The sequence below is a fragment of the Lactuca sativa genome, chromosome 2 (assembly GCF_002870075.4).
Source record: "Lactuca sativa cultivar Salinas chromosome 2, Lsat_Salinas_v11, whole genome shotgun sequence".
NCBI classification, from domain to species: Eukaryota; Viridiplantae; Streptophyta; class Magnoliopsida; order Asterales; family Asteraceae; genus Lactuca; species Lactuca sativa.
Genome location: NC_056624.2, coordinates 178,679,116 through 178,751,204, shown reverse-complemented (window position 1 = coordinate 178,751,204; position 72,089 = coordinate 178,679,116). Strand labels below are relative to the sequence as shown.

The following is a 72,089-nucleotide window of genomic DNA, read 5'->3' as shown; positions in this document are numbered from 1 at the left end:
TGTGGGGATCTTCATTTTCCAGACCTCTAAAGGTTGGGAGTAAGTGGATGAGCCCGATTTTTAGTTCAAAGTTAGTGGCTGCCGGATATGTGATGCAAAGAGGTTATTGAGTAACCTATTGCCTCGCCCACTGGAGAAGGGTTTGATCGGGTGGTGGATTTGGAGGATCTTGATTCCCTCTAAGGTTATCTCCCATTGTGTGAGTAATGGTTGAAGTTTATGTGGTTGTGGAGTTTGGGATGTTATAAGTAGGTGAAGAGGGTGAAGTGTTACTTTTGGGTGAGGATGGTTGAGGTGAGAGTGATAGAGTTTCTGTGTCGGATGCGGATACACTTGAGATGGGTATATCCTATGAAATGTTAATGACTGGAGGGGTAGATGATGAAGAAGTCCCGGAACCCGATTGCTTCTTGCGAAGCTTGGCTTGCTTTTGTAACCTCTTTGCAGTATTCTCTATTTCTGAGTCAATTGGCAGTGGTGTACCTGTACAAAAAGATCTAGGCATAAACAATTAGCAACACCTTGTCCCCAACAACGACACCAATTTGGTAGGCGTGTCAAACCCAACAAATAAAGGGTTACAAAGTACTTTAAAAGAACAGTGCTATATTGCACCAAAAGATAGTACAGTGCAAGCAGGGTCGATCTACAAAGACACATGGCTAATGTCTATACCTCTTTGCGTAAGGTACTTTGATCAAAAGCAAATGGGAGTTTTGAATGCGACATTAGAACAGATAATAAAGACACAAATAATCGACTAAATGAGTGAATTAAATTCAGAATTTGTAAGGACTCCAACTCTATGTATGACAACTTAGCAATGCGACTCAAAGATGACTAAATATTTGCTCAATTCTTTCTAAGTTGGTACTTGCATCGTTTTTCGTGCAACTTATACCCCGAAGTCCCGGTATCATTCCCGAGCCCCGAATCAAGTCCCGAGGCCCCGAAGATCCCGAGAAGTGCAATTCCCGAGCCGAAGCTCTGCCCGCGAGGAGTCCGGTTTTTGTGAAGATCTTCCAGATCTGCCGAAGAATACTACTTCTACAGGCCGTAGTGTTGTCCGGTCATCTTCTAATCAAGTGAGTGTAGTTACTTTCTTCTAACGCATAATTATGAAGTATTTCATACGAAATATGTGCTATGTGTATAATATAAAGATTTTTATATGTGTGAGTGTGTGGTCACTTTCTTCTAACACATAAATATTAAGTATTTGTTATAAAATACGTGCTATGTATATATATATATATATATATATATATATATATATATATATATATATATATATTGTTGTTTATATGTATGAGTGTGTGGTTACTCTCTTCTAAACACATAAATATAAAGTATTAGCTATGAAATACGTGTTATGTGTTATATATTAATTGTCTATATGAGATGGGCTTGGAATTGATGTTTTTATATGGGTGTTAAATGATTTAAATTGTGCTTGTATTTATATCTACAAATATGTTGGGTAGAACATGGGTAGATGAATTAGATGATGTGTGATGATAATTAGGTGATGAGAAATAGGTGATGATAATTAGGTAATGAGAAATAGGTGATGATAATTAGGTGATGAGATAGGTGATGATAAATAGGTGATGTGATATGAGAGGAGATACCATAACCTTGACCGGCGATGTGGAAATTTGGTGATGTAGTCATCTACCAGAGTATAGATGGCGACCATGGACTATTCTAGATGACCCCGTGGAAACACCAGCAGGCTCATAACCTGTAGGTGATGAATTACGAGTCCAGACGATGTTGTGTCTACGTATTCATGCGATGATACTCTAACCCTTAGGTGATGAATTACGAGTCCAAGCGATGTTGTGGCTGCGTATTCATGTGACGATAGTCTAACCCTTACTATGAATTACTAGTCCAGGTGATGTTGTGACTACGTATTCATGCGATGATCCTTAGGAATAAACATATAAGGAAATGTGATGTAAGAAGATGAGAGGTAAATACGATGTAGGAGATGACCCTTAGGATAATCCCTTAGGGAAGGTACTCAAGAGATAAACGAAGATAATAGGGATGGGTAATTGGGTTGATTGTTTGATGATTGAATATATATATATATATATATATATATATATATAATATTGTGGGTTGAAAACCCTATATGCTCACCAGGCTACCAAGCCTGACCCACTCAATTTAATTGTATCACAGGTATCGATACGAAGCTGCTTTGCACTGAGAGATTAAAGGAGATGTAAATCACTAGAGTAAATGAATGTATGTTTTGTTTATGCTTATGTGTCTGTATCGGAACATGACATCCCGAGGTTTTATTATTTAATGAAAATACATTCTCTTTGAGAAATGTTTTGATAAGTTTTTATCATATCTTGTTTGGGAACAAATTCCGCAACTGTTTTCTTTAAAACAAATACTCTGATTTATAAAACAAAGCATAAACAAATCGGTCTTTTCTGGCCGTGAAATCGGGGATGTCACATAAATTGTGACTTTGACTAAGGAAATTGTTATGAATTTCTCTAACTATTTTAATAACTAAGAAAAGTCTAAGTAATCTCAAGCTTACTGGATTATTATAGCCAAGTTAAGGATTTAAAACAAGTATTGCACCATTGGATTCGAATGATATGTTCATCAAAAAGTCAAAGTGAGGGTTATTAATTTTATTGGCCTCGACAACCACCATTTTAGTGTAAAATATTTAGGGTTATTAATTTTATTGGCCTCGAGAACCACCAAATTTCCTCCCCAACCTTGATGGTTGTTCCATCTTTGATCACCCCATGGTTGCTCATATCCTCTTCGATTTGACCCGGAATACCCCCCCCCCCCCAAGGCATTTGCTTCTTCCTAATCCTCCTCTTGTAGTTGAGGGCACACGTCAGTTAGGTGCCACACTTGAGTGCAAATACTGCAAGGGTGAGGTGTGGGTTGCACACCTTTATCTTTAGCTAGCATCATTACCACTTTTGTAAGTTTGGACGGTTGATCTTCAATTTGAGGAGTTTGGACTTCTTTTACACCACGGGGTGTATCCGTGTACCATTATTCATCATCACTTGAATGCTTAGAGTCTTCATCCATGTTCTTGATTAGGTTGCGGATTTCAGTTGGAGTCTTGTCGGGTAAAGACCCACCACTTGAGGCATTAAGAAACATTCTTTCCATTGGAGTCATGCATTCAATGAAGTATTGGAGGAGCTGGTATTCGGTGATTCCATGCATGGTACAATAGGCACAAAGTTTCCTAAATCTCTCCCAATATGTATGAAAAGGCTTCTCTTTTATGCTACTTGATTCCAATGATTTCCCTCCGAATGGCTGAAGCTTTCATCTCGGGAAAGTATTTGTCCAAAAAGAGGCGTGCAACATCTACCCAAATAGTGACCGTCCTTGGTGGGAGGTCATAGAGCCAGTCTTTTGTTGCATCTTGCACCGCTAAGGGGAATGCCCTAAGCTTGATTTGATCTTCCGTGACATTGTGTGGTTTCATGCCCACACACACGACATGGAATTCAGTTAGAAACTTGTGGGGATCTTCATTTTCCAGACCTCTAAAGGTTGGGAGTAAGTGGATGAGCCCGATTTTTAGTTCAAAGTTAGTGGCTGCCGGATATGTGATGCAAAGAGGTTATTGAGTAACCTATTGCCTCGCCCATTGGAGAAGGGTTTGATCGGGTGGTGGATTTGGAGGATCTTGATTCCCTCTAAGGTTATCTCCCATTGTGTGAGTAATGGTTGAAGTTTATGTGGTTGTGGAGTTTGGGATGTTATAAGTAGGTGAAGAGGGTGAAGTGTTACTTTTGGGTGAGGATGGTTGAGGTGAGAGTGATAGAGTTTCTGTGTCGGATGCGGATACACTTGAGATGGGTATATCCTATGAAATGTTAATGACTGGAGGGGTAGATGATGAAGAAGTCCTGGAACCTGATTGCTTCTTGCGAAGCTTGGCTTGCTTTTGTAACCTCTTTGCAGTATTCTCTATTTCTGAGTCAATTGGCAGTGGTGTACCTGTACAAAAAGATCTAGGCATAAACAATTAGCAACACCTTGTCCCCAACAACGACACCAATTTGGTAGGCGTGTCAAACCCAACAAATAAAGGGTTACAAAGTACTTTAAAAGAACAGTGCTATATTGCACCAAAAGATAGTACAGTGCAAGCAGGGTCGATCTACAAAGACACATGGCTAATGTCTATACCTCTTTGCGTAAGGTACTTTGATCAAAAGCAAATGGGAGTTTTGAATGCGACATTAGAACAGATAATAAAGACACAAATAATCGACTAAATGAGTGAATTAAATTCAGAATTTGTAAGGACTCCAACTCTATGTATGACAACTTAGCAATGCGACTCAAAGATGACTAAATATTTGCTCAATTCTATCTAAGTTGGTACTTGAAAGTGTTAACAAGCTCTAACACTTCCCATTCACTACCTTAATTAACCAAAACAACTTCTTTGATTAACCCTAACCGTACTAACCTAATCTAAACAAGCTTTTATAATTAGATTGAAAGATTGCATTAAACTTTATGTGAATGTTCTCAACAACACTCAATACTCCTCACAAGCTCAGGAGCGTAAGAGTGTGTGATTAAGATTTACACTAAATTTGTTCAATGGAAATCAGTTTAGTGCTTGTTACTTAGTCCAATTCATGAAACAATTACGAATTTTGCAATTAGATAACTTGAATGAACTACCACTAATTCAAATGGCCAACTAGAATCAAACATTCGATTAAAGCAAAATCAAATTCACTAGATAGAAATTGAAAGCAAACATCAAGTCATATGATTGAAATCACAACTAAGAAGTCAAAACACAAGGTTGGAGAAACTAGGGTTCTAGTTACACATGGCTAGAACAATCAACATGTCTAGGAAAGATGAAATAATCCACATACGAGACTTACAAATCCGAATACAAATGTTTCCAAATGATCACAATTGAAACCTTGCAAAAAAAAAATTCGAAATTGCCCTTTTCTCGTGCTCTGAAAATGAAGTCTAAGTCTAAAAATGCTCCAAATCCCGTATTATGAAAGATAGGGAGAACTGTCGAAAGTTAGTTTGTGTTTAGTGAAAATTGGCATGCCATCCTTGTGTTTTCTCCAAAGTACAATGCTCATCTGGGCCAACACGACCCGTGTCAAAATAGGCTAAACTGACACGGGTCGTGTTCAGCAAAGTCAACAACCCCTTCTTGGTCAAACACAACCCGTGTGCATTTTTCAGTACAAATTGAACACGACCCATGTACGCCTCTGTCTCCGAATCCAATCTTGATTTTTTCAACTTTTCCGTTCTGCGTCTGATCATCCCGAAATCTTCACCCATGCTTCCCGGCACCTCCCAAAGCGCGTTCCAACCTCCGGTTTACCTGAAAAGATCATGAAAGCATGCAAATAAAATTGTTATAGAGACTAACATGAATTTTATGAAATGCAAGAAAAATAAAGGACAACTATACTAAATGGATGCATAAAATGGACTAAAATGTGCACAAAAAGGTGCATAAAAAGCACCAAACACTCATGTAATTTGTATGACAAAAAGCACCAAACAATCATGTAATTTGTATGAACTTGTAGGATATCTACTCCAAATCCAAATAGATAGACAAAGTGAATGGTGTTTTTGATTTCCATATATTTGGTGGGACATGGGCCGGATTATGGGCAGAGAAGAAAATACCCGGTTTCTTATTTATGGCTCCACATTTTATGACAGGAGACCGAGGTTTTATTGGAGTCATGAACCAGGTGGGATTTTTGTCTAAGCAATTTGTCCCAGTTTGATTTGTGGAGATTTTAATTTTTAAGTAATTGGAGTTACAACTGGCCCCTGGAAGCTGTTAAAATGTTATTATTTGGCAGGAGCTTAAATTACTTTCTAGAAACTTACAATATGGGCCTATACTTTGTAGAATTATGTTTAGCCCCTGAAGTGATAATTTTATATTGAGAAATTAAATTACCTTCTATCTTTTATCCCTACAATTATTTCTATTTACTAAAATTATGACAAATCATCATTTAATTTAATTTTATTTGATATATTCCTAATATAGCTTTAATGAGTTAGTTAAAAAATATAAAAATATAACATTTGTCATAATTTGATTAGGTAGGAACATTTGTAGGCATAAAAAGTAGGAATCAATTTAATTTCTTTTTTATCTTTTTAACCCACTGTTCCATCATCAATGCGATCGTGGGGATTTAATATATATATATATATATATATATATATATATATATATATATATATATATATATATATATATATATATTAATTTTAGATTGAAGTAGATAAGTGTATTTTCAACACAACACTCAAATAGTAGAACGGTTAACGGTAGATGAATAATCCCATCATTTTTATACAAAAGTTGTGCTCGGATTGGTGGTGGTTATGGTTCCATGAAATATTAACAATACAAAATCAGTTTGGGTTTATATTTGCGTGAATTATAACAGCATCAATATATTAAAGAAAAGTTTAATCGTTATGTTTTATTTAACTAATATCGAAAAAGTAGCAAACTGACAAAAGTCATGAGACGATTATAAATTTCATATTTACACTATTTGGTATCATTTGCTTTATCAAAGGCAAGAGTAAGGAACATGTTATGCCTCGACTATTCCTGCCAATTGCCATGGTCAATATTAAACAAATTAGAAAATTCAAGGCTTCTAGAGACTAGAACCAAACGATTATATCGTTTCCAGGTTTTGAAATTAAATATTTTTAAAGGTCAAATAATTTTATATATCTTCGTCAATTTACTTCACATATGAAGAATCAGATTTAAAAAGGTTCGAACAATGTAAGCAAACATAGTTAGCAACGATTTCGATGGTTTCAACTTTCAACGCATGACAATAAACAAATTATCTGTCAACAAAATGTGATAATTTAGAATCTTATAACTGATTATCCGATTATCAAACAACATTTATAGATTAAAAGCAAGAAAATATTATAATTTAGAATCTTATAACCAATTATCCGATTATCAACCAACATTTATAGATTAAAAGTAAAAGGTCAAATTAAGAAATTTAAATAACAACGGCTGATATGTATTTTAATGAGTCTAGTAATACTCATGGGTAAAAATCCTCTAACACTATACGAAAAATAGTAAATAGGTTTCTACCGAGCTTTTTGACCCGCCAACATGTTTATTATATGAATCGTATTTGGGTTTGCAAATAATTTTGTGGGTTGACCATGTACTAGTTTTTTTTTTTTTTGAAAAATAATATCACACAAAAAAGTTTGCATTTTAAGAGTGGTTCGCGGGAAAATATGGGTTTTCAAAAGATAATGACTATATATATATAGTCAATATCTTTTGCGAGCTCATAATTTCCCGCGAATCACTTTTAAAATGCGAACTTTTTTATGTGATTATTTTTTAAAAAAAAGTGACAAAAGTATCAAATTTATAGAAACATATTCGCAAAAAAAATCTCGAGAAAAATATGCATATACGACAGGTACATATGTACACAAACGTATGGAATTTATACATATGCACCTGTCGTATATTCATATTTTTTTTTTGAGATTTTTTTTTTGTGAATATGTTTTTATAGAACCGATTTGGTACTTTATGTCACTTTTAAAAAAAAAATTATATCACACAAAAAATTTCGCATTTTAAGAGTGATTCACATGAAAATATAGGTTTGCAAAAGATCTGACCACACACACACATACGCACACACACACATATATAGGGTTAGGTTATTTTGTTTTTACTAACTATTGTGTGTCAGAATGCACAGATCTGGACCATCGGATGAAATATAATCAAAGGTAATGATCTGAGGGTCTATGATAGTAGAATATGATAACATGTACCATATAATCATACAAATTTCAACATAAGAGCATTTTAGTCAATTAGCCTATATTAAAAAAGGAATTTTTCGGATTTTTAGGGATGATTAATTTCTTTATTTTTTAAAATTCTGAATATTTTAAACTAATTCAAATTTAAAAATCCGATTTTATTTTGTCAGAATGATAGAATGCCAACCATAAACTAGTAAATATATTTTTCGATTTTATTCTGTCAGAATGACAGAATGTCAACCATAAACTAGTAAATACATTTTGAAAGACTACACAAAATCGATTCTTGAACTAATAATATATCAAAAAATTACATTATATGATTGTGATTCATTGAATAATAACAAACATTCTGAAAGAATAACAAGTATAATTCTTAAAAATAACAACATTCTTAAACAATGAGTGTAATCATTCTTTAATTCATTCTTCAACCCTTTCCCATCAGGTCTTCAAGCCATTCTTGAAGCCATTTCTACCAGAAATTCATTGCCAAGTAATTTGTAGTGATACACTTGTAAAACCTGCACATTAAACATACAAATAATTAACTACAATTCTATCAGAATACAACAATAATATTCTTACAAAATAAACTATTCTGCAAAAATATTCTTTAAGAATTTGTATAATCAAGAATATACCCAACAAACAAAATAAGGAACTAGCATCAACCTCTTCTGACAGAATAAGAAACTAACATTCTTCGGGTTCCTTGTGTTTCTTCTCGATATGCTCAATGTATTTAACGGCAAATTCTGACAGAATAAGAAACTAGCATCAACCTATTGTTATGAAAATGGCATCCAAACCAATCTAATTTGAGTTATATAGTTCTAAAAAGAATAAGGAACAAAGTGAAGTAAAAACATTAAAGATTTTTAACTATTTTTTCATTGAGGCATTTTATCGAACACATGAAGGTCGTGACAGAATGTTGTTTGTAAACAAAAATTGCAAATATGGTAATGGATCATAACTCATAAGACTTACATTGATGGATGAAAATGTGGAATATCGGGCAGATTACAACTTATTCCCAACAAGAATCTTGTTAACATTGTTCGAAGCATGTTGTTCAATGTTGCGAATCCGGTTTCTTATGTCTGGAGATATAAAGAGATTTGTCAACAATGTGTCATTCATTATAAGGTAAAAAAAACTTACTGTTGAAAGATGATTCGTCGGTAACATCATACACCAATAAAATCCCCATAACACCCCTGTAGTAAGCTGGAGTATAGAGGGGTAAAAGTGTCAATTACTAGCATTATAATCTGAAAAACATGAGAAAAATCTATACATGTTGTGATGGTTTGGAATCGTTCTTGACCAGCTGTCTCCTAAATTTGGAGTTTGATCCGTTTGCCATCAAGTTCAACGGTTCTTATCTTGAAATCAATACTCTATCAAGAATTTTATTTAACATATTTAAAAAACAAATTAATTTTTAATACAGTAGTTAAGAAATTAACTCACCCAATTATAGTGATGAAACTAATGATGAAAGAACCATCAGAAAAACACAAAAGAAGGCAACTTTTACCCAAACCTGTAATTAATTACCATTGTTATAACACACATAGGCACATTCATCATAACACAAAACATTGGAACTTGGAAAAAACACAGTCCATGCAGAAATATTACAATCGAACTATAAGTACACCCATAAACAATTGAATTAAATTACCCAGAAAAATCGAGAATAAATTGTATAAACTTACTGAGAGGAAGAACAGGAGCATAGATCAGCGGAACTAAAAACTTAAACGGAGCTCCATTACTTTGCCTGATTTAAAATCAACATACGATGCTGAAGAAGAATTGTGCTTGTGAAACCTATTCATCATCTCCTTCATTCTGATTAGCAGCCAATCTTCAGAATCATTTGAACTTAGAATCTTCATAATCAAATGGTGATTTTAGGGTTTATTGCGGCTGTGGTGGTCGTGGTGTCCGATGACTTTCGTGATTTAGGGTTGGGTTGGGAAGAAGCGGAGAAGAAGATGAAGGCAGGCCGTGCTTCCTCCTTTTATTTTGGTGATTTTAAAATCAAATCCCCCATTTATCTCAATTACCATAAATTTAGAGTCATGATTTACTAATTTACCCTTATTAATTTATTTAATGATTAAATTATTCCTAAATTCCTATTGGTGCATTCATGCACACAATAGTTGCTAAAAATATTTGAACCTAGCTCTCTCTCTCTCTCTCTCTCTCTCTCTCTATATATATATATATATATATATATATATATATATATATATATATATATATATATATATATATATATGACGGTTTACTTGAGATTAAAAAAAGTAAAGATCTTCAAATTCAACCTCAACCATATATTTATCATTTGCCGCTCTATCGCTCCAACGTCCCGGCAACAACGAGGTATGCCTAATCATAAATGATTATACATATACGTCTGTTAACCAATTGAGTAATCATTATATGATTATGACAGTTGGTGGAAGAAAAGCTGGTGGTGGCAAAGGTGGCGCTGGTATAAGTGACGGAGATGACAGTGGTGGGGTCGGCTAGTGTCGAGGTGGTGGTAGTGATGGGGGCGGTGGCGGTTGTGGTAGTGGGAATGGTGGTGGAGGAGAAAGGTGATGGGTTTTGAGCATAACAACATTCATATGTGATCATGCAACCCTAATTGCGTTGGATCTAAGTTTTTCTCTAGTTATACATGCAAATAGAAATTCCAAAGCAACAACCCTAATAATAGCATACATTTTTCTAGATCTATATGAAAAGTAGGGTTTGAACATTACCTTGCTTGTTATCTCGTAATAACAAGTATTCATTGGATGACCTTGACTCTTGAAAGCTCTAGTGCCTCAAGTGTTGCACCTCTAATGGAGTCACAAACACCAATAGCAAATGATGAGAGGAGAATGGTGGTAAAGCACTACAATTTTTGCTAGGGTTCTCCAAGAAAGCATGGAGATGAAAATGCTATGCTAGGGGTCTTTATACAGTTGAGGTTGCTAGGATTTTCAGGTGGAAACCCTAATTTCCTTGCTTAGGCCTTAAACAGTCCATGGACCTCCACAATAAAAGCCTTGGACGAAATTTTATAGGGCCTCCTATAGATTTCGTCCACTTCCTTCTAAATGAGTCCATCAATCCAACTCTATAACTATCATTGATTTACAAAACCAGTCTTTGTACTTTCAATCAGTTCCTTTAATCTCAAAACTAATATCAAATTAATTTATGATTAAATACTAATTGAATAATATGATTTTTAATTAATATATTATTCTTATAATATATTAATAAATCATTTGTTAACCTCTTTCTCCAAAAGTCATTCTGTCAAGTTGCTATGGTGAAGGCAACCTTAAAAGACCATGCTACTATCAAATCAAGTATATACCAATTGTAGTTATGGGCTTAGACACCTAATCCAAAAGTCTATATCTCTCTCTCAATATATATATATATATATATATATATATATATATATATATAAGACTAAGGACTAATAAGTAAATGTGATATTTAAAATAACCTACAAACCTGAATTCGACTCACCAACGGGCCAGCCTGTATAATTAAACAAGTTACGCAGGTTAACCCATTTATGGATAATTTGGGTTAGTGTTGTGCAAGATACAAGGCCGGTCCAATACAATTTGAGTCCCGGAGCAAAACACAAAAATGAGGCCCTTTAGAAACAATGGTTGAAAAATAAAAACACTATTGAAAGTACCTTGCTATAAACTTAAACCATTTTAAATACGAAAAATGTTTTTAAAATATATCGATAAAGTAAGATGCTAATTTGAGAAACAAACAAAAGGACATTGTCATATTTTACATTTTCTCCTCTATTGGGATAAATGGAAAAAATAGCGATTTATTTCGAAGTTTATGTCTACTATAACAACAAACTTCTTTTTAATAACTGTTAATTTTAAGTAATACATTTAAAAAAAGTTATCATAAAAGGTTAATACACGAACTTACAGATGTGGTCCCTGTAATTAAAAAATATAATAAAAGGTCCAAGAGATACAAATATCATATTTGTCAATAACATGGGTAAATTTGTCTTAAAGCCAATAAAATGTCCTTATTATACATATAATAAAGAACATGTTTGGTATTGAAAATTGCTAACATGGATAAATCTGTCTTAAAACCAATATAAGAGATTTAGATTGTAAAATAAAAATATGATTCTAAATTTCACACCATCTTTGAACAACACACCACCCAATATGATCTCAACCTTAGTTGTGTATCAACCAACAGTAAGAGCAAAAACGTCTAGAAATATCTTCAAGTCTTATCAATCTATAACCAATCTTTATATAAGGTACTTTAGTTTTATACATGTAAAAAAAGAAAATGTATAGCTCTATCAGCCCAAAATATATAGCTCTATCAGTCCTAATATTCTTGCTCATTTATACAGTTCATCGTTTTCTTGTACATCAACATAATTTATTTACTTAAAAAACTTATGCATAGATCATCTTTGAGTTTAATTAGATTGTTCAGTAATAAGAGGCTAACAACAAACATATACCAAACATATTAAAGAAAAAATAAAATTGAAACTAAGAGATAACAAAATGCAATGAAGAAACCAATTCCAATTTCCATGTAATTAAAAAAACTAAAGATAAGAAATCATCTCCAAAGAATTGGAGTAGACTGACTTGCAATTCACAATTAATATGCATTGATTCATAATCAGATTCAGAAGGTCTATACTTAGATATTATGATTCTACACAAAATAAAATAACGAAGTTAAAAAAGATAGATTTTACTAAAAAAATGAATTGCACAAAATAATAAGAATTTTCAAGAATGCTAGAAAGTATAACTTACAAATATTCACAATAAGGTCAGATACTCATACATAGAGTCTACTCTCGATTTCGTCTTATTTTCAAGAAAAAGAAACTTGAAATCGAAAATAAGAAGAGCATGAATCGAGATTCACATTCACATTCACTTGTGTTGTTTCAGTAAAATAAATTGGAAATCGAAAGGAAGAAGGGCAAGAATCGATTTCAGTTTTTCTGGAATCGTGAGAAAAAAAAAAGCAATCAGACTCGATTCACTGGTTGTCGTTCCTTGATCGGTGGTTGTTATGGAGAAACTCGGAAAATCATAAATATAAGAAAATCAAATAACTGATTCACTTAATCACTTGAAATTTTGAATAAGAAATTAGAAATATAAGAAATCGATTACCGTTGCTTCTTGAATGAGGAAAAACGTCGTTTGGATTTTCCATTGAAATCTAAAGAGTTATTGCGCATTGGAAGTAGGAAGCAATCGCACGTCTGGTCTCAGTATCACTTTCTCATGCTTTATTTTAATCGGCTATAATAATAGTATTGGGATTTAAGAACATGTCCAAAATACTTAAAACTAAGGTGCTATTACCATATAAACACTATAACAAGTATAAAATGGGGGCCCTATCGCATTGAGGGCCCTTGGCAGTCGCCCAGCTTGTCCATGCCCATGGGCCGACACTGGCAAGATGACACAAATATTTATATGACTTGTGTATAGGTTGAGTTTTTTAAACCGAACATGACACGATTGTCACCATAAGTAATAATTTGGGTATTACTCGATTAAATTCAAACTATTATATCACATCATACTTAGAAGTCTTTGACTTTGTCATGATCATATTTAAGTTTATGGGTGTGTTTGACAAAAGTAGTTGTTAGCTGGAAGCGGGTAACATGTAGCGTGTAGCTGATAGCACGTACCGGATAGCTAGTAGCCGAAAGTTATAACTTTTATTTGTTATATGAGTGTTTGACAAAAATAATTGAGAGCTTTTAAAATATATAAAATTACATAAAAGAACAATTGTTTAAAAATAAGTAAATATATAAATATATTTTTAAGGGCAATTATGGAAATGGATTTCAAGAGCTCAGTAGCGTTTTGTTAAACGCCAAATGAAGTAGTTTTTAAATTTGAAACGTTTTGTTTAAACTAAAAGCTAAACGTGCGTACTGTCAAACGAAATTTTTTATTTAAAATATAGCGTTTTGTTAAAAGCTAAAAATTAGAAGCTCTTAAACGGTTTTTAAAGTTTCGTGTCAAACACGCATGTATGACTCAATCAAACTACGATTTAATCAAATTTAATTCAAGATTATGGCTCAATCATATTTAAGTTTAGGTCGAACTCAATCAAATATTTACTTAATTATATTTAATTCAATCAAGTACGATCAAACAACTTAAAATAAATTTCTCATAATATTTTAGAATGGACTAAATTTGGAAGTTGGAAGTATTTAAAAGATCGTAGGTCCTTTTATTTTACATATATTAATTTTCCTCGTTAAAGAAGCCAACAAGAGTCAAACCAAACTCACGTAAAAGTCAAGATGCAAAAATATGATTTTTTCAAAACTAATTCCAAACTATATAACCGCCCCGCTTCTCTCTCTCCGTCTATAATCAAGATTCTTGCCGAAGAAGAAGGCTCCAAATGCCGCGATTCGATCATCACAATTTTATCCTCGTCATCACCATACTTTGTATATTCCAATTCTCAACGTCTCTAAAGGTCTGTTTTGATTCTTCTCTTCATTTTTTTTTTTAATTTCCCGAATTCATTCATGGCGCTAATTCCTCCACAATTTGGAACCAGATCGGAGAAACATGTTCCATGGACGACGACAAATGCGACGACGGGTTGCGGTGTGGAACCTGCCCTGCGAGTGGAAATACCCGCCCTAGATGCACTCGAATCCAACCAATCAATCCTACTACGAAGGTCTGGAAGTTAGTTTCTCTTTGTTAAACTCGTATTTGGGGAAGAACGAAGATGAACAGAGTCTCAAATCCGATTGTTGTTCTAGGGTTTTTGCGTAACTTTTTAAATTTTCGAACAGGTGAATGGGCTCCCGTTTAATCGGTATTCATGGCTGACGACTCATAATTCATTTGCGCTTTCCGGCTCAACATCACCTACCGGTTCCCCTGTTCTTGGTCCTGCCAATCAGGAAGATGATGTTGCTTCACAGTTACGCGTGAGTAAGATTTTAAAGCGGATTCCTTATAAAACTTATTTGGTTCATCTTCTTCATCCATTTTGATGTGTTATTCGTCTACGTAGAATGGAGTTCGAGGATTAATGTTGGATATGTATGACTTCAACGACGATATCTGGATGTGCCATTCCTTTGGGGGAAAGTGCTATAATATCACAGCATATGTGAGCAAATCTTCTTCTTTCTATATGATTCATGAATCATGCAGCTAGCTTCAGCTTCTTTATCGTTGTTCTTTTACTGTTAGCAACCAGCCATCAATGTGCTAAGAGAAATTCAAAAGTTTTTAGAGGAAAATCCGAGTGAAATCATCACCATTTTCATCGAGGATTATGTGACATCAGAAGATGGATTGACGAAGGTGTTTAATGCATCCGGGCTTAGTAAATACATGTTTCCTTTGAATCGAATGCCCAAAGAAGGTGGCGAATGGCCAATAATCACCGATATGATCTCCCGGAATCAGCGCCTGATTGTCTTCACCTCCAAATCTACAAAAGAAGCATCTGAAGGTTTCGCATATGAATGGACATACGTCGTAGAAAACCAATGTAAGTTTAGATCAATAACATTCTTATTTTTTTATATCTATTTTTTTAATAGAAGATTGATCGAGATTTTGCAAACCCTAATTGGGTCTTAGATGGAAACGAGGGTCAGATTGCTGGTTCATGCCCTAATCGATCTGAATCTTCTGCAATGAACACAACATCACGAGCGTTGGTTCTTCAAAACTACTTTTCCACTAACCCTAATGTAACCGGAGCTTGTATCGATAACTCCGCTTCACTGATCTCGATGATGAACACATGCCAACAAGCAGCAGGCGGACGGTGGCCGAATTATATCGCGGTTGACTTTTACCAGAGGAGTGACGGCGGAGGAGCTGCGGAAGCCGTTGATCAAGCGAATGGTCATATGACGTGTGGATGTCCGAACATTGCGTATTGCAGGGTGAATGCGACGTTTGGGAGTTGTGATATTCCAGTACTTTCACCGCCACCACCAGCACAGCTGCCGCCGGACGAACCAATTGGAGGTTTTGGCGATGGTTTCTTAATTAGTGCAGCGGCTCAGCCACGGTGGTTCTACGGAGTATTTTTGTCTGCATTGTTGTTGTTGGCGTTGTAAATTTATGCACCACCAATGACTTAAATATCTGATGATTCATTCATGGCTTCTTTTTTCTTGAGCAAGTTGTGTCATAGATTCACTTCCGATCTGGGGGCTGGTTATATTCGTCTCATTTATAACATCTCGACAAATTATTTTTAATGATGTAATTTAATCAATATTTTATTTTGCATTTATTATAAATAAAACTAATATACTAAAATAGTGGTATAAAATAAAACAAAATAATAAAAGAGAGGGTATTATAAGATCTAGTCACTATCTAATTATTCTTGGTACTTGGTCGGGTATCCATGGGAAGGTCACTATAAGCTGGTGTTCGAGACTTAAGGATGGGGGGTCACCGTTACACTTATTTCTGTCAATCGGATCCAAAAATGAGTAAATTGGATAGGTTTATGATTTGCCCAAGATTACTCAACCATTTTCCCAAAATATATGTGGTGGCTGTTTCACGTGAACCGTCTGATCACTGCCCAATTATTTTGCAATCGGTGACCGAGGACTTTGGCAAAACCCCGTTCAGATTCTTCAATTCCCGGATGAACAAGGATGGATTCGGTCAGGTGGTAACCAAAGCTTGGGAATCTTTCGTTGGGTACGGGACGCATGACAGATACCTAGCTGCAAAACTCAAATTCTTTAAAAATGAAATCAAAAAATGGAGAGTTGTTGATTATCCAAATGAGGTAAAAGAATTACATACACTAAAACTCAAGTTACAGGAGTTGGATGTAGCATATGAATCCCGTGAATTGTATGAATCGGAGATTGAGGAAAGGAGAGTGATGTTTCAAAAGATAGTTGAACATGAAAAGATCGTTGCACTTGATGCAAAACAAAAGGCAATGATAAGATGGGCAATTAACGGAGATGAGAACACAAGTTTCTTCCACTCTTTTGTTAATATCAAACAACAGAAAAATCATATTCATGGGTTGGTTATAAACGGTGAGTGGAACACAAATGCATATACAATAAAACAGGAGATACATAGATTTTTTCGAATGAAGTTCCAGGAGAATTGGCCTACTAGACCAAGATTGATTAATTAAAAGTTTCATATTCTGGATTCGGATATTAGTCATAACCTTGAATCTCCTTTTTCTATGGAGGAGATCAGGATAGTTGTTTGGGCATGTGGCGGAGACAAAGCTCCTGGGCCTGATGGCTTTAGCTTCAAGTTTATATATATATATATATATATATATATATATATATATATATATATATATATATATATATATATATATATATATATATATATATATTGGGACTTAATGAAGGAAGACATATTCTGATTTGTTAAACATTTCGAACAACATGGGGAACTTAGCCCTGGGTGTAACTCCTCCTTTATTACTTTGGTGCCAAAAGTTAAGGATCCGTTAGTTCTTGGTCGTGACTTCTGGCCGATTAGTCTAACTAGGAGCATGTATAAAGTTATAGCAAAGGCTCTTGCTATCCGGCTCAAAAGGATTATTGCCCATAACATGAATGAGGTACAATCGGCGTTTGTTGAAGGCAAAAATATACATGATGGGCCGCTAATTGTAAATGAAATATGTTCATGAGTGAAAAAAACAAAAAAGAAACTACTCCTCTTCAAAGTGGATTTCGAAAAATCCTTTGACTCGGTTAACTGGGAGTTTTTGGATTCTATAATGGAACAAATGGGGGTACGAATCAAAGTGGAGGATGTGGATCAGGGGGTGCCTCAAATCCGCTAGGGCATCAGTCGTTTTAAATGGTTCGCCCACAGTTGAGTTCGATTTCGGGAAAGGAATACGACAAGGAGACCCACTCTCTCCATTACTCTTCATAATGGTAATGGAAGGGCTGAATGTTGCTATGCAGTCGGCGTGTGAGAAAGGCATATTTAAGGGGGTCCTCTCAACCGCTACCTCTAGGGCACTGCTTGCACCACAATCGCTATTATCGACCGAAAAAGCCAAGGCGGAACTGCAACCACCGAGAAGCTACCATCGTTGCCCGCTCCAGTGAAGACATAATCACCGTCGAACGTTGCGACTGTCGTCCCCAGCGACGTCGGTTGCTCCTTTATGTCGTCAACGAGGGTTGAGCGCATTTCTACCACCTTTTTGTCACTCACGGTTCCACCATCCCTCACGTCCTTTCTTCAGTGATTCGTTCGAGCCTTGACCACCGTGGTAAACCACCGTCTTCTGCCATTTTCCGTCGCCACCAACCACCGTGGAAGGTGGTTGTGTGTGTGTGTTTCTATGTGTTTAGGTGTGTTGATGTATTATGTTGTATGTGGTGTTTGTTTGGCCATAAATTTGCGAGAATAGCCACCACCACCACCGTGAGGTGGTGGTTGCCACCATGTACCACCACAAGGGTGGTTGTATGTGTGTGTGTGTGTTAGAATTTCATTGTAAAAATTATAATCGTGAAGGAATAATGAAAATAAAACCCATAACCACCACCGTGAGGTGGTGGCCGCCGGCGTGAGCCGCCATTGACCACCACTACCCAAGGTGGTAGTGGGTGGTTCCCGAATTATGAAACCCTAGTGGAACTAATAAAATCCTAATTGATCTAAAGACTTAGTTTTGGGCCTATCGGGCTATGATTAGGTTGGAAACCCTGATTAGGGTTTAGAAAACCCTAATTTTGGAATTATGGGCTTGGAGTTATCGGGACCCGCATTTTGGGCCATTGGAATTAGATTATGTATTAAGCCCGACCACACCATATGATTTGTCTAGTAGAGAGATGGACTTAATGGATTAAGTCCTTAATGGGTAAAGTGAGAAACACTTAACCCTAACCATCATTTTATGTGAAAACCCTAATTTCACTTGGGCCTTAAGTTGGGACTTTCTTTTGGGCCTTTGGATTTGGCCTTGGGCTGGAATCAAGCTAAGATAGGGGTAAAACAGTCTTTTACCCCCAAGCATGGACTTGTGGGTCTATGTTGGAACCCAATTGCTGATTGAGTGTTATTTTGATGATTGACAGTTCGAGAACCTGTTATCCAACAGTTAGAGTTTTGTCTACATGACTTTAGCAGTGCGAGGTGAGTTACTTTCCAGTAAAAGTGGGTATAAGGCACTAAGACAGGCCCACTAGTAAGAGTTATAGTGGAGATAATTGTCTTCGTGATAATTATTTGGTATGTTGTTATGATTATGTGCTAGCATAATAGTCCCCGTGTTAGTATGTAGCATGAGGAATAGTTCCCGTGTTACGGTCGACTGAAGGGTAGGTCGGGCACAGATATGTCTGACAGTATGTTTATGCTGTGTTATTATGTGGTAGTAGTAGGGGTGAAATAGTCCCCGTAGCCGGTTGAGATAAACCGGAGGGTAGGTCGGCACCCCTGAATTGCCAAACAGGGTAGGTCGGCACCCCAAAAATGCCATACAGGTTAGGTCGGGCACCCCATAATTTTGCCTGGCAGTATGTTGGGTATGTGGTATGATGGGGGAAGTCACCAAGCTGTGTGCTTACGGTTTTCAATTTTGGTTTCAGGTACTTCGTTTTCAACGGAAAGGAGTCGGTGATCGCAGCGCGTCACACTATGTTTTCCGCACATGAGATCTTTGGGACTACACTATGATATTGTTTTATGATAACATGCTTTGATTATTGACACTTTGGTTTTAACATGAATGTTTTTATAGATGTTTTTGTACTGTTGGTTTTATAATAACCTAATTAAAAATTAAATTTTTGGTCTTGACTTTTGGGATGTTACAGTCCGGATACCACGAGATGATATGACAATATCACATCTTTTTTATGAAGATGACGCCTTGTTTGTGGGCGAATGAAGCAGATCAAACATACACAATCTTGCTCGGATACTGTGATGTTTCAAAATCTCTTTTGGACTCAAAATTAATTTTTATAAGTCCCGATTGTTTGGAATTGCAGCATGCCCTAATGAAGTACAAATTTGGGTTGTGCCACTTGGGTGCGAACCGTCGTCACTTCCGTTTATCTATATAGGCGTTCCAGTGAGAGCGAATATGAACCTTAAGCGTCATTGGGCCCGGTGATCGAACGTTTCCGTTCCAAGTTATCTACAAGAAAGGCAAAAACATTATCCTTCGGTGGAAGGCTGACCCTAGTGAAAGCAGTGTTGGGAAACCTTCCAACATTCTATCTATCATTGTTTGTTGCACCTATCGGGGTACTAAATACACTGGAGGGCATCAGGAGAAAATTCATTTGGGGATGTGTTGAGGATAGAAAAAAAATACACTGGGTTGCATGGGAAAAAATAACAGCCCCAAAGGATATGGGAGGTTTGAGTGTGGGCTCAATCAGGGCTCTTAACCTTTCTCTATTAACCAAGTGGTGGTGGTGTCTGGGAACAAACCCCACGGCGAGCTGGGCCCGTGTTATTAAAGGAATTCATAACCTCAATATCAAGCCCTCCAATGTTATATCTAATAAAACCATTATAGGAGTTTGGAACAATATTGCCGGTATTCGGCATGCCTTGAGCAATATATGAATAAATATGGAGCATCTGTTTACAAAGCACATTGGGATAGGAGACGATACTATATTCTGGTTGGATTATTGGATTGGAGGCGAACCTCTAAAATCTACTTTCCTAGGGTTGTATCATCTGGAAAAGAAAAAAGAGATGCTTGATTGAAGATATAATTCAAGATGATGGTCCCTCGTGGGATTGGATCTCGCGTCCACAAAATGATGTCCACTCGGAAGAATTACATAGTATTGAGACATTGCTTGGGTCCTTCCAGTTGCAGGCCTCAAATGATGGATGAAAGTGTGGTGTTACAACTGATGGTGAGTTTCAGGTGGTTGCTCTTAGGAAAATAATCAATAAACCTCAAACCCAGGTAATGATGGATCGGGTTAAATGGATTCGTGAGGTTCCTATAAAAGTTACAGGTTTTATCTAGAGAGCAATGCCAAAGCGTATCCCATCGTTATGTGCCCTTAGAAATAGAGGTTTGGATGTGGATTCGGTGATATGCAACTGTTGCTTAGCAGATGTAGAAGATTCTGACCATATCTTGTTGTATTGCCCGTTCGCGAGAGAAGTTTGGGTTTGGGTGATGAAGTTGTGTGGCATTCCAGTAGCACAGGCATCGACAATCGGAGATTTAGCTGGGCATCTGGTTGATTTTGGGAAGGATAAGGATCGAAAAAATAACATAGTCGCAATTTGCTACAGGACGATATGGTGGATTTGGAAGGCGAGGTGCGACAGAGTAATTAAAAACATCTGTTTGTCTCCAAAAATGGTGGTATATATCAATAAGTCTCAGGTATCCGTGTGGATCAAACATAGACGAATGAATTGTAACTACAAATGGGTTGATTGATCCATTTCTCCTTTTATCTGTATGTAAACTTTTGTTCTTATTTTCTCTGCCGTCTAGTGACTTGCTAAGCGCGCGGTGGTGGAGACTTTTAATATATTTATCGGTTCCAAAAAAATATGAATAATAAATTAAATATTATTAATAAGTGTAATTTTTTGTATTAATTATTCAGTATATCAACTTTATCGAAAACCATTTTTTATTAATCACGCAAGACTTTTTTAAACCGCATTAACCAATCGTATTTTGTATACATGAAAAAGCTATATTTTTTATTTATTTGTTTTTTTTTCAAAATTAAATATATTAGTTTTCTTAAATCATTTAATCAATTTTTGTTTTAGTTTTATTATTTTTATTATTATTATAACTGGTATAAAGTTTAATAGATATTTTTAAATGGATAATTCATGTAAAAAGTTTATAGGAAATACTTGGGGACAAATTTAACATCATAATGATCATTTGCGGATTTTTGTCTTAAAAATTTGTTTTTTTTTTTTTTTCTTTCTAAAATGACCCTTAATGTTTTTTTATAATTTAAAATATTGTATTATTAAATTAACAACGTTCATATACTTTTTTTAATAGTTAGGCTGGAGGGAGTGGTACCACCGAAACCGCACTCCTTCACTGCCACATGTGTACCACACCATTTTTTACCACACAAGTATGGTTTCTTGCCACACCAAGGAAGTGATGCACTTTTATTATCTTTTATTATTATTATTATTATTTTAACTATTTTAATTTAATAAAACTTCATTTTTAATAAAAACACAATTTTTCATTACATGAAAATTAAAAAAACATTTAATTGAAAATTCAAAAAACATTACATTGCATTACAAAAAAAAAAAAAAAAATTGATGATTTTTTTTTAATAAATTAGAGAGAGAGGAGGGTTTGTTTTGTTTGAAAAAATAAATAAAATATGTGTATTTATGGGAAATAAAGGAAAAATAAAAGTAAAAAAATCAACGGTCGAATATTTGACGTTTTCTCCCAAACCAATTTGATTGCACGACTTTGAAGGGTCGCACCACGACCTAAACCGCATGAGACCGTGGTCAGTGGGTGGTGTCAGTGGCGTAGCCACATAGAGGCAAAGGTGAGCCTTGGCCCACCCCACAAAAGTTCAAGTGTATATATATATATATATATATATATATATATATATATATATATATATATATATATATATATATATATATATATATATATATATGTTAAATAAAAAAAAATAATTCATCTCATTCAAAACTTCAGATCTTATATCTAACTCATATTTTTAAATTATTTGCCCTACCTTAATTTAAAACTTTAGATCCCATATTTCATTCATACATTGTAAATTATTTAGCCCATCCTAAAATAAAATTCTAACTACGCCACTGGACGGTGTGTGCAGCTGAGGTGGCAAAACTGCGGTCCCAAACCACGACCACTCCCACTAGTCTTATATACATAATAGTATTAAATCTCAAACATTACTCTATATAATAAAAAACAAAGGTCGAATAATAGTAAAGTTTTTCATTTTCATTTGTTTTTTGTTGTTAGGAATTTAGCCATAATCTTTTTATATGTTAGTTTGGTTAGAGAAATATGTTAGTTTGGTTACAGAAAATGTTAGTATATATATATATATATATATATATATATATATATATATATATATATATATATATATATATATATATATATATATATATATATATATATATATATATATATATATATATATATATATATATATATTTCTTACAGAAATTGTCTATATGTTTAAAATTGACAAATATGTTCCGTGTATAATTGAGATTTTAAAGGTTACTGAAATGATCCATATGTTTAAAAAATTTATAAAATGAGCCTTATATAATTGAAAATTTAGAACAAACTATTGAAATCGTCCCTATGGTTTGCTAAAATTTCATGTTTAGTCCTTAACGTTTTTTTTGTAGTGTAACCATACTTATAATATCATTTTGTTGCATTTTTCATCCGTAACACATATAAAAAGGACTATCCTGCCCTTATTTATTTATTATTAATTTAATTAAAAAGATATTAAATAGAAAATATGATCCCACCTACATCATCTCCTCCCCTAAGCCTAAAATACCTCACCCTCACCCTCGATTCTCTATATCGTTCCTCTCATCGACGTAAATTTTGTATATGTTTTCGTGTTTCTTTATATATATATATATATATATATATATATATATATATATATATATATATATATATATATATATAAAACGTATAACTTTGGTCATATATAATACATTTTCGTACGAAGTTAGTAATATAAAACATAAAGAATAAAAGTTTTAAAACTAAACCTCTGTCGACAATGGACTAAAATGTTTGCGTTCGTCTGCGAAATCGAAAGTTGGCAACTTCTACTCTTCTAGTTTTTATATGAAAACGAAGGATAGAATTAATATTGAGACCAATTGTTTTAATTTCACGTATTATATTGTAGATCACAATATATTTATACTATTAAATGTTATTAGTAAAATATTATCCCTGATCGCGTAATAGGGATTTCGCCAATTTATTTTTGGCGCCAAAACGTTCTTCCCGCTATTTCATACATCTCTTTCTCCCCCTTTCTAGTATCAACCCTATCGACCAAACCCTCCATAGATCGATCCAACAAAATCAAAGAATAAGCAAGCCAAGTCCGTGCGAGATCGAAATGGAAGACGATCAGCGGAGACAAAGGAGAAAAACTAGAGGAATGCAGTCTGAGGAGCGCGCTGAAGCACTCCGCAAGCTCAAAATCCGCAGACAAGGCGGCGGCGCCGACATTGGCGAAGAACGTTACAAGATAAAGATCGATGAGCCGATCTACGATACCGTCGATGACGATGAGTACGAGAACCTCGTGGCCCAACGACGTGAAGATTTTAAAGGGTTTATCGTGGACGACGACGGCCTTGGTTACGGGGACGAAGGCGAAGAAGTTGATTGGACTAAATCCGGCGTAATTCCGTCATCAGAAGAGGAATCGGAAGGTGAATTGGAGAAAAAGAAACCGAAGAAGAAAACGGAAAAGAAGGAACATAAGAAGCCCTCTTTTGAAGCCGCAGCTGCTTTAATGGGTAAGCAAAGGATATCTAACTTGTTTACTTCTGCCGTTTTCAATAAGAGTAAGCCTTCAGTGGCGTCTTCCGATAGTGTTCTTGATGATGTGCTTGCTGAATTTGCGCCGGATGAGAATGATAAAGAGAAAAGGAGACGAGGAAACAAAAGATCATCCCAGAATGGCACAGTTTTAGCACCAGCTGCTTTGATTACCTCGATTAAGACTGAAAATACACCTGCAAGTGTGGTGGCTGTGAATACTCTATCGTCAAATAGTTTGTATAAACACGACGTAATAGAAGAAGGGAAGGAAGTGCTAGAATTTCCTAAAAATGAAACAGATTTGGGTGTTGTGGAGGAGCCACCGGTGGTGACAAGTGAAGTTGAAGCATCTAAGGATACTAGCGAACTGAAAGTTGAGCCAGTGATGAAGGAGGCCGATGGTTGGACTTTAAATGCTAAAATTAAAGTGGAAAAGGATCCAACTTTCAGTGCAACAGCAGGATTGCAGACCAACATAAGCTCTGATTTGAATGCTGAGATCGGTCCTGGTGTATATTTTGATGAAAAACCACCATTTGTGGTGGAACTTGATGGATCTCTTCCTTTCTACATGCTCGATGCATATGAGGAGTTTTCCGGTTCTAATGCTGGCAATATCTATCTATTTGGGAAGGTATTTTAGCTAATTCAGTTACATGTCAGTTGACCCTGTTCATTTGCATTCTAACGCTTGATTAATTATATAAGACTCACTGTTTTATCATTCTTGCCAAGATAAAGATTGATCTTGATCTTTAATAACTTTCATTTGAATCAAGGTGAAAGCAGGAAGTACTTATCACAGCTGTTGTGTGGTCGTGAAGAATATGCAAAGATGCATGTATGCTATCCCAAATGGTCCTGTTTTTGAAGACTCTGTCATTATGAATCTTGAGAGAGATGTTGAAGAGTCAAAGATATCACCTACAGCTTTTCACACCAAGCTTCATGTAATACACCTCTTGCCTTTGGCCTCTTTTAATTTACAATCACCATATTGGCTGTATTATTAGTACTATTCAGTCATTGTTGACAATCACTGTTTAATTATTTTAATTTATTAGGAGATGGCATCTGGATTGAAGGCCAACATAAAGAAACAATTGCTTGATCGAAATGTTTCAAACTTTAGCATGAAACCTGTCAAGGTCCGGTTCTTAGTCTAATTAGCTTCAAAAATCAATGAATTTATATATATTTTTTGTGCTTAAACTGATTTATTTATTTATTTTCAGAGGAATTATGCATTTGAAAGATCCGACATAGAGCGCAAAGAGAATTATGTACTCAAAATCAGCTATCCATTCAAGGTATTTCACACCTTTAACAAAGAAGATTAATCATGCTACATTTCACAAAGAAGATTCATTAAGTGTTTACTGATGTTGTATATATTGTAATTCCAGGATCCACCACTTCCTTCAGATCTTAAAGGAGAAACCTTCCGTGCTTTGCTTGGAACACATAGCAGGTATAAAAGTTACTGATAAATTTTTATTAATTTCACTGGAATCTGAAAACTAATATTATGTTTCATTTAGTGCTTTGGAGCTTTTTCTTATCAAAAGAAAGATAAAGGGACCTTCATGGCTATCACTTTCAAGATTTACCACCTCTTCCACTGCTCAACGTGTAAGCCTATAAATTTTACATTTACAGTTAAGATCTTAGCAAAATGCTCAAATTACTTTCTTACCCTTTGATCAGGTAAGCTGGTGTAAGTTTGAGGTTACAGTGGATTCTCCTAAGGACATTAAAATTGCAACCTCTTCAAAAAACACAGGAGAGATTCCTCCTGTAGTTGTTACTGCAATCAATCTGAAAACTGTAATAAACCAAAAACAAAACATAAACGAAATTGCATCTGCATCTGTCATCTGCTGTCATAAGGCCAAGGTACTTTCACATTCTTTCTTGAAATCTTGTTTGTAACATTACTGATAACATTAAATTTAAATACTTTTTTTTTTTTTTCAAATTTCAGATTGATACACCAATGTTGGCTTCAGAATGGACAAGACCTGGAATGTTAAGTCATTTTACAGTTGTACGTAAGCTTGAAGATGGATTATTTCCAATGGGATTTAACAAAGAAGCAGCAGATAAAAACATAAAAGCTGGATCAAACATCATTAGCATGGAAAGCAGTGAAAGAGCTTTATTAAATCGGTTAATGATTGAATTACACAAATTAGATAGTGATATTCTTGTTGGCCACAACATATCTGGATTTGACCTTGATGTTCTTCTCAACAGAGTCAAGGTTTTTACAATACTAACAAACACATTGATTTAATGAGAACATTTGTATTTGTATTACCATTTATTAATAATAATGATATGGTATAACATTTTGCAGGCTTGCAAAGTTCCTAATAGCATGTGGTCAAAAATAGGAAGACTTAAGAGGTCTGAGATGCCTAGACTTAATAAAGGAAATACAGTTTTTGGGTCAGGGGCAAGTCCGGGAATTATGTCTTGCATTGCTGGCAGGCTTTTATGTGATACCTTTTTGTGTTCTCGTGATCTTTTAAAGGAGGTAATATTAATATTAATATAGTATAATAACAATTTAGTGTTTATATTTAATTTCTAACATTTTGTTTTTTGGTTTCAGGTTAGTTATTCATTGACAGAACTTGCAAAGACTCAGTTGAGTAAGAATCGAAAAGAGATTGCTCCACATGATATTCCTGGAATGTTTCAAAGTTCTCAATCCTTAATGGAACTTGTATGTTCTACTTCTCAGCTTTTTTTAATTTTTATTTTTGTTGATATTGTTAACACTATGGATTTGCAGATTGAAATTGGGGAGACAGATGCATGGTTGTCAATGGAACTCATGTTTCATTTGAGTGTTCTTCCTCTCACACGACAACTGACTAATATTAGTGGTAATTTATGGGGAAAAACTCTTCAGGTAAACTAATGAAAAGTTAAAAAAATCATTCACTAAATATGTTTTTTTAGTTTTTTTTTTTTTTTTTTAATTTTATGAAATAACTTATTATGTGCATGGTTTCAGGGTGCTAGAGCTCAAAGAGTGGAATATCTATTGTTGCATGCATTTCATGCTAAAAAATTTATGGTACCTGATAAGTTTTATACTCCAAAAGAAAACAAAACAGTAAAACGTAAATCAGATGGCCCAGAAGACAAAGTAAACAATGATTTGGGTGAAAATGACGAAATCGCCCCTCCAGGAAATGAGCCTGTAAAATCCAAAAAAGCAGCTTCATATGCAGGTGGACTAGTGTTGGAACCCAAAAAAGGTTTATATGATAAATACATTTTGCTTCTGGATTTCAACAGTCTCTACCCCTCCATTATCCAGGTTTGTCATATCTCCACCATACTTTTTAACTTTCAACACTTTCTACCCTTCTCTCTTATCTTTTTTCTGTGTTTATTTTCTTTAATCAGGAGTACAATATCTGCTTTACAACAGTAGAGAGATCTGAAGATGGTTTAGTTCCTCGATTACCATCTGCAACAGCAACTGGAGTTTTACCCGAGGTTAGATCTTAACCATAGTTAAATTGATTACACCGGTTTAATGTTTGTATAAGTCTTTCATATGTTGTTACTTACTTTTTTTAGTTACTCAAAAATCTGGTTGAAAGAAGGAAACATGTAAAAAGATTATTAAAGACAGCATCAGGCCTCAAGTATCAACAATTTGATATACAACAACAAGCATTGAAACTAACAGCCAACAGTATGTATGGATGCCTTGGTTTTTCCAGTTCAAGATTCTATGCAAAGCCACTTGCAGAACTTATAACACTACAAGTAAGAAAGATTTTAATAAAAAAATATATATGGAAAAGTATTACAACTTATTTAATTATTTATTTACTTACAGGGGAGAGAGATTTTACAAAGCACTGTTGATCTTGTTCGCAACAATCTAAACTTTGATGTGATTTATGGTGACACTGATTCAATCATGATATACACTGGACTTGATGATATCAATAAAGCCAAATCAATCGCAGGAAATATCATCAAAGAGGTAGTTTTTTACAGTTTTATAAAAATAGTTTTGAGATTATAATAGTGAAAAGTTGTTGAATTGAGTTTTTGGTTTTGATTTAATGGTAGGTGAACAAGAGATACAAGAGATTAGAAATTGATCTTGATGGTGTATACAAGAGAATGCTGTTGCTTAAAAAGAAGAAATATGCAGCTGTGAAAGAGCAAATAAGAGATGGGAAAATTTATAAAGTTATAGAGAGGAAAGGTCTGGATATGGTCAGACGTGACTGGAGTTTGTTGTCAAAGGAGACTGGAGATTTCTGTCTTGAACAAATATTATCTGAGCTGTATGTCTTCTTCTCTTAATAATCATCATCATCATTACTCTCTGAAATTTTAATTTTAATTTATAATGACAGGTCATGTGAAGAAGTTGTTGAAGCAATACACAACAAACTCAGAAAAGTACAAGAGGATATGAGGAAGGGAGAAATAGGTTTGGAGAAATATATCATTACAAAAACGTTGACTAGACCTCCTGAAGCCTACCCAGATGCCAAAAGTCAACCTCATGTTGAAGTAAATATTCTGACTATTTTGTTTTTTTTAATTCTTTTTTATAATTTTTTTATTAATACATAAACATATCTACTTATAGGTAGCACTCAGGCTGAAGAAACTAGGGTACACCAGTGGTTGCTCTGCTGGAGATACAGTTCCTTACATAATTTGCTGTGAGAAGGTTTGTGATTAAGCTTTTATTTTCATTTCTAATTTTACTTTTCCACATTTATTTATCTCTAATTTGCGTTATTTAATTTTTAATAAATTTCACAGGGGAATGGTTTGAGTACATCAGTAGGGATTGCTCAACGTGCAAGACATCCAGATGAACTCACAAAGGATAATGAGAATTTGATGATTGACATCGACTATTATCTAGCACAACAGGTATCATTTTTTATTTTCTACTTTTTAAAAAAAAATTATATTATCTTTTTAATAAATCATTTATTTTTGGGTGCATTCAGATTCATCCAGTAGTATCGCGTCTATGTGCATCAATCGAGGGTACAAGCCCAGCTACTTTAGCTGATTGTTTAGGGCTTGATCCTTCCAAGGTATCTATATTCTAATAGTATTCTATAACCTATCATTTCCAAATAACATTGATGAGATAACTAATAAAATTAATAATGATTTTGTTTTCAGTTTCAAAGCAAATCAAGTGAAGTTGCAAACAATGATCATTCTGGCTCTGTTATTTGCATGACAGATGATGAAGAGAGGTAGTTACTACTTACTAGTTCTCTTCTGAATTTTTCACCTTTTATGCTTTTATAAATTTTATCAACATTTTTTTAAAAACTTTTGTGATGTTTGATTATTGCAGATACAGGGGTTGTGAGGCTTTAAATTTGTCATGTCCTGATTGCTGTGTTAGTTTTAAGTGTCCATCTGTACTGAGTTACATACAAACAGTAGCCCTTGAAAAGCCACAAGACTTGCAAGATCAATCAACCAACACCACCACTACCTTTTGGCAGAAATTCTGTTGCCCTAAATGTCAAGTGGAATTCCCTCCAGCATCATTATCCAATCAGGTTTTCAATTTTAACTAAATTTAATTTGTTTTTGCTTCAAATGGAAAGAAATAAAGCGAGTAAATTGTTGGTGGAATGGAATCAGGTAAAAAGACGAGCTGAATTGTTCATATCCACATACTACAAAGGATTTATGACGGTATGCAAACAATGCTATTATGATTTTCATTTTTGAATTTTTTTACTGAAATTGGATGTAAAATTTCAGTGTGATGATGAAACATGCGACTACACAACACGGAGTTTAAACTTGCGTGTTGTTGGTGAGTCAGAAAGAGGAACAGTATGCCCAAATTACCCTCGCTGTAATGGTCGTCTTGTGAGACAGGTTGGTTTTCATCTCTTCAACTCTCAAAGTCAAAAAACACTATTTTTGTCATTACCCTTCATGCAACAACAGTTACTGAAACTTTATTTTTGATTAGTATTCGGAGGCTGATGTGTACAAACAACTCTCTTACTTCTGTTATCTCCTGGATGCAGATCGCTGCATTGACAAGGTTATTTTCGTCATTAGTTAAAAAGTTTGAGATATTGATATGAATTGTTTTGTAATTAGTTAATGTATTTCAGGTTGATGCTAAGTTGAGGGCTGCAGTTGAGAAAGAGGTTGGTAGGATAAGAGGTTTGGTTGGATTAGCTTTTTCCACGGCACAGAAGGTTAGGGACAGGTGTGATTATGGTTGGGTCAAACTTAGTGATCTTTTCGCCTCAATTTAGTAAAATAATGGATTATAGTTGATTAAATTCAAATCCCGTTTAAAAAGAAATACAAATTGGCTTTCAAATCATGGTGAAGAAGTTAAGCTAACAGAGTTGTGTGGCTTTGTGATGAAAGATGGATGAGGATGTTAACAAGTATTTGTATTGGTAAGTCAATGATGTATGTATGTATGTGTGCTACTTAGTTATTTTATGCAAAAAGAGTTGTTATTTAGAGTAGACATGATCAATTTTGTATTTAGTGGTGTTTACTCTAGCTTGTATTTTACTTTACAAAGGAAGATTTAATGTGCTAGTAAGTTCTATTGTTTTATCATGTGAGTTAATCCTAAATCCATGTTCATTTCAAGTAGTGGTTAACAAGATCTAATACTCTTCATTTACCATAAATGTCTAATTAAAATAAGTTCTTTAATTGGACAGCTTTAGGTCTTAACTAAGTTGGAAATTTGCATGAAAACTTTGTGTAAATGCTCCCAACGCTCAGTTCCTTTCATAGGGAGTAAAAATGTACAATCCATTTAAACAATATAACTCCTTTCACATAACCATTTTTTTTGTTTGTTTCGAGTTGTCTTTCCTTAACAATTATGGATTTCAAGGAATGAACAAAATAAATTAATACTAGAAAGAACTCATCTAGTTCTAGTGGCCAACTAAAACTAAATGAGAATTCAAGTAATTTGGATAAAACAAAACAAGAATTGCTAAACTACAAGTTATCTCAAACATCAGGTGATTAAACTTAGGTTTTGGCCTAACATGAATCACAAGTCTAAAAATAAAATTAAACTTAAATCTGGTTTACACGTGAGATCCAAATCAAAATATCTCTGAAATCGGAATTTTCAAGAGAGGAGCCTAGTTTCCCTTCTTAGGGAAATTGCCCAATAACAAACCTCCAAAATTACATGGTCATGATTTTCAAGAAGGGAACCAATACAGTCCATGTTACAGTTGGATTAGTGTCTAAGGCTGTAACTATATTTGGTAAGTATTTGACCTAGTTGTGCATGGTCTTTTTGGGTTGCCTTCACCATAGCAACTTGACATGGTGATTTGTAAAGAGAGAAGAGATATTATCTACCCTAATAAATGAAAATGATTTTGACACATGTCATTCTCTCATAAAATTAGCCACATGTCATTTTGTGATAATTTGAGATATATTTATTTTCCACTTGTTATTATTTTAATTTTTATTTTCAATATATCATTAATTTAGTTTCCATAAATTAAACCTACCATAATAACTATTAAATTCAAATTTCAAATTTTAAATTTTAAATTTCAAATTCAATTTCAAATAAATTTACAGTTTAAACCTTTATGTTTAACATTTTGTTATAATTAACCTGTTTAGTACACACTAAACACATAATTTTAATTTATTTATTTTTTGCATGTTTTTTTTCTCATAATTTTCATTTATTTCAATTTCAAATTTAAATAAAATTTCTATTTAATCGTTCGTATTTAACATTTGTTTTAATCAACCCGTATAATATACGGGTCTCACAACTAGTTAATATATTATGAGAGTAATATATTAAAGGAATAATAATATTATTTGATTGATATAAGTCATAAATTAATTGAGAATTAATTTGGTGACTTAAAGAGGTTAATTGAATAAAGGGGTATAAACTATCAAATGTATGATAGTTGTGTTTTGGGCTATGTATCCTTATGAATATTAGGGTGGACGGATTTTAGGGTTTGGATATCTTAAAATCGTCAAAGCCTCATATCTAGGAGGATCTTTGGATTGCTTAGGTCAATTAGGGTTAAGGGTGTAACCCTAGTAGCTTATAGTATAAATAGACCCCATGGGTGAGGGAAATCGGCCACTCTTGCAAGGAAGAAACCCTAGAGCCGATTTTCTCACCTCCTCTCTCTCTCTCTCTCTCTCAAGATCATCCTCTTGCTAGTTGGTGTTTGTAAGCCATTAGAGGAGTGACAATTGTGATTCTAAGTTCCAAGAATAAGAAGTTTCAAGCAAGCAACTTAAGGTATTCTTCTAGATCTGATTTCATATGATATGATTCAATTGTTTACACTAGATCTAGAATTGTAAGCCTTGGATACATTGCATGTTCAATTAGAGAAACCAAGATCCAAACATTAAGGCTTGCATGTGCACATAGGAAAGTTCTTATGGCTCAAACCCATCAGTTACTTCAAATTGCTTTGCCTGAATATCCATAAATTGTCCTAAAGTTACTAAAATCCTAAAATTTAAGGCTAAAAGGATTGTAAATACATGAAATAAACATGCTAAATGATGCATAAATGCATCCAACGGAACCCCAAATCATTTCTCTTTCAATCAGGCTTAATGGGTGGGGTGAAATTCTTGGCACTACACAAAACCTTACATGCAAATAAACGAGTTTAGGTCATAGATTTCAACCCGGTTAATACACGACACAAAAACTAAATGAGTAAGGTTAAGGTCCAAACTTTCAACATGAAAAGGACATGAAAAATACCTATTTATTTATCTGCAACTTCTTTTAATCTTTTAAGTAAACTGGACAAGTGCAAAACCAAAACCAAATGTAAAAGAAAACTTTAGGTTGAATTGTTTTGTAATATGTAAGCCATTAATAGCCGCTTAGTCAATACTTATTTTTAGTTTTCCACATTTTCATTAATATCTCATTCTCCCAATTTCTTTCAACTTGACTTCACTTCTCTACTTAATGAAGAAAAGGGGCGGTTCTTCTATATGTCCCACAGTGGCATAGACAAGGTCTGACTTCTATGTATGCAGTACAAAAAAATCTAATTTTTTTTCTATTATTGTGTTACTACTATTTTTTTCGGTGTCATACCTAATATGAAATCTTGAGCGTCCGCCCTTGATGAAGAATGTTTGGTCAAACTAGTCTTGAAAGTTTGGATTAAGATACTTAACAAACGAACCTCAAAACCCCAAAACTCTGGAGTGGAAGCTTAATGATAACAACATTCTAATGCCATTTATGAAGTCTTATTTCGTAAAGCTCATGGAGGCACTCTAATCTCGTTGAAAAAAAAAACTCAGTCTCTCAATCAAGTGCCGAATCAAAATATAGATGTATCATACAAAAAAAAAAAAGAATTGGCAGATACAATCACAGATGCAAACATTTATTAACATATACGATAAAAGCAAGTTGAAATATATAACAAACCCAAAAAAACATACACACAAATAAAAAAAAAATAAAAAAAAAAATTATTATGTTTTTTGAGTAGACATCTTGAATGAGTATTGATGTGATGTGTATTTTTACTATTTGTGTAGTAGCATCATCATGTGCATCTCAATCGATCCTCTTACTGCAACTCCCCAACAGGTGCTTCATTCAGCCATAAGAAATGAATGAACTCATACAGCTTTGTGCTTACACTAACCTACTCCACCAAGGAATTTCATTCAGCCATAACAAATAAATAAAAAAAAGAGTATCAAGGAATTAAAACGTTTATACGTTGAGTTAATCAATAAAACAAATTCAAATTAATGTGGTAAAAGATAATTTTTCTTGAACGACCTCTTTTATAAGATAGATATGGGAGGGATAACAGATAGATACTAATATTTTATTTTTCTTTTAATACATACCTTGTAGGGGGTTGGATTCAATCTTCTCATGTGATCTGTCCTCATTTGCTCCAATTGCTTCATACAATGATCTCTAATCTCCACAAGTGTTGGCAATTCTTCTCTTTCTTTCTCTTCACATATTTATTATACAAATATCATTATTATTATTTTTCATAAAAAAAAATAATAATAACTATTATCTAAATCAAAATCTCACACCTGCACTTCCAGGCCAATAACACTTGATAAGATCCTCAACCCGTTGTGGCACCACATAAGCTCTCTTCGATTCATTAAACGGATGTCTACATAAAATCCTTTGCCCTGCCTGTGTTTATTTATCAAAAAAAAAAAAAAATACTAATAATCCATTCATTCCCTTCATATGGGTATTTTTGTCATTTTCTCTACATACCTTTGGAGGTGGTTCATTTTCCCCTGACATTATATCCACAAGTGCATAACCTTCCTTCCCATACAATCTATAAGACCTCTTTTTACACGGAATCGATACCTAAAACCCCCCAAAAATAAAAATTAAAAAATCACCATTGACCTTTCTTTTTTAACAAAATTTATAAAATATATACTGATTCCAAACCTTTGAGACATCTTCTGATAATTTTATACGCGGCTGGTTATTAATCTCAACAAGCTTAAACACACAGCCTAAAGCAGGCTGAGCAAAACATGTCACCAAATTTGTTCCAATCCCAAATGAATCCACCTCATGCCCCTAATCAACCATTTTTTTTTTTTTAAAATAAATGTTAATAACAACAATTTCACTAGTCAAGAATTTTATAAAAAATTTAAAGTCTCACCTGTTTGTTTAGAGCATCTAATGTTTCCTCATTGAGATCATTGCTAGCAGTGATTCCAGTGTTTCCAAAATCAGGAATCTGAAATTCCTTTTCAATGGTTTGAAAAAACTTTCTTGTTTCACATGAAAGGTAAGCAAGGTCACCAGAGTCTAATCTAATTCCCTTTGCTCTATATCTACAAACATTTTAAATAAAACAAAAAAATTATATAAAGAAAATGTTAAAAAGAAAAAAAAAAAAAAAAAAACATACCCCATATCGTTTAGTGCTAGAGCTACAGCACAAAAATTAGGGACACCACTCCTCATCACCTAAACATATCCAATTTTAAATATTAAATGAGAAAAAGAAGTTATTGAATTTTTATTTTTGACTTACATCATATGTGTCCACAAGAGCAAGAAAGTTGTTGGGAAATGCAAGGGCGTATGAAACGAAAGCTGCTAACTCACTTTGATTTGTTTCGCCAAAAACGCCCTCCGATGAACTTAATCTCTGTTTATATACAATTTTTAAAAAATTTACAAACGATAAATTATGGGAATATAAATGTAATTATTATAATTTATAAGTATACCTTTAATTTGCTTAACCATGTCTGTGTAAGACTCACAAAATCTTTGCATACTTTTGACCCATCTTGACTTTTGAGAGACTTTTCTGTAATCTCATCAGGTCCCTAAATATCAACAAATTGATTATTATATTAAGTCACATGAAAATATTAAAAATAAAAAATCAAAACTTTATATTATATATGAAACCAACCGTGAAGGAGCTGACAAAAGCATGAGAATGGGTCCCACGAAGTGGTATTCCAAATAACTTTCCAGCTGCACAATTGCTATTCACACAAAAAATAATGAGTAAATGACCATTTTAGGTCATTAAGTCATTTTCTCCATATTAAATGCTTAAAGCATTAAGCTCATTAAGTAAAAAAGAAACAGATCACCTTGTTGCATCAAATCCTCCCATGTAGCAATACCTTGATGCCCCTACACCACCATCTGGGCCCTACACATGATAGAAACAAAAGATGTTTTTTATTTTTTTTAATAAATTATAGCCCATGAAATCCGTTAATAATTTTTTTAAAAAAAAGTGTCTAAAACCTGGGCCCGACGAAGCCCAAACTCAAGAAGAAGTTTATTTTTTCCAGCAACAAAACGGTGTCTTGCAGCATTTGTAGTGACTAAAGAAGCAAAATTTATAAGATTCACAAAAGGAGTTTCCAAAAGTTGAACCACCTGAAATAACAACAATACAATTAGAACTTTCAAAGATTCGATCTTTTTGTCTAAATGTTTCCAAAAATGCCCTGCAAGTCTGAAAACGTAACTTACAGCCACAGGGCCTTCAATCCTCATCAAGGGTACTTTAGGGAATACGACAGATCCCTCAGCAATAGCATATACTTCAACATCAGAACAATCGATTCCTCCAAGATACTCAAAGAAGCCATCCTACACCCATCATCAAAAGGTTAGTGAATGACCATTTTACCCTTCACAACTGTATTTGACAGAATCATTACTTGTGAATTTTGTTGAGTTGAAAGTTGGTTACACTTACCTCACATGTAGGAGATAAACATTCTCGAATAAAGGCAATGTCTTCTTTTGATAACTTAAAGTTTGCAATGAATCTTATGCATTCTTCTAGACCTGCAAAAACTGTATATTCACCACCAAATGGGTTCCTTCTGAAATATAAGTCAAACCTGAAACAAAATCATGACAATAAGCAATCTAAATAGATTCTAATATAGTTGTAAATTCTTAAAGGCTTTAATTAAACTTGTATTAATATGAAGAATTACTAAAACCAATAGACAACAAAGATGCTTCCAATTCATGATTTAAAGATTTTATTTTACAGAAACACATAATAGTTATCTTAAACAGTTAAACCACAAAAAGTATATCGAATTTGGAATGGATGCACAGAATACATCAAGCAAAGGCTGATTTATTACTCTTTTTACATTATTCTTCTAATGTTCAATGTAATCCTTTCCTGTTGAAGACCCTATTTCCTTAATGATTGCATGCACTCTGTCTCCTTAATCTTAAGGATTTAAACGCTATCACTCTTGATAAATCTTATACCTGATTCCAGAATAGCATTTGTGCATAATTTACCTCTTATAGCTTCATATAAATACAGGAATCAGAACTTATTCAGCCTTAAAAACGCCAGTATCTAGGAAACTTCATAATTCCATATCCAAACGGCTAAAATTTCCTAATTTGTTCCAATGACAGCTGAAAACAATCCGCAGTTTTGGTATATGACAATCGGGAATCACGAATTACAACTTAAATCAATTCTATTTACCTATAATTTTTATGTTTCTCGTGACTAATACGCTTCGGAGACGAATTGTATTATCTGAGTAAACAAAAAGGAATCTGAAGACAAAGCATTTTACACCACATACACCGAATTATACAAAAAACAGAGAAATTAAGCAAGATTATAAAAATGAAAAACAGGAATTGAGAAACTAACACAGCGCGGTCTTTATGCTTGCCGGCTTTCCAATAAGCATAAGCCATGGTGAACTGATAAAGATCTGTAAGGAGTGGCGTAACCATTGGATTGGTAGGACCATGGATTGCCGGCATACGGCGGTTCTGTTTTCCATCTTTTACGCCGCCGTTAACCTTTGGTTTCGCTTCCATTATATCTAACACAATTACAAGAAAAACAAAAGAATTTCTCTAGGGTTTCCTAATCCTATTCCGAGTATGACGGATATACGAATGGGAGAATGATGCTACTGTATATGCATTAACAACGAGAATGGAGTTTTTACACGAGGAAGAAGAAGAATGGGCATCGCAAGATATATACTCCCTTCCACACTTTCTATTTTACCAATTTACACTTGCACGAAAATATATTATTACTTTTTAATTTTAATTAATTTATCCAAAACAGATGTATAGTTATTTATTTCTATTAATCGCATTCAAATAAGAAATAATATTATTTTAAATAAAAAGACTCAATTTTCAAACTATAAATTCTATGTCGTATGACTTGGGGGTTTTAAGGTTTTCTATTTTATCATATTAAAAGACTTGTAAATATTATATTAATCATCTTGAAAGCTAAATAACACTTGACATGGTTTTTAACGTTGTGTGCAATAAAAACAATGTTTCAAGAAAAACAAAAAAATAATTTCTTAATATATATATGGGTTACATCCACAAGGAAAAAGTTTATATAACTTATATGAATACGATCCATACAACTACTAAAAAATCATATATATTTGGTTACTAATATAAAAGCTTTCATTGAACTACTAGTTTACTAGATGCTATAATTTTAAGGGTCAATATTTTATTTTGTAACGAACTTGCTTGTTTTTATTTTTATTTTTTTTTATAAAGAAGAAGGATGGAAGAGAAGACCACCTTGAAGGAGTCACGCTTTCTAGATCCAGGATCACACCACCCTTTGACATCATTTTGAGGTATCAAGTTGTGAATTTGATGTAGTTTCTTGTAGATCTTGTTTTGGGTTAGTTTTAGGTTCTTTTTGTCCCATATGTGGTGTTTCATGAACAAAGCATGTTCTTGACCCATTAAGTTGTCCTTTTAGACATTTGGGAGTGTCTTGAGTCATGAAAATGGGTTTCAAATGGTTGGTTTTGCTCCATGCATCTTGTAGAATGTCTTAATGGATTAAGAAGTTGAGATAAGCACTTAATGGACATGTAAAGTCATAAAGTTGTAAATTTTATGACTCTAGAGTGTATTTTAGCCTTGGATTTGAAATATGGACGCAAGTGCTTAATCCATTAAGCACTTAATGAGTTTTGAAGTTTGCGAGAGTACGCCTTGCGTACGAGGTCAACCACCTCGTTGGTGGTCAACATGCGAAGACTCGTGTACGCCCAGCGTACCTTTGGAGTACGCCTCACATACTTACAGTGGGTTAATCCGGTTGAGTTGACTCAGTTGGGTTGACTCGGCGAGTTGACTTAGTTGGTTTGACCGATTGACTTTGACTTTGACCAAGTTTGAGCTTAAGGGTATTTTGTGAATTCTAATTGAGATTGGTCATTTGGTTGGAATAAGAGGCGGTTGTGATGAGTTTTGGTCATAAGACATCCTATGTGCTCATACAAACCCTAATGCTTGGATCTAGGTTTCTTTATTGTACATGCTTTCAATCCAAGACTATAAACCCTAATTCTAGCATACAAGTAATCATATTAGATATTAGAATAGGTTTATAATGTTACCTTGATTGTTATGTAGCAATAACAATCCCAATTCCTCCTTGAATTGACTTTGGAAGGCTTAGAGTCACAGGTGTCACTCCTCTAATGACTCACAAACACCATAAGCAAGAGGATGAAGAGGAGAGAGGATGGAGGCTGCCAAAACCATGTTCTAACCCTAGAAAAGTTGTTCCCCACGTTTTTGAGCCTTAAGGGTTCTATATATAGTGAGACTATTAGGGTTATCTAACATGGAAACCCTGATTTGGTTGCTTAAGCCCTAAGCAACCCATAGACTCCTTTAATCAAGCCCTTGGACGATTTCATTATGGGCTTCCCATAAGAATTCGTCCACCTCTTGATTTAAGACAATCCATGGCTCAAATTGCAATTATCTTATAATTACAATTCCAGTCCCTTAAGTTTAATTAATCTCTTTTAGTCACAAAACTAATTACCAATTAATTATTGACTAATATTAATTAAACAATATGATTTCTCCTTTAATATATTATTCCCATAATATATTAATAAATCATATTTAATCCTTTCTCTCCATAATTCATCCTATCAAGTTGCTTTGGTGAAGGCAACCTAAAAGGACCATGCACCATCGGGTCAAGTACATACCAAAATAGTTATGGACTTAGACACTAATCCAACAGTCTCCCACTTGGATAAGTCTAACAACTATTCTGCGTATGACTTCAGATCCTGATCTGCAATCGTAGCTTTCCAAAGCCGCTGTCAACTCTGATCCTATCAGATACGCGTGTCCTTAGATAAGGGATCATATATTCCTCCATTCTGGATATCATATGAGATATGATTTCAAATCATTCTCTTTGTACTATATCTCGATTCCGATTTATGACGATTGACTAATTGAACAAATCAAATTAGCCCTAGCCCAGCCGAGCATTTACGTTTGTCATCACTAAATCATCGAGGGGCCTAAAGATATCGCTTTTATCCTACTTTGGATAAAAGGAACAGATAAACCTTGATACAATGCTTGCTTGCACTCACTCACCGAATCACACACAACAATATGTTTTATAACACCAAGTTACTAGTGCGTTTACATATTATCAATGTGCAACCGATTCTCAAGATACAACTCACACATCTCGGTTTCAAGAATATAAGATGTTATCGTCTCACCAATCACTCGTGATACAATTTCATGGAGTGATCCAAGTGAGCGTGGGTTTAATCCAATGCTCAATCATATTCATAAGCATTCATGAACGTTGCAGCAAACATTTGCTTATGTATAATACTCTTTTAGACAATCCACACACCAATTCACGACAGTCTTCATTCATATCTACTTCCAACATATGAACGACTGTGGCCCGTTTGAATAATTCAATTATTCTTAATAAACTCAATTATTCTGGAAGTCAAAACATGCAAATGTGAAACACAAGAATAATACTAATCCCATATGGCCTCAACCCTTTGAGCATAAATAAAACACCTTTTATTTATCACCATACTGATTACTCATTATTTGTCGTTTCGGATAATCAGCTTCTTACTTGAATTACAACACTTGTCCCATGCTCCTAGCATGCACACAATGTTTAACTATGGTTCCTACTTTGTGAAATAGATCACATTGAACACATTTCCAATCATTCTCATTTCACAACTCCAAATCCTTTTCATAAGTGAAAGAATATCAAATTCTTGCTACTTATAGAATATACTAGATTCTAACATTTTATGCAATGATCCTTTCGTAATGTCACTACACCAAAGTCACAAAGACTATTGTCAATGATATTACAAAGTCCTCTATCGGAGATTGTTACAAGACAATTCCATAGACGTGATGTTTCTCACTCAAAGTACATTCTTTGAACATCCTTTTGCATAAAAGTTTCTAATCTAGTCATAGATTTTCAATATTCAATTTCCAATATGGACACGCTTCCATATTTTCCATATGACAACTCATTCTTAATAGAATATTTTCTATTCATGATAATGTCGATATTGTCCATCCAATATGGAGACATTTCCATATTTTCCAATACTATACTTCCAACTACTCACAAGCGACCAGTCCTCGTCGAACTTTGGATTGTCCTTTGATAGTTGTTTAATTATTTTAGTCAAAACCAATTATAGTCCCTTTTCCCTCTAAATGCGCTCGTCATTTGGAAAATTTCAGAATGGTCAAATATCAAAGCATTTGCAATCGATCCTATACCCGAAGCGTATGGGACACGACGCATAATGTTTTATTTGCTATGTTCTCAAAATTCGAATTGTGAAGAGGAATGCCGTAATCATAATCGAAATTTTAAGAACACACTATGTACCCTTGACTAAATTTATTAACATTTCTCAACCTAAGCCTTTAGATTTGAAATGAAGCATAATATTCTCTCCCTTAATTATAGCAAAACAACTTCTCAAATCTTACAACTTTGCAAAGTATGACTCTTGTTTTCTATAATTAATATTGCTGACCTTGCAATACTTGCCTTAATAATCATACAATCATAACTTTTATGCTCCCACTATCATGATGATTATTATAAACATAACACTTATGCTCCCACTAGCTTCGACATGTATTCAGAAACAGTTTAACTTTCAGAAAAACAATGCTTATTGAATTTCTTAAGTTCATGTTTCTAATACTTAATGCTTTGATAATCTTTTATCAAGGCTTCTTGAACTTATACACCTTTGCCTTAGATAGTTCATATGTGTGTCTAAACAATTAAGACTAATTGCCAAACCTCACAATTCAAATTATGGAAAGGGATACCGTAACCATAGTCGAATTCGAGAATGCAATTTTACAATCACTATCTTCTTAAAAATCTTTCTTAGTGAAAGCATTTCCTCACAATCATTTTCATGAAGGAGGAAATCTTATAACACTTAGATTTAAACGGTGTATGTGTTTCTATCCATGTGAATTTGTTAAAACCAAAGTTTACGACAAATTCAAACTCATATGGATCGAACTTTCTTAATCTCGATTTCTTGCCTTATGGTAGCACAGCTGCCCACCATGTCTTCCAAGCAGTTAAGCAACTCACCTTTTCTTATCAATGTACTTTTCTGTAACGCCTGTGTTTCCGGGCTTGCCATATTTAGCAATATAATAGTCTAGTTTAACCTTTGTAACCCGTTTTGAAATAATAAGAATGTATTATTTGAGTATTATGTGTTTGTGCTTAATTGCTTAATTATGTGGTCTGATTAATTAAGAATAAAAAATAAGCGTCAAATTTTAAGTGTAAAATAAACTTAATATCTTTGGTTAATGTTGTAGTAGTCGAAACGAGGTTTCCGAATATATATAGAACGCCCAAATCTGACTTCGTATGAGGAAGTTATGATTTATCGAAGTTCCGGCTTAGCGGTATACAGCCTGTTATACTCGATTTGAGATCGAGCGGTTTTTAGCCGAAGCAATCTAAATGAGAATCGAAGATCTCATTGTTGGTATCGAAACAAGAAAAAGTTAGGCGAGAACGGACGTCAAACGAAGAAGTTATGAATTTATAACGAAAGTTTCTGTCCCGGCCTATTAAAAATAATTAATAAAAATAAAGTCAAAATTAGCCGACGGAGTCTAAACGAAAGTTGTAGAGCGTAGTCTCACCTTCGCGTGGATATAAAGAACGTCGAAAACGGAGTTCGTATGAAGAAGATATGAATTTCCGAAGTTTATTAATCATTTTGTATTTATATTTAAATCAAAATTCGGAAGCATTATCCGAAGCGAGTCATCGATATGATCCGAGGTACGCGCCGCGTACTCGAGTACGCCCCGCGTACTCTGAGGGTGTCGACATCGCAGCAAGTGGCTTCGGATGACGCATGCGCTTACGAACATTGGAGCAGTACGCGCTGCGTACTGCTGTACGCCCCGCGTACTTGAGGCTTCCAGCCTCTATATAAAGGATCCGAAGACAGCCTTCTTTGTTGTTCATTTTCTTCTCTTCTCTCTAGTCTTTTGCATCGTTTTTCGTGCCGAAGCTATCCCGAAGTCCCGGTATCATACTCTAGCCCCGAGGCAAGTCCCGAGATCCCGAAGATCCCGAGAAGTGCGGTTCCCGAGTCGAAGCTCTGCCCGCGAGAAGTTCGATTTTCGAGGAGATCTTCCAGATCTGCTGAGGAGTACTACTTCTATAAGCCGTAGTGCTGTCGGATCATCTTCTGATCAAGTGAGTGTGTAGTTATTTTCTTCTAATACAATAATACGAAGTATTTTATATAAAAATACGTGCTATGTGTATATATTTGGTTGTGTTATGTGTGAATGAGTATTCACTCTCTTCTATCTTACAGATCTGCTTATTTCTTTATAAGATATGTGTTATGTGTGTGTGTGCCTCATCTGTTATGTGATATATGTGTTGATTAAAGCATGCTATACAGGTTTTCTTTAAACTATGTATACAAATGTATATTTTTTATCTACTAATATGTTGGGTAGAACATGGGTAGACAGATGGTGTGTAATAAACAGATGAGAGGCCTCGTTGTTGTTTGATTGAGTCATCTAGCGGAGTTTAGATGACGACCACTGGCTATTCTAGACAGTCTTGTGGAAACATTAGCAGGTTCGCCACCTGTAGGTGTTAATGAACTTGGGTGTTCATTCGCTGTACTCCATCCCCCTCATGGTTGCCTTATTTGACTTATATTGCTGAGGTACCCCCGAAGCATGTGTTGTCGCCCCGATGAAATATTCTTAGACTAGGTCCCTTATGTTAGTTGTTTTAGGGATATTAAAGTGAGAATAACGGGAATGGGTAATTGGGTTATTGTTGGTTGGTGAAAATTAAATATGATATTTATTGTGGGTTGAAAACCCTATATGCTCACCAGGCTCCCAAGCCTGACCCACTCAGTTTTAAATTGTATTACAGGTAGTGGCGGAAGGGCATGAGATGGATGAACCATCAAGTTGTTTTGTTTACAAGTTTGCATATGTTTATATTTGTTATATGACTTGTAATGTATTCGTTTATGCTTATTGGTCTGTATCGGAACATGACACCCCGAGTTTTGATTATAATGAAAATACATTTCTTTTATGAAATGCTTCGGTAAACAATGTTTTATCATGTTTTGTTTTTGGGAACAAATTCCGCAACTCTTTCAAATCAAAAGGATTTACTCTGAAAATATTTAAAAGCATAAATGAAAATCGGTCTTTTCTGGCCGAGATTTTGGGGATGTCATATTTTCATTGATCAAGGTCCTTGCCTTTTATGCATTCAAATGAGAACTCATAGGACTCATATGCATAATTAATTCGATTGGATTGGCACATAAACAAAATAATGTCAACACGATAGGTTGTAACCCTCAACTCGTGTGCTAGTGATGATCGATAAGGTTTATTTGATTTGTTCTTGAAGCCTTTCAATACCATTAAGACTCCCACTGACTCCTTGACATATAAGATTCTCTTGTCAAAACATTTCTTGAGAAACAAATATTCAAGAGTTAGTGTAGCTTTTATCAAAACACTTCATAAATTGGTCCTAGTTGGTCTTTGTCTTATCCAAGACATCACAACTTTCCATATTTGATGAATGTTATAAACCTTCTTAATACTTTTTCACTCAATGTCACAATCTCAACTCTAAGACTTGTTTTGGAACGAAGTATGATTGACTTCTTGATTTAACCATTTCTTCAATACTTGATTCCTCTTCTTATACATACAATTGTACTAAGACTCACTTAGAGGATCAATTGAGATATGGTTCTTAATCATTAAGTCCTATCATAAAGTATAAAAGCTACTCCCCCTTCTTTTTAGAATGGAGAAACTTTTATCTTTCTGCCTATTTGATTCTTCTTATTCGTTCTGCTATTGATCTAAACCCTTTAATCAATTCAGAATTACACTTAATCTTGTAAGTATAATCATATTTACTAAACCTTTAGTAAATCATGACAAATATCTCTGTTACTCTTGTGGTGGACTTGATCAACACGCAACTTTGTGTGCTCGATCTCCGAGTCCTTCACTTGACACTTTGTCAACGAATTAGTCTAATTTCCAAATATGAAATTTCTCATTCATCGTGCAACCAAGTTGCATGATTCCAAATTTCTTTCCAATTGAAACTTGGGCGATGAGAACCTCTCCCTATTTGGTAAATTCTTGACATTTCCATAAACAATATAATTAAGAATCAAATCCATTATTGCTAATATTAGAAACATTTAAACATCAATTTTTCATATACGCCATTGTAAGGATAAATAAATAATATAAAAATCAAAATTTATTTTATTGCGGAAAAATTTTGTCCTTACAATGCAATTCATTGAAAAACTATGCTAATACATCTTTCTTAGCAATCTAATTCTAACTCTAAGTAGTAGCTCAAGAATCTAATCTTCGAGAAATGCGATCGAAATCCATTCCTTCACGGTTAGATTTTGCTCACTTCTTCCCTTAAGCTTCCTTTCTTTTCTTCGATCCTACAAAACATCAATTGTAATCTTATCACATTATGTATTAAGAATCTAGAATAGAAGCTTAAAAGAGTTAGTCAATGGATTTTACCTAAATCAAAGCCATACGTTTTGACTCTCCCATCTCTTAGATCTCTTAGGTAAATAGGGCAACTTTGTCTCCAATGCCCCTTTTTCTTGGCAATAAAAGCAAATTGACTCCTTTTGGAACGGGACATGGAACTACTTTAGACATTGCCTTTCTCTTATGATCAAACTTTTCGATCATGGCATGTCTTTCGTTGCCATTGTCTATATCCATAGAGGTCTTAAAGGCAGATTCACCAATCAACTTTGCTTTTCCATTGCGCCAAACCATTGTTGATTCAGCAACAATAAGCATATAGGTGAGATCTATAAGGGTCACGTCGCGGTTCATCATATAGTACTCTCTTACGAACTCACTATATGAGTTAGGAAGTGACTGAAGAACCCAATCAACAGCCATTTCCTTACAGACGACGGATCCCAACATTCTTAACCTATCAATGTGTGACTTCATCCCTAGGACGTGTGCACACATTGACTTTCCTTCTTTATGTTTACTTGCCAAAAGGGCTTGAGTGATCTTGAACTTTTCAAGCTTTTGAACTTGTGGGTTAGGGAAAATAATTGGAGGAGGAGGAGGAAGTGAAGTATGATCTCTTGTTCCTTGATCGAATCATGGAATATCATCTTCACGTGGAACGCTTGTTCCACGGGATTTGAGAAGACCATAGTTCTCAAACTTTTACATCTACAAAACGAGAGAAAACAAATTCAAGTTAGTTGATTGATAGAGTCCTTAGTAAATCACCCAAATGAGATACTAAGGCTAGGACCCAACACAATATTCTACAACTCGGGAGAGGGATGCCGTAACCCAAATTGCAGAACATTTGAAGGTAAGTGAATGACGATTCACTAATTTCCACCACGAAAAACGAAAAAGAATTTTAAGTGTTAAATCGATGAAAACTCCTAGATCCTTTGAGATTCATTGAACTTTTAATGGCATGTTTAAATCTCGATATGCCCCTCTTGTTTGTGACTGGGATGCCGAGGATCACAAAGCGGGTGTGAATAACCATGCAAACTTACATGGTGCCCTCACATGTTACAGTCATCTATTCGATGTGCCGGTAAACCACACACGCTCCACCGAACTATGACAAACATTGAGTCACCCTTTGCTACCTTTGCTTAGAACCATTTAGTGTGCCGGTAAACCACACACGCTCCACTAACGTCTTCACAAGGGCACAAAGTGTAATTTCATGGAATTGCATCAATTCACATTTGCCTAAGTAACTAAGATTGGAAATTTTATGAAAACATTTAGTTACTTTAATAATTCATTATACTTATAATGGAAAGTTTCGTCCTATCCTACCCGTTCGGCTAACGACCCTCCACTAGTCAAGAGTGCGGTGGGTAAGAGTGGATACCCATTCAATCGCCATTTTATAAGCAATTTCCTTAAACACCCCTTATAGACCAACTTCGTGAATGAGGCCTACTAACGGTAAGACTGACTTTTACTCATACATATATATAATGTTAGACTTTTAATGTCATATATAGTATAGGGTGTATTTTATACTTTTAAAATATTAGGTGGTCAAATTTAACAATTATACCTTTAATTCAATTAAATTGTAAACCAAAACTTTTATGGATTTATTAAACCTCTTTTAATTATACACCTTAATTAATTAATAAAACCATAAGGGTGTGATTTGAACTTTTTCAAAACAATACTAGAGTTTTAGAATTTAACATTCCTAATTAAACTTTTAATCAACTTTTAAATTCCAAAACTTGAGGGCAAGTTTTGAAACATTTCAAAACATTAGGGTTTAGAATTCAAATATACATCAAAATTAAACAATTAATCAAAATTTAAATTCCAAAACTTGAGGGCAAGTTTTGAAACATTTTTCAAAACATTAGGATTTTAACTATTTAAATTTCAAAACAACAAAACTTTTGGGTTCAAATTTAAACTATAAAACCTAAAGGGCAAAATATGAAACTTTTCATAACAACAAGGATCAGATAACAAATAATTCAAATTAACATTTAATCACATAATTATCCATATTTGATTCATTTAATGATTTCTTGCAAAACAATTTATCAATTTACTCAAAATAATTAATCAATTATCACATAAGGAAACAATTATCTTATTAATTGATAAATATCTTCAATTAGATCAAAATTATAATCAAATATATCATATAATCGGATTAATATTGATCTAACATGATAAGGTAACAATCCATAAGCAAAAACAGCAAGAAAACCCGAGAAACCCTCCATCTGACGAGTTGACTCGTCGAGTCAAGCCTGGACTCGGCGAGTTCAGCTATGGACTCGGCGAGTCCAGCCTCCAGAAACCCAAAAAACGAATTTTCCAGTTATACAATGCATCAATACAATTGAAACCAAGCTAGGCTCTGATACCACTGATGGGTTTTGGTCATAAGACATCCTATGTGCTCATACAAACCCTAATGCTTGGATCTAGGTTTCTCTATTGTACATGCTTTCAATCCAAGACTATAAACCCTAATTCTAGCATACAAGTAATCATATTAGATATTAGAATAGGTTTATAATGTTACCTTGATTGTTATGTAGCAATAACAATCCTAATTCCTCCTTGAATTGACTTTGGAAGGCTTAGAGTCACAAGTGTCACTCCTCTAATGGCTCACAAACACCATAAGCAAGAGGATGAAGAGGAGAGAGGATGGAGGCTGCCAAAACCGTGTTCTAACCTGTGACATCCCCATTTTCACGGTCCGAAAAGTCCGATTTGTTTATGCTTTGTTTTATAAATCAGAGTGATCGTTTAAAGAAAACGGTTGCGGAATTTGTTCCCAAAATAAAATATGATAACCATTTATCAAAACGTTTCTCAAAGAGAATGTATTTTCATTAAATAATAAAACCTCGGGATGTCATGTTCCGATACAGACCAAAAAGCATAAACAATAATAAATAGACCTTACAACAGTTATTCATAACTACTGGCCTATAATCCAAAATCTCTCGTCAAGTACACCAACTTATACTCTTGTGCCATTACCTGTAATGCAAAGAAAACTGAGTGGGTCAGGCTTGGAAGCCTGGTGAGCATATAGGGTTTTCAACCCACAATAATATAATTATTATATTCAACCATCAAACAATCAACTCAATTACCCATCCCTATTATCTTTCTTAGGATTTTACCCTAACATCTGCTATTGTTATGACAATCTCTATTTGGCGCATCTGCCAAGATCACGGCATTCACTACTTGGTGCATCTACCGATATTATTCTCAAGCGCATCTGCTAGCATTATGGCATGCTCTTTTAGGTTCATCTACCAATACTATACTTAAGTGCATCTACTAGTATTATGTCACTCTCTCTTCGGTGCATCTACCAATACTATGCTTGAGCGCATCTGCTAGCATTATAACATTCTCTAATTGGTGCATCTGCCAATATCATTCTTAATCATCTTCATACCTCATCATTTTATCACATACCAACTATCTCATCTACCCATGTTCTACCCAACATATTTGTAGATATAAAATACATATACAGTTTAACTCATTTAAAAACTATATAAAACATTCATTCCATACTCATCTCAAATAAACAACAATATATAAACACATAGCACGTATTTTATAACAAATACTTCATATTTATGTGTTAGAAGAAAGTAACCACCCACTCTCTCGTATAAACAACAATATACTAATACACTCAAACCATACTTGTATTATTATCGTGTTTGTGAAAGGTAGTATACACTCACTTGATCAGAAGATGATCGGACAACACTACGACTTGCAGAAGTAGTATTCTTCGGTAGATCTCCACAAAAATCGGACTTCTCGCGGGCAGAGCTTCGGCTCGGGAATCGCACTTCACGGGATCTCGGGAGCGTAAAACTTCCTTCTTAACTTGGATATGAGATCCGGGGTGTCGGGATGGCTTCGGGGGTTTACACGCAGAGCTTCGGCACAAAAACGAGGAGAAATGAGCAAATAAGCCCGGAACCCTCGCATCCTATTTATAGGAGGCTGGAGCCTCGGAGTATGCGGGGCGTACTGCGTTACGCGGGGCGTAAGGCTCCGAAATCGTCACTGCATGCGTCATCCGAAGAACTCGAGTGCGAAGGTCGTCATGCTTCGCTGTACGCGGGGCGTACAGCAGTACGCTGGGCGTACTTCGGATATGCCCGGTGACTCCCCTTCGGATAATACCGGGTTTTATAATTAAATTTAAATATTAGTTATTTAATAAACTTCGGAAATTCATATCTTCTTCATACGAACTTCGTTTTCGACGTTCTTTATATCCACGCGTAGGTGAGACTACGCTCTACAACTTTCGTTTAGACTTCGTCGGCTAATTTTGACTTTATTTTTATTATTTATTTTTAGTAGGCCCGGACAGGAAAACTTCGTTATAAATTCATAACTTCTTCGTTTGACGTCCGTTCTCGCCTAACTTTTCATCGCTAACGAGATCTTCGATTCTCGTTTAGATTGTTTCGGCTAAAAACCGCTCGATCTCAAATCGAGTATTTCGGGCTGCATACCGCTAAGTCGAAACTTAGAAAAATCATAACTTCCTCATACGAAGTCAGATTTGGGCGTTCTTTTTATGCACGCTCATGGTTTAACGTATTATACGACTTTCATTTAGATTGCTAAGGCTAAATATCAATCTAACGTAAATTCACTTTTACGTCGCGCAGTGTCGTGCCGATTCTGTCGCGAAACTTCGACAGGTCATAACTTCTTCGTTATAACTCGGATTTCGGCGTTCTTTATATGTACGGAATCTTTGTAACATATACTAAAACTTAGTTAAGATTATTCATTCTAAATAATCTTTCATCAAAAATTCATTTTTGACACCTATCGTCTCTAAATTGACTAGCCCTGATCTACGGGCGTTACATAACCCTAGAAAAGTTGTTCCCCACGTTTTTGAGCCTTAAGAGTTCTATATATAGTGAGGCTATTAGGGTTATCTAACATGGAAACCCTAATTTGGTTGCTTAAGCCCTAAGCAACCCATAGACTCCTTTAATCAAGCCCTTGGACGATTTCCTTATGGGCTTCCCATAAGAATTCATCCACCTCTTGATTTAAGACAATCCATGACCCAAATTGCAATTATCTTATAATTACAATTCCAATCCGTTAAGTTTAATTAATCTCTTTTAGTCACAAAACTAATTACCAATTAATTATTGACTAATATTAATTAAACAATATGATTTCTCCTTTAATATATTATTCCCATAATATATTAATAAATCATATTTAATCCTTTCTCTCCATAATTCATCCTATCAAGTTGCTTTGGTAAAGGCAACCTAAAAGGACCATGCACCATCGGGTCAAGTACATACCAAAATAGTTATGGACTTAGACACTAATCCAACAGGTTGGAGCTGAGACCTCATTAGCTTTTGTCTAGTTTGCGAGGTGAGTTTTCCTTATTGTACTTACGGGTTGAAGGCACCAAGGCTAACCCATTGGTTTGATATTCACTGATATGATGAGTATGGGATAGATATGCATGTTTATGCTAGTTTGGTATATCTGTAGGACTACCCGTGATTCTGTTGCATGATTATCTGTATATGTTTATTATCTGGTATATGTCGACATATTGTGTTGGGTTGAGGCTGTATTGTTCCGTACGGTAGCCAACAAACCCTAGAGCATTCCAAACATGAGTTGATGGCCGGGCAGGGCATGCCAGACTCATACTGAGGGCTCATGATCATTCCAGATACGAGATGAGGACTGGGTGGTATGCCAGACTCGTACTGAGGACTTGATGGTATCCAGTCCGAGGACTGATCTGGTCGGGGAGCAAGCTATATATAAGTTGTTGGCTCCGAGGGCAAGCCAAACTTATGTTGTGGGTTCATGGGTAATCCAGTCTTTTAGTTGTGGACCCATTGCATGTTTTTATTGTATAAGTTATTGTTTATGTGTTAGTACTTTGGGGGAACTCACTAAGCGTTGACTTACAGTTTTAGGTTATGTTTAAGGTATTTCGGCTGACCGCGGGAAGGCGAAGGCGTGATCGTACACATCCTCTTGTTATGATCTAAGATTTTGGGAAAACTATGTTGTTGGAAATGTTTTGAAAATTGTTTTGTAAACACTTTATAGAGTTGGGTTATATTTAAAAAATTTAAATTTATCATGATTTTTTATGAGTGTTACAGTGAAGATGACCTTGGAATTAGGGCTATAAAACCCATTATTTACAGATTTTTTGCCTCCATGGCGTGGCAATAGCCTTGCCACGGCTTGGCAATGGGTTTCTTTGCCGCACACGAACTCGTAGACCGACATGGGGATTTTTGGATCCGTCATGCTGTGGTAATGCCTTTTCCACATTGTGGGAACTGGGAATAAGAATTTTGCTCAAACACGAATGTCGTTCGAAATTTTGTTTAGTTTCCAAAACATCTTCAATCTCATCAATCGAAGTTACGAGTCATTAGAGATGACAAAAACACTGAAGATAAGTCAATCTGTCAACCGACATCTTTTCTACGCCTTTTTAGCTCTGTTGTCTTTCTTTTGCATCTTAGCTTCATTTTAACTGTAATTTAACATTGTCAAAGCATATTAAGTATCATATATATATATATATATATATATATATATATAAATATACTATTTTAGTCAAATATATTAAGAGTTTGGCAAAAAATATATGTATAAATATGACAATATCAATTTTTGATATAAAGTATTCTTAATATTTCGTACTAATTTATCGTTGAGCTAATCAAAAGATCCAAGAGATTAACTTAAATTTCCGCGCCATAATCTCAAGCTTAAGTTCTTCTCTCGTTCCAATGTAACTTTGTATGGTTATCTGTTTCATAACTTTCTTATCCAATTGAGGAGTTGTACGAGGAAAGAACCTGTTTTGAAACATACAAATTTTTTACATATACCATATTTTCTCTCTTTCTTGATTAATTTTCTTTGCCTAAAATCTTGATTGTTCATTTGAGGATTATCCAATGTCAAATTCCTCATAACCCAAGCACATGAGAGAAATATCGATTCAGAAAGTGAATCGACACGATACTTAGAGAATCCAATGATTATCTATTTATGTTTCTACCCTATTTTCTAGCATAGTTAAAGTTACTATTAGTTATCCAATGTATTTGATTATATCCATCCAAATTTACATCTAATTACAACCAAGATTAATATATACCCTAATAAAGAAGAATGATTTTGCCACATGACCTTTTCTCCTTCATTTTGACACTTGTCATTTTTTAGATTTTTTTGAATTATTTAATATCCACTTGTCATTTTTATAGTTTTTTTCTTTTTTATTCAAATCTCATCTATTAAATGTCAACTCATATAAAGTAATTCTATAAATATATTAATTAATGTACATAATAACTTTCTATTAATATATTAATTAATATATATATATATATATATATATATATATATATATATATATATATATATATATATATATTAATGTAGATAATACATTCCATTTCTGAATTCATATTAATTAATTTTATTAGTATAGATTAGTTTAGACCAAGTTACATAAATAGTCCATACGGTTTACCAAAAGGTCACAAACTCAATCGTTACTTATTTTTTTATGAACATGGTCTTTGTGGTTAGCAAAACTTTCTTTTAATAAACTTGTGTAATACACGAATTTCACATCTAGTTTTATATATTATTTATGAACGAGGTGCTCCTCACATGACATTGTTCATTTGGTTCTATATTTTTTACTCCTAAACTTTATTTGGTTGTATATTTTTTATCCTTAAACTAATTTTAACCTAACAGTTTTCGTCCTTCAGAAAATTTAAAAATAAATTATTGGTATTTTGTAAGTTGTAATTTTGATCATTTACTATATTTTAAAATTACGTTTTTAGTTCCTTACATAATTTATTTTTATAGTTTTTGTTCTTATTAATATTACTTTTTATTATTATATTTTTTAATTAATTGTCATTTGTGTAATGTACCAATCAAGATACACTTTCAAACATTATTTTTGCCTTCCTTCTCCATACATAATTATCTGGATCAAAACTTTATTTTTATACTTTTGTGGTCCATTTTGCAAAATAGTTTTCCACCGCAACACGCAACATGACTAAATATTAGGTATAGATAATTTTAAAAAAATATGCTTCAAATTTGATAAATCCAATTGGAAAACAACGAGATTGTATGTTAGTGGGACTAGATTTAGTCTCACATAAATTAATTGGATTTGATTGATTTTATTGGATACAAATTCTTATCCAAAAACCGATTGAATCCATTTTAGTATTAAATTACTGAAACCTATACTATAAAATTGCAATATTTTGATTTTATTGAATTAATCAGTGTAATTTGAATCTATGCTTTTTCACATATCTATTAAGACTAGGAGGCGTGGTCATGACATATGCTCGACATTTGTTTGACACTTTCCGGCATACACCATCCCCAAAAGCAGCATGCCGATTAAACCATGGTCAAACGACATTATTGTGTCAACTGTCAAGGTGAGAGAAAGAAAATAGTGTGTGAAGGTTATGCTATTTTTTTTATACCTTTTTGATTCGCTCTAAAATGTCATACATGTCTTGTGGTAAAAATGACATATGAATGAGATGGCTACGAAAAGACTAATACAGACCTACATGTCATACACATTCTTTCCGGTCTAACAATCACAAAATAAAAGGAAAGAAGTTGCATGATTTCAAAGTCATGGTCGTGGAGGAAGACAAATTGAAGTCCAATATGAGTCTCCATTCATATCAACCAATCACTTTTGCATATATCTTCTCCTTCTAATCGGAGAAAATTTGACCATTTTTTTATGATATAGTCATAAAACAGATCTATATTTTTTGGTTTGTTAAAATAAATAATTGTTATTTACAAATAAATGATCATTATATTTACAAAAAAATTTATGTTAGGGATAATTTGTAAGATCAGATAATATATGTATACATTATGTTATTATTAAATTTGAAATTATTAAAGAAATTAACCTAATAAATGTATATATTATGTTATTATTAAATTTGAAATTATAAATAAAAACTATTTGAAATTATTGATGGATTGGTTTTAAAAACTAGATCTAATTAGTGTTTATATTGTTACTCAGGGATTTAGAGAGTTTTTGACCTGCTCATCAATCTTAAAATTTCAATGGAAGCAAGTATGTGATCTTTCTATCTTGTTTAGTTTCTTTTAACTAGATTTGAGATCAAGATAAGTTTAAGCTTCTACTTTTTAGATCTAGTTATCAAAATAACTAACAATTGATATCCCAGTCTCATCCAATATATTACTAAAAACTTTTTTGAGTTGATTTAGAATTATTAAAACGTGCCTAGTTTGCAATATCTTTAAATACGTTAAAACATTATCCCACTATGCAGATAAAGAAAATGTTATTGGTTTGTTTGTTTTTTGTTGAACGATGCTTCTTTTTTGATTTTTTCTTTTGAACATGTTATACACGGGATGAAAAAGTTTTTCTTTCTTCTTGCCATTGACGACAGAGAAGGTGAGATAAGACTGTAGACTTAATTTGTGCATGAACCACTCTTGAACACAATGACTATAAAATTGTCATTTTCTTGACAAAAGAAAAGTTGTACGTTGGAACTTGACCACACAATAAAACATTTTCCGTTGTAGCTTCTCATTATATATATATATATATATATATATATATATATATATATATATATATATATATATATATATATATTAGTCGTTACCTGTGCAAAGCGGCGGTGGTGAATAGTTTTTTTCGGCGATATGTCTTTTAGAAAAATATTATGTTCCAAAAGAAAATTACATATCCAACACAATAGAATCCAATTTTGACATTATTTTTGATTAGTTTCAGTTTAACAATTAATTTGCTTTAGAAGTTATGTTATATTAAAAATATGACGTAATATATTAACAAATGTTAGTAAGCATTAGTTTCAAAATTTGATGATTCATTTTTTTTCGACACGCAATCTATTACTTAATGTGTTCATTGCATCTATGTGTGTTGGATAGATGTTTTCATATGTTTGATTTATTATTTCGAAAATAGATAACTTTCTAATTCATGATAATATATTTGAAAAAGTTTTTTTCTTCTATAAATTTATCTAAGTTATATTATTATTTTGTTTAAAAATAAATGTATGTCGTTATTTCGTTTTTAATATAATTTAAAAATATATTTGTCTATATTTATATTTATATGTACAACTTTTTCTATGTACAACTTTTTGTAGTCATACTTAATTTAGTTATTAGTACACCACGCTATTTAAAAATTCAAACCACACTTTTTTTCTTATGTCATGATACATATAAATGAAATTAACCTTTTTAAAAGAATAAAAATTAACATATAATACATAAAGTTAATTTTAATAGGATGTTGGGATTAAGGATTAACGAATCATATTAGATAACAAGAGCGGCATCAATTTAGAGAAAAATTGCACAAGTATCGTTACATCCTATGATGAATTAATAACATTCCTAGCGAGTTTATTTTTCTTTTGTTGGAATCAATTAACAACACGGCAGCACCTCAATATTATTGTATATGAGCAAGATTAATCCAAACAAAAGTTGCAAATTTGACTTAAAACGATGTCTTTTTAAAAAAGTCACGACCTCAAAAATTGAAAACCAAACAATTTCGTCATTTAGAAGTGAATAATCATTTGAACAACTCATACATGTAACAGAGGATTAAAATTTATTGATATTTCACTTTTACAGATAATCTAAAAATGAAACAAAAAAAGATTATTAATATTTCAGTTTTAAGGTTGTAAGACAATAAAATCTTGGACTTATATGGCTTAAATGAAAATAGAATATTGTTTAGCTAACAAAACAAAAAAGGATAAGTAAATTTTTTATAAGCAACAACAAAACTTGTCTTTATATACTCAAAAGTCACATAATCACAACCAATTATTCAATTTACCTGTTGGACTTGGTCATGTTTGAACTACAGAATGGACACACTGCACACAAGAGTGAAAGGCGTAATCGCAAGACCACATAAAAAAAATAAAAATTCTGGGCCACAGTTAAAAAAATTGGATCCGCAGTTGATGTTCACATTACATAAATCGACTTTTAATATGCATTCTTTCTCAACACTATCTTCGTGAATATTTCGTATTCAAGAAAAACAACAAATTACTTTAAAGAACACTTACCAATTTAAAACATTCAGAAGGTTTAAGACTATCGTCTTCAAATTTACTCTTGGCTGGAAATAGTATTTTCCATGAAGGTGATAGTCTTAAACAGAGTAGTTCCTGAAGATATTTTATCATCCTGCAAATTAGTGTCAAACGTAAGTATACAAAAGAAAATATAAAATTGAAGAACCCACAAATAAAGCAATTTCACTGCATCTTTACGGGGATTTTTGTGTCTGCTTAGATCGCGGGCCATTGGTTTTCAAAGAGAACAACATCGATAGTATTTATGGTTTTTTTCTTGGTGGGATAGTTTTAAGATGAAGAAAGAGATGAGATGGTTTTATAAATATACGGAGAGGGTAACGATGATGGTGAGGGACGGTAAAAATAAAGTTCATAAAGATCTTGGACCTGGTGGTGGTGATGAAGATCAGGGTAACGACAGTGATTTAGGGCTTTTTCATACGGGAGGTAGATAGTACAACAAAGAGAATCGCTTGGGAGAGAGAGGTGGATGTGAAGATTGGACGTTGGGAATATATGGGGACAGGCCGCGATAGAGGAAAATGTAATCGGGATCGATGGATTTGGTTTCAGTTGATGACTTGGTCACAAGCTGGAAGAGAAATTCTATAGCTTACACCCGATTTTTGTGTTAGATTAGTTTGGCGGGCGAGTTAATTATGCATTTTTTGTTAGCTTTCAAAAAAAATTTGAATTAGTCTTTCTATTTTCATCAAAAAAATTAAGAAATTTAAAATCCATTATGCATAAATTATTGTAGTACTTAAAGCTTAATGGTTTGGACGTCTTAAATTTACTTTTAGAAATAATACGGTTTGTATAATAATATAGTAATATATATATATATATATATATATATATATATATATATATATATATATATATATATATATATATATATATATATATATATATATATATATATATATATATATATATATTTGGGTTAGGTTCATGTGAGACAACCTAATTTTGTGAGACCGTGAGACGCAATCCTAACAACTCATTTTGTAGATAAAAAATATTTTTAAAATGCAAAAAAATTGAAAATTTTTGATTTTTTTCAAATATTATTTTCATCATTTATATTTTCCAAAAAAATTAAAAAAATACCAAAAAAAAAACCGTTATTCTAGTAGAATATTAGAATATTCTAGTATAATATTAGAATATTTTATATATCTGACAAATCTAGTAGAATATTCTAACATTCTAAAAATAATATTAGAATATTTACAATGTAATATTCTATTAGAATATTTCACATATTTTTTTTTTTGGATTTTTTCCTTTTATTTTGCATTTTAAAATATTTTTTAGAATGCATCTCACGGTATCACAAAATTAGTATGATCTCAAATGAACCTAACTATATATATATATATATATATATATATATATATATATATATATATATATATATATATATATATATATATATAGATAGATAGATAGATAGATAGATAGATAGATAGATAGATAGATAGATTATCTTTTTAAATCAATTTGACCGAGCGATAAAGTAACAATCCTTATTTCTTTTTCAAGGCAGGGATCACACGTCTATTTATTTAATTTTTAACCGAAGAATCATTACTATTAGGGTTTTTTAATTAGAACAACGATTATAAAATTAGCAAGCAGTTAGAAAAGAATCATAACAATAATAACGTAGCAGAAGCATGATTATGAAGCCAAGAGTTCCAATTAATCTTTTCTTTACTACACCTATTAGAAATCCAAAAAGAAAAAATGACCTATAAACAACATCATAAGAAAAAGATTTTCTAGGGGTAGTCGTTCCAAAATCTGTTGAATTTATGAAATTTCAGAGACACAAAAAAAAGTCATAACCACAACATCAAATGCCTGTCGTTGGCCCTTTCTCATCGTAACAGAGTCAACCCACGTATAAGTGAGGGAACGTAGATTTGAGTCGGAAGTTGAATTCCCCACCAAATAGCAATGCATGACCAATTCTCAATCAGCTTAGTGCATCCTGCAAAAAAATGATCAAGCGTCTCAACCATACGGGAACAAATAGGGCATAAAAATCGAATCCACCATGATTCCCCTATGAGTCTCTCTTTCTCTTTCTCTCTTTCTCTCTCTCTCTCTCTCGTGGGAATACAAAGTAATTGAATCCTCCATAAAAGAACATTAAGCTTGATGGGAACCTAATTATTCCATCTAGTCTCAACACCTCTAGAGAAAAGAATATTCCCATCCAGAAAACGATGAGCATAAGAAACAAAGAAGGTATCAGAGACATCAACAATCCAACCCAATTTATCAGGAATCGACTGCAACTGGAAATCTTGTAAAAGAGAAAAGAACCATCCCACTGCTCCTGCTCAATACCACCTCTAGGACCGCGTCTAAAAGTAGCACTATCCCTGCCTAAAGTTAACTAGTCTCTGACTGTAACATGTCTGACAGTATCCAAGTTGAAAACTCTATGAAAATAGACAGCACAAGGCACCTCCCAGTGCATACATCCCAACCAAAATTGTGCATACTTCCTATCACCAACCTTGATAGGACACAAGTACTTGTTGGATTAGGTGTCTAAGTCCATAACTATATTTGGTATGTACTTGACCCGATAGTAGCATGGTCCTTTTGGGTTGCCTTCACCGCAACAACTTGACGGGATGAATAACGAAGAAAGAGGTTAAATGTGATTTATTAATATATTATGGAAATAATATATTAAAAGAGAAATCATATTATTTGATTAATATTGGTCAAGAATTAATTTAGAATTAATTTTATGGTCAAAAGAGATTAATTAAATTAAGGGGACTGATATTGTAATTATAAGATAATTGCAAGATGGGTTGAGAACTCCTAGATAAGGAGGTGGACGAATTCTATGGAAGCCCATGGAAGAATTCGTCCATAGGGAAGGTTCTGGAAGGATCCTATGGGCTGCTTAAGGCTTAAGTAACCAGATTAAGGTATTTGCCTGAAACCCTAATACCTCTGCTATATAAGGGACCTTTGGGCGTGCCAAAATCAGCCACTTGAAACCATAGAAGGATCTTCCAACCATTTTTGAGCCTCATCCCCTCTCTCATATTCTTCCAACTTTCTTGTGGTGTTTGTGATCGATTAGAGGTATTACACTTGTTTATTATTTCAATTTCGAAATAAGCATGCTAGATTAGGGTTTATAGCTTTGGATGATTGTTGCATGTACAATTAGAGAAAACCTAGATCTAAAGCTTTAGGGTTGCATGTGCACCAAAAAGCATGAAGTACCACCAAAAGCTCAAAAACCACTCAAATGGGGCTAGGGTTTCGTTTCTAGGATCCAAAAGCTTAAAGCAATCGCACACTTCTCCAAGAAGTTCCTTCTTCTTCTATGAAAACCAAAAAGCATGAAGTACCACAAAAAGCTCAAAGACCACTAAAATGGGGGCTAGGGTTTCGTTTCTAGGATTTAGAGGGATGGTGGATGAAGATAATAGGGTTTGGTGGTGAGTTAAGGAGCTTAAATAGGGTCCAAGACCCTAAGTTATGGTTTGGATCAGAATTGAGTATGCCCAACGTACTCCATAAGGCATGCACGATCAAATTACTCAGTACGCCCATCGTACACCAATGTACGCCCCGCGTACTCACCTCAATACTAGTACGCCATGAGTACACATGTGTACGTCCCGCGTACTCAATTTAACCCTAAAACCGTGAATCTTCTGAATGCCATCTTTTCTTTTTTTATAAGTCCATTTTCAACGATCCTGATATCCACAAAAGAGGTAATGAGAAGCTCTACAGTTCTATCAACTCATACTTTCCATAAGACTTCCCGAACAAAAATCAAATTTCCATAAAATCCCGAACTAACACTTTACCAAAATCCCCCTTGGCTCCAAAACACAAACTGAACTTCCGGATCATCCAAATTACATTACCCCCACCCAAATGGGTATAAATCTCTTTTCCTCAAAGGCCCTAAACCTGATGATACTCAGTCTGCAGGTCACCACTCTGTATTAGGAAAAGATCCCGAATATGGCGTTATAACTCTCCCCCACTTAAATTAGATTTTGTTCTCGAAATCACTCCTTACCACCCTCCTGAGAACCAACATTTTGAACAAACCTTCTAGTGCTAAACAAATCACTGAACCCATGCATGTAGATCCAAAACGAAACTTTTATAATTCCGAAGCCCATAACTTGCCTGAACTCCACACAAGTTGAACTATACCGAAACACAACCACAAGGGTGTCATCCTACCATCAGAACTGAAAACACCCTTTTTACCCTGAACCTTTCAAATGATAACCCGACATACTGATTCCTTAATACATAACTTGTTGATGTAAAGATCTTGCATACACACAGTAATGACTCCCAACGCGAATCCCGACCGAAAGCCAACTCGGTGCATAACTCAGAACCCGAGATCCAAGGATTTACACTTGCGTTTCACCTGAAACCTTCTGATTCACTGCATCCATTCACAAAACTAGGATATAAAATCCCCATTCCACCGCCGAGACTACCAGTCTCACACTTGGTTCAGCCACCAGGTTCCCGAGAGTAGAACTGATGAGGCTACCCTAGCCTATGCACCACACTACGCCACTCCCTGGCCTCATAATCATCCTATTGAAACCATAATCCAATTCATTGACCTTGCTAGTCTCCACCAGTTATCACCTGCATTTACATAATCACACGAGCCTCGCCCACGAGTCTCATTCCATTAAGAGCTACACAGGCCCAACCTCGCCTTAGACCCTAATAGTCATCCTTGCCAAAGACACGAGTTGATCCTCCTTTATACTCACGAATAACACAACGATGGTCTACCTCAATCCGGTGAATGGTACGATGACTTACAACACTTCCATATTATCTCCCAATCCAACGAACACTATGGCCACCCCGCAGTCTTACGATAAGTCTATCCCGCCATGGTCACCGTCCATGGTCTTACCACACATAATTCCTTTCACAGAACACGCTGCTACCAATGCAAAACCTGACGAAATCATGGTCGCACACAACTTGAGAATAGGATAGACGGTCGCACTCTTGATCCAGTTCAAAGGCTATAACCCAAAAAGAACCATGCATATAATTCGAACCAAGTGCTCCATTGATACCTCAACTAGCCCATAAATATCCCTCTCGACAATATAATGAATTTACCATGGTGCACATCCTTAGGGAACCCATAGCCTCATCCAAAAGGGAAGAAATACTAGAATTCTATTAAAACGACAAACCTCAATCATTATCAGAAGACATCCTCATGAACGATTGGAACAGGACCCCATACCTTGATTGAGACTGAAAAGATTCCACCAATACGCAACTAACTCAAAAAGACATCCAAGGTGATCCTAAATGCTACCTAAGCCTGAGCCTGCTATGAACCAAAATTCCACACCACCATCATTGAGGATAAACATACCCAGAGACCAAAGGAACATAAAACACATTAACTTTAATGATAGGTTGAAACATCAATTGAACTTGAACTGACACAACTTGAAACCTTCGGAGAACCTCCGCTGAATGACGAACAAAACAACCAATGATCGAGGACGCATTGACATTAGATCTAATGAACCAAAACCCACACAGAGCTGAACGTACCCAATTTTGAAACTGATTTCCTAATCACCACCTACTATATACCCCTGCCCCGACCAAATATTGAATCGAGATTCTATATACCTGCACCGCAGATCCCTATGAGCCATTCTTTCAACATTACGAAATCAAACCGATCGATGATCCTCCAAGAAGAATACCTAGTTCTCCCCTACTTAGGGTTCGAACTACCACCCACAAGTGTTGAAACCAACAATTTATCAAACCGGCTCAAACGACATGAACCGTCCCTGGCTCTTGGAATGCATAACACATTCTGAATAATCTTATAGATAAGGACCAATCAAATCCAAAGAGAATTTCAGATTTCAGCTGAAGACCTCAGAAATTCCCAATCATAACCACTTTAACATTAAGGATTTCATGCAAATGCAAATGCAAACACTGACTTATGATCCACAACCTACACTCATTGCCTGCCATCCCAACATCAATCCAATACCTGAGTTTCCTATATCCTAGGAGACAGACTCTTGATCGCCTCACAAAACATCCATACCACATCAATCCTCATGCACACTTTGATGTTGACATACTGTCGTCAAACACCGCGACCAACAGACCCCATGCAGGGTTTACATCCTAACTTTGACAGTCACAAGCTTGCTCACTTATTCTCCGAACCCGGAAACTGAAAAGGGCATAATGCTTGCCACATATAGAGAAAATCTAATCCACCAATCAACTACTCAACTTCCAGTTGTAATCACCTAGCCGATCATAACAATTGTTTCCTTCTTGAGTCCCACGAATCAATGCACGAACTCGAGCAAAATCCTAGAGACCTCAAAACCATCAAACTCGTCAAGGTCTGCACTAATCAACCCAAACCGATATTGCCACTGGGGCCCAAAACAATTTCCAGACCCATCCTCATGCCTAAGCAACCATAACCCAAAAGATCAACATATACGGAACCACTGCCACGAATCATGGCTTCTAACCATGTTATCTTTCCCGACAAGCCATTAGAATCCCCGAAGCTCTCCTTGATTCGAGTATGGATCATGTGCTTCCAGTAGTACGGGCCCAATACTACCTTCCACACCTATCCATACATTCCTCAAGAATCATCTCCAGTCCTCTAAGACCTACTAATAATAATACTCCCAAAACCTGCTCAACCACGAAACAAATGCGCTAAAATACTTCCTAGGCTCTCCTAGGATTCCCCCACCTCCCTTTCCATCAGCTTTTGAAGGACTCCAATCAATGTCAGCGAAGCACTTCATGAATACAATTACATGCAACAAAACTTAAATAATCTTTCGACTAAAGAACCCAATCCTAAAATGGTTAGACTCTAACGAGAGCTGCACAATAGGGGCAAATGCTTCACTCTAAGATTATTTAACCTTCATAACATGTAACTTAGTGTATTCATTTGATAGTCAACTCACATCAATGTGAGTCCCACAAAGCACAAAGCAAGCAACATTCGAGCAGTGGAGTTGACTGGCACTAAGACACAATAAAATTAGGAAGATCCTCATATGAAATTCTTGATCTCTATCTCCCAGCATCTCAGATACATGTTCACCCCGACCCACCATGCACTGCACCCACTCCTGAAACATCCACCAACCCCGCAACACTCGTGTATGCTAATCATACATAACACTGGATCCTATAGACAGTCGAATACTTGATTCTACCCTAAGACCTTCATCAAATAAGAACAGGAAATAAGGCCAAACCAGACATTCTCAGGCAATAGATCCTAGTTATGTACTGTGACAACCCGAAATTTCTATCTTGTAAAGTCAATCAATTCAATCAAAAGTCCGACTTGTTTCTGTTACCTTTATGCTGTGTTAAGGATATGTTTGAGAGTTTCTAATCGTAGTACACTAAAAGATTGTGTGTTAGGAAGTGTTAGCTTGAGTCCATTGAGTTGCAATCGAGCTGGAAACACCCTCAAAAGTAATTCACGTCCGCAAACTAGGTTTAATTCTTCAAACTCCAGCCGTGAACATCTCCCTTCTCTCTCAACTATCTTCAACTTTGATCACTTCTAAAGGACTAAAAAACATAAGTATCTTATCCATCTTCTTGTTTTCCCTTTGAAACACTTGATTCCACCTTTGATACAACACTTCCTTGCAAGATCTTCAAGAGTTCACAGCCGTGAACCCTTTATAGGGCGGTGAACCCTTCTTAGATGCAAGATTGGGTCGTAAACACATCATGTGTTCTTAGTCCGTGAACCCTCCAAAGGTTGTGAACACCCCTTGTTTGGCCGTGAACACCTTTCAACCATTAATTTGTGATTCTAACACTTCATTGAAAGTGTTTCCTAGTTCCTAAGGTTGTTTCCTATACTTATTAGTTATTATAGGCCCTAATTCCATACATATATGTGTTGTTATATGCTAAATAGGATCCATTTGTGCTCGGGACTTCACTTGGCATACTTAGCATCCTATATCGATCTTTCATTCGAATCAATCACTACAAGTGAGTTCATACCCCTATAGCTACACTTTTAAATGCTTTTTAAATGCTTTTAGGGGGGGAATACAAGTAGAACACAATGAAATTGTGTTAACCATTTACATGTGAAAACAACATCCAAAGGGATTTCTTATACTCAAAACTTGTTAAAACTCTTTTAAATCTTTTATAAACTTCTTTTATATCAAATCATATTTGTCTATCTATTTACGTATAAGTATGCTTTAACAAACTTAGGACTATTGCTAGATACCTTGACTCTTGTTCCTTTTTTGGTTGTGGGCTTGGGGTAGGATCACTAGTCCGAATGTCGGTGAAATCATAGTTATACTTATTAAATACATATATGAATATTAAACCCATTTTTAAGGATTATAATTAACTTAGTTACTTTTGTGAGTAATTGAGTCTTTCCTACAATCAGTAACAGTTCAAACAATCATTCTTGTAAACTATAATAGGTATAGTTTAGAGGATTTCTACTTACTACTTCTAGATCAGTGAAACTTACATGACTCGGTTCATACATACTATAACAACAACAAGAAGGAACATACATACTATAACTAGAACAGGAAGGATCATACATGCTATAACTAGAACAGGAAAGAACATATATACTATAACAAGAACAAGATAACAATAATGTGAGCCACTACTTCATGGCATAGCAATATACTTGTTGTGTCACGTTTTGTAACCAGAGTCTCCTGGAGGGAGAGTGTGAGTTTGTGTATAGATCTATATGAGATTGACCATCCTACACCTTGCTGCTAGCTACAATAGGACCTGCAGGTCTACAGGTGACAAATGTCATACCATTTCGACGTCTTTTGATCATCGTGTTTTATACTAGTCAATCAAACATGATTATAACCTCATCACATTTTTCCTTAATTTAACTTATTGGTTTTAAGGCAGTTAGCCAGTTAGTACTTCAATAGTTATTTTATTCAATACTACTGTACATCTTCATTTTTCCCATTACATTCATATAGTGATATTCTCACATCGAGTAATGTAAACTATTTTGTAGTAAAGATAGTCATAAACTTGGGAAAACATACATTCTTACGAAAGAACAAACATGCAAAACAATCGAGTCTTGGTAGAAGACTACTTTTCATTTTAGTAGAAAATATAGGATTTTCTGGAAAGATACAAACCTTTTTACTACATATACAAACATATTCATCAAAACTAATACAAACAATTGACACAAGAATACTTATGAACTCACCAACTTTAATGCTGATCTACTCTTTCAAAATAACTTGTATTCTCAGGTCACCAGTAGACAGGTACCGATAGCCAGCTTTTGAGAAGACGGGGCATATTCAAGACTCGTCTTTATTTTGATTACATATTTTTGGTGTCTTACAAACTTTATACATAACACACTTGTATTAACTATATTATTAATGCAATGGATGATGTTGTTGCTTGTTTTACTATTATGCATTGTTATGATATTGTACATGACGTCCTCCGTCCCCGAACGTTTCCGTTGTTCCTGTTTGGGGGTGTGACATGTACAACTATGATGCATACACCAAACAACTACAATAATGATGTCAATTTCATATAAGAAAGAACCCTAGGCTATCAAGCATCATATAATCAGACAATTATATCATGAAATTCCCGAAGATCCCTAACCTATCACTAGCATGCTATTCTAACATCTCACAATATCAAATAACAATGTGGTAATTTGGGGTCTACTTACTGGCTCTGACTGATCGTACACATCACATCCTTTCTTGATTTTTTTGGAAACAATTGTGAAAATTATTTTTCAAATCTTTTCATTTCCTTAGTTTGAGACTGGATTCACATGAGTGTTCCTCCAATTCACTCAAACCAAGGCTCTGATACCAACTTATAACATCCCAAAAATTTCAACAAATTAAAACCTTTGAAAACAACCCATTTACTAATAAAAGTGCTTATATAATTATTGTTTCCAAAACACTATTTAAAATCAGAGTCTCCCAAGATACAATCAGTAGTAAAACCAAGGATGTGTACAGTCATGCCTTCGCCTCAACACTGTCCTCTGAAGAACCTGAAACCATAAACTAAATCTATATGCCTGAAGCTTAGTCAGTTCCCCCAAAGTCCCAACACACAAACAAATAACATATCCCCATAATAGCATGTCGGGCCCAATCAACCATCGAGTTGGAATATCCCCAGGACCAATCAACCATCTGGTTGGAATGCCAATATACTATGGGTCCAGTCAACCATCAGGTTGGAATACCCTATGCCTAATCAACCATCAGGATGAAATGCTAATATACTATGGGTCTAGTCAACCATTAGGTTGGCATACCTCAGGCCCAATCAACCATTGTTGGGTTGGAATGCCAATATACAACGGATCCTATCGTCCTCAGGATGGAATACCCTCGCGCCCATTCAACCATCGGGTTAGAATGCCCCCGACCTGTTGGCTCACGCACAAAGCAGTAAAGCCTCAACCACCATCCAGATATGTGCACATATACATAACATATAACATATAATTAGCCAACAGACGAACAAGTAGATCTATAGATCACTAAGCATAACAACATCCTATATACCAGAATACCAATCAAACAGATCACTACAACATGATAACATACTATCACATAACAAAATATTATATCCAAAGGGCCGGTCTTGGTGCCATCGACCTGCAAGTACAGTGAGGAAAACTCACCTCAATCCGCTGATAATCAAATAACTTCTTTGACCGCTGAACTGAATAACCTCGCGCCAACTAACAATAAATACAATCTTAATCAATAATTAACCCGATAACCCAAAATCCGATGCCCATTCCATAAACCAACATCCTAAAGGGTAAAAGACCATTTTACCCTTTTCTTACTTGTTACATAACCAAAGCCCATCCCAAAATGCATAAAAATCCCAAAACCCAAAATGGCAATCCAAAACCCAAATCAAAAGCAACAAAAGCCCATTATGCCCCAATAACCCGATTGGGCCCCAAAACCATCATGGACCGACTTCCAAGAAAACCCTAAGTCCATCTATGGCCTAAAGTCAGAAGTGCAATGGCGCAACGAGGCTCAAATCTCAAAAAGCCCAAAATGGTAAACTGTGGAGTACGATCCGCAGACCAGAATGGTACGCCCAACGTACTCACCCTCAAAGCACATAGTACAAACGACTGACGCACAAAACCTTCATTACGTTGAGCGTACTTCCTATGTACACCCAACGTACTCACTAGGGACGAAAATATATATTAAGCTCTTAATGGTTAAGCGAATGACTTCCAAACTCAAATATGACCCTAATGAGATGTCTTAACATGTAAAGTTGGCAACTTTACTCCTTTGCATGGCTTAATGGCATCGAAATCCTTAATAACATCCATAATAAACATCCAAATCATGCATGGTCCAAGATAAATCACCAAGATGACATTTTTATGAATAAGAGACCTCCCAAAAGCCAAGATCCATCATTCTAAGCTCTCAGAGTAGCTCATACTCACAAGGATGACTCTAAGGACCAAAATGAACCCAAAATATACCTTAGACTAGATCTAACACCTAGATTCATCAAGATAAAACTTTATACCTCAAAAGGGTAGATCAAGATGCAACAAGCCTAGATCTAAAAGCTTCAAGAAATCCCACACTTCTCCCTTTGGACTATGAACCTCTTAAAGAAGGCCCTATGGAGTAAAGGGAAGTGCATGAATTCTTGGAAAAAGAGGGAGCGAGCCTATATAAAAAATGGAATCAAGCAAATTCAATGAATAGATAGAGTCAACGGTACGACAGACAGCGCTGCCTACACGCGAATTTGCTTCCGAAGTCGAGCACCAAAAAGTTCCTTCTTCTTCTATGAACACCAAAAAGCATGAAGTACCACCAAAAGCTTAAAAACTACTCAAATGGGGGCTAGTGTTTCGTTTCTAGGGTTTAGAGGGATGGAGGCTAAAGCTAATAGGGTTTGGTAGTGAGTTAAGGAACTTAAATAGGGTCCAAGATCCTAAATTAGGGTTTGGATCTGACTGACGTACGCCTAACGTACTTCTGGTACGTCCAACGTACTCCATAAGGCATGCACAATCAAATTGCTTAGTACGCCCATCATACACCAATTTACGCCCCGCGTACTGGCCTCAATACTAGTATGCCATGCGTACAACATATGTATGCCCTGCAAACTTCATGCATTTTCTTTTCGAAAAAAGATTCGGCACCATAGATGATCTTGTAACCACTATTTAAATAGTGTAAGAACATAAATGACAAAGCAGAAAAACTAAGTGATATACATGAGTTTTTATTTTTATTTTCGGCAGCACTAAGCAATATTCATAATGGGGGGGTACATTTGGTCCGATTGAATTGACATTTAGAGGTATGTTCCTAACCCACGGATCAAAAACCTAGACGGTGGTGAATATTGGATTTGTAACGTGTTTGGACTTTGGTGCACTTCTTTCGTTCTCGTAAACAGACAACAACTCTGTCCAAAATAAAAAAAGTAACCCAAAAGTGATAATTAGATGGGCCGAAGTAACAGCCCATGTAATTTAATAAAAAATTTAAGGCCCCAAAATCTGATTTTTTTTCCTTAAGTCTATGTATACGCACACAACATGAATTAAAAATAAGCATAGGCCCACAATCAAATGAGTTTTTAAACAACAATAAAGGGACATGTATCAATTTATTTGGAGGGTTACACACTTTTTTTTTATAGGGAGGACCGGAGGGATGAGAAAAGAAGGATATGAGAAGGATTTGAAAAGGAGGATATACAAAGATACAAGTATTAAAAAGTGTGTACCCCTCCACATGTCTATATTGGTTTATTTATGAGTTAAAAAAAGTCTAAAGATCGATTCTTTCGCTGATATTACTTTTTAATCATACAAGTGCAAATATGGTTTAAATTTTAGTGATTCTAACACCTATCTTAGTATCATTGTGGTTCTAACTTGTAAACTAATTTTTGATTATTGTATTGGATTTTTTTTTTTCTGAAATTCGGGGAAAAAAGTCTAGATTTTATTTTATTTTTCTTTTGTTTTTGAACTGCATTTATTAAAGGAAAAACAACTAAAAGCCGTCACTAAATGATTTTGTTGGAAACATTCGAAAGTGACATACATTGGTAAAAATATGTCGGTAATTTGTTGGAAACAGTTAAGATTGAAATCCATCGGTCTCCGTCGAAAATGTCCCATAAATGTTTATGTTGGAATTGCGTTGATAATTACTTACTGATGGAATTTTCTATTGGTAATTAAGTTGTTAAAGGACCTGTCAGATATATTTATGTATGTTAGAATTCTGCCAGTAATAAACGTTTTCAACACATTATTTGGCCATCGAAATTCCACCATTTTCTTAATAGTGTATAGTTTGTTATAAAAATCTAAATATTTGAAGCAACTAGCTAAACCCCAACTATTCCATTAAACAATTCAGATTAATATGACGATTGACAAACCCTAAGTATAATTAACTGATATACAAACAAAAACAACTTCAACCCACTTCAATCATTGTTTTATTAGTCATTACTATTATTGTTGTATATTCGTGTATATATTCTTCCCTATTTAGCCTCCTGTATTTTAGGTAAGTTAACTATTATGTATCTATATATTTTGTGTATTGTTTTGAATGAGGGACAAGGGAATTCCACGAAAACCTTTATGGTATCAGAGCGTAATTCCACAGAACCCTAAAACTCATCCATTGACGGCCACGACTGTCATCTTCTTCTCTAATCAATCATGCCCGGTGACGAACCAAACTCCACAAAACCCCTTCATCCTGTATACACTGTTACAAACATTCAAAACAAAGTCAGAGTTTTGGATGGTACCAAGGTTCCCTACTCGTCATGGGTAAAATTGTTCAAGCTCCATGCCCGCGGCTACAAAGTCTCGCACCATATTGATGGCACCGCCCCTCCTGCAAAAACCAGCGCCGACTATGCTCTGTGGAACGAAATTGACGTCATAGTTCTACAGTGGATCTATGGATCAATCTCGGATGATATTCTCTCACGCATATTAGGTGACGACACGGCTTATCAAGCTTGGGAAAAGGTAAAGAAAATCTTCCTCAACAACAACGGATCCCGTGCTGCTGCTCTTGAACACGAGTTCACTAATCTTACCCTCCGATCTGTGAACTCTCTTGAAGAGTATTGTCAGAAACTGAAAGACATCGCTGACCAATTATCGGATGTGAAAAGTCTGGTTTCTGAAAACCGATTGGTACTTCAACTGGTTCGAGGACTACCACCGGAGTATGATACCACTGCAACCTATATAAATCAGACATTACCAGATTGGGACACAACTCAAAGCATGCTTCAATTGGAACGAAACCGACAACAAACCCGTAACCAAACCATTGTCACCAATGTTGGTCTCACTGCAACAGATTCGAATGTTGCATCTCACCCAACACTGAGACAACCTCGCCAAAATCATGGGGGTCCACCAAACCGACAACCTCATCGTGGCCATCCCCCTCCATCTCAGCGACGTGATCGACAACAACACACTGGGAATTCTCAATCACGCAACCCTCGCCCGAACAGCCAACATCAATCTGATCTCCCTAACTATTACAATACACCACCATGGTGGCATATGTTGCCAC

At 34.6% G+C, this 72,089-nt stretch overlaps 4 protein-coding genes across 4 annotated transcripts; 3 read left to right on the top strand and 1 right to left on the bottom strand.

The window, feature by feature from the left end:
- Positions 1-14,221: 14,221 nt before the first annotated feature.
- LOC111876738 (PI-PLC X domain-containing protein At5g67130) lies at positions 14,222-16,128 on the top strand. The gene is made up of 6 exons (XM_023873311.3): positions 14,222-14,460; positions 14,545-14,670; positions 14,789-14,926; positions 15,013-15,111; positions 15,195-15,498; positions 15,591-16,128. Exons 1-6 carry the CDS (start codon positions 14,383-14,385, stop codon positions 16,076-16,078), a joined length of 1,233 nt encoding a protein of 410 aa, XP_023729079.1. The 5' UTR covers positions 14,222-14,382; the 3' UTR covers positions 16,079-16,128.
- Positions 16,129-16,413: 285 nt separating this feature from the next.
- LOC111876645 (uncharacterized) lies at positions 16,414-17,136 on the top strand. Its single transcript, XM_023873193.1, has one exon. It carries the CDS (start codon positions 16,414-16,416, stop codon positions 17,134-17,136), a length of 723 nt encoding a protein of 240 aa, XP_023728961.1.
- Positions 17,137-23,992: 6,856 nt separating this feature from the next.
- LOC111876728 (DNA polymerase alpha catalytic subunit) lies at positions 23,993-31,173 on the top strand. Its single transcript, XM_023873303.3, has 26 exons — positions 23,993-25,189; positions 25,335-25,505; positions 25,620-25,703; positions 25,791-25,865; positions 25,962-26,026; positions 26,097-26,187; positions 26,263-26,451; positions 26,540-26,818; positions 26,915-27,094; positions 27,173-27,286; positions 27,356-27,475; positions 27,581-27,889; positions 27,979-28,071; positions 28,156-28,347; positions 28,421-28,570; positions 28,660-28,880; positions 28,953-29,112; positions 29,192-29,275; positions 29,371-29,484; positions 29,565-29,654; positions 29,746-29,822; positions 29,927-30,137; positions 30,223-30,276; positions 30,346-30,465; positions 30,563-30,637; positions 30,711-31,173. Exons 1-26 carry the CDS (start codon positions 24,125-24,127, stop codon positions 30,855-30,857), a joined length of 4,530 nt encoding a protein of 1,509 aa, XP_023729071.1. The 5' UTR covers positions 23,993-24,124; the 3' UTR covers positions 30,858-31,173.
- A 2,811-nt stretch (positions 31,174-33,984) lies between these two features.
- On the bottom strand, positions 33,985-38,137 carry LOC111876729 (nicotinate phosphoribosyltransferase 1). Its single transcript, XM_023873304.3, has 15 exons — positions 37,794-38,137; positions 36,855-37,002; positions 36,626-36,745; positions 36,395-36,529; positions 36,235-36,296; positions 36,048-36,123; positions 35,857-35,958; positions 35,658-35,774; positions 35,532-35,590; positions 35,280-35,454; positions 35,057-35,191; positions 34,871-34,969; positions 34,675-34,783; positions 34,474-34,586; positions 33,985-34,262 (listed from the first exon to the last, which is right to left on the bottom strand). Exons 1-15 carry the CDS (start codon positions 37,964-37,966, stop codon positions 34,185-34,187), a joined length of 1,701 nt encoding a protein of 566 aa, XP_023729072.1. The 5' UTR covers positions 37,967-38,137; the 3' UTR covers positions 33,985-34,184.
- Between the last annotated feature and the right edge of the window lie 33,952 nt (positions 38,138-72,089).

What these genes read in the sequence shown, in the direction of transcription:
- LOC111876728 (XM_023873303.3), top strand. Translation starts at nt 24,125, where the DNA reads ATGGAAGACGATCAGCGGAGACAAAGGAGAAAAACTAGAGGAATGCAG. An exon ending in CTCGTGATCTTTTAAAGGAG is followed by an intron (nt 27,095 to 27,172) that starts GTAATATTAATA and finishes TTTTGGTTTCAG; the next exon opens with GTTAGTTATTCATTGACAGA. An exon ending in TATGGGGAAAAACTCTTCAG is followed by an intron (nt 27,476 to 27,580) that starts GTAAACTAATGA and finishes GCATGGTTTCAG; the next exon opens with GGTGCTAGAGCTCAAAGAGT.
- LOC111876729 (XM_023873304.3), bottom strand. Translation starts at nt 37,966, where the DNA reads ATGGAAGCGAAACCAAAGGTTAACGGCGGCGTAAAAGATGGAAAACAG. An exon ending in GGAGGATTTGATGCAACAAG is followed by an intron (nt 36,124 to 36,234) that starts GTGATCTGTTTC and finishes TTGTGTGAATAG; the next exon opens with CAATTGTGCAGCTGGAAAGT. An exon ending in TGAATCCAACCCCCTACAAG is followed by an intron (nt 34,263 to 34,473) that starts GTATGTATTAAA and finishes TTGGTGGAGTAG; the next exon opens with GTTAGTGTAAGCACAAAGCT.
- LOC111876645 (XM_023873193.1), top strand. Translation starts at nt 16,414, where the DNA reads ATGGGGGGTCACCGTTACACTTATTTCTGTCAATCGGATCCAAAAATG.
- LOC111876738 (XM_023873311.3), top strand. Translation starts at nt 14,383, where the DNA reads ATGCCGCGATTCGATCATCACAATTTTATCCTCGTCATCACCATACTT. An exon ending in CAATCAATCCTACTACGAAG is followed by an intron (nt 14,671 to 14,788) that starts GTCTGGAAGTTA and finishes ATTTTCGAACAG; the next exon opens with GTGAATGGGCTCCCGTTTAA. An exon ending in GCTATAATATCACAGCATAT is followed by an intron (nt 15,112 to 15,194) that starts GTGAGCAAATCT and finishes TTTTACTGTTAG; the next exon opens with CAACCAGCCATCAATGTGCT.